Below are 72,089 nucleotides of genomic sequence, written 5' to 3'. Positions count from 1 at the left end.
AAGCAGCCATACATCGATCCACCAGGCACAAAGCACATCCATCCAGGAACAACCGAAAGTCGATGTCCGGCAGGAGCACCCGACGCCCGGTCGCACGGTACGCCGGCCAATCGAAGGACGAGGGACGCCTGTATCTACGGCGGCGTACACGGAGAGTAGAAGGCTGGCGTCCATCCATCCTCACGCGGGAAACTTCGGCGGCACCAGCAACATGAACAGCAAGCTGATGTTCGTGAACGGTAAAATCATGATCTAATCTCTCGCATGGACTTTATATTGCATGCATGCACAGCCCGATGGTGGCGCGGGGGAGCTCGAGGGACGCCGCTCATGTCCACTTCGTCAATACGGTGCCACGGAGCTGGCCGGTACAACGCCCATGGCCTTCCTGGTCAAGCCGGCGCCATGAAAGACAGTGGAGTGCAGGTCGTCATCACCACGTCTACTTCATCATGATGGGGTCGCGGAAGAGAGCGACATCGAGAACGCCACGACGCATGCAACCCATCGCCGAAGCCGTCGAGTCGGCACCATGAAGGACAGTGGAGCGGAGGTCGTCATCACCACTCTGCGTCTACTTCGTCAAGCCGGAGCTGCGGAAGATGCCGACAGGAGCACGCCACGCCGCCGCCCACCGTCGATGTCGTCAAGTCAGGAGCCGCGGAAGACGATGACATGGAGTACGCCACGACGCCACCCACCGTCGATGTCGTGACGACGACATGGAGCACGCCACGATGCCGCCCACCGTCGATGTCGTCAAGCCGGAGCTGCGGAAGACGACGACATGGAGCACGCCACAACGCCGCCCACCGTCGATGTCGTCAAGCCGGAGCCGCGGAAGACGACGACATGGAGCACGCCACGACGCCGCCCACCGTCGATGTCGTCAAGCCGGAGCCGCGGAAGACGATGACACAGAGCACGCCACGACGCTGCCCATCGTCGAGGTCGTCAAGCCGGGGCCGCGGAAGACGACGACATGGAGCACGCCACGACACCATCCACCATCGATGTCGCCGAGCTAGCGCCGAGAAGGACGACACAGAACTCGCCACCACACTTCTGGCTTTTACTCCGTTACACAGATCGTGAAGCCGAACTCCGCTAACTCCCTCACGTGCTCGCTCTTCGCTGCTGGTGGCTCCTCAAGATGGTCGAGATGAAGGCGGAGTCCCTCGCCGCCACATCCACTACATGACGGGAAGGCGCCCTCGTGTACCGTCGCCATTGTGGACGTACGCGTCTCACATGTGCCTATGCATGGGCCATGCACGTACATCCTTCGCTGTCGTGCACTCGGCGTCCGGTCAGGACAAGGCATCGGCCACACCGACCATGCTGATATGAGCAACGCGACGGTCTTACACCAACGCCGATCTTCATCGACAATTACTCCCGCGAGGCCTAGCTCCTTCATGCCCCGACGAGGCTTCCGATCGTGAGGCAGTCCAAGCCGAGCGCTCTCCATGCTACTCCGCGATCGACGCTTCCGCCAAGACCGACGAGGCATGAAGGCGAGGGCGGGCGTGGCCACCATAAAGGCCACACCACTTGCGACGCGTGTACCGACGAGACACGGGCTCTGTCACTGCCCCACCACACACACCATCAACCTCATCATGCATCCATGGAGAACACGAAGCGAATACGACGATGACGACCACACAGCTCAATCGGAGGTATCCCATGGAGCAACCTGCGGGAGTAATTAACCGGGAGCCTTTCGAGGCCCCGGGAACCAGGAGATCACACAATCGCCATAGTCAGCTTGGCCGCGCCAGTAGGCCACGGAGCGCCCCTTTCTATATGGGAACCTGTAATTTTGTTTCTCCGATGAGATTAATGAAATACTCGTTTCCGTACACCTTTCGTGTACTACTGTACACCGGCACGCTCGCACATTTACTTTGTCTTTACCCGGCACAAGAGAGAAATACGCTCCCCTTTTCCTTCTCCCGGAGTCTCGCCATGATATTTTTCTCGTGTTAAACAAATTGGCACGCCCGGTGGGACGTGGTTCTCCTCCCATCTCTGCTCCGCTGTGGTCGTTAGAGTCGTCTTCGCCCGTCTCCCAATCCGCACAACATGTTGCATGACAAGGTATTGATGAGGATATTCGTTGATCGAGATCCCTTTTCACGCAGGCGGACTCTCACACGGAGGCAACTCGGAGCCGGTGTTGCTCCAGTTCGGTTCGTTGCCGCCCATGGTCGTCATCGAGCTCGGCGAGAAGGTCTACATGCATCAAACGCAAGATCCTGCGCAGTTTCAAACTGTGCAGACGAGGAAGGCGCAAAAGCGGGAGGCCGCTAAGGCAAAGAAGGAGCGCCGCGAGCTAATGCTTGAGGCGCGTGCCCTATTGAAGGAGTCGACAAGGGCAGATATGAAGGGAGACATGGTGGAGGATCAACGCCTTCGTGCCAAGGCCGCTAACAGGCGGGTGGAAGCAGCGTCCCATCACGCCCCCGCTCCAACTCCACACTCGGAGCCATCACGACCAACACCATGGCGCACCGAGGTCGAGCTGCTCGAAGGCTTGGAAGCCATCTCCCACAACCTGCGGAGGCTTATGGCGAATGCGCGTTCGTCCGAAAGCCCGCACCCTCTTCGAAACTACAGGCGAAAGTATCGCAAGGTACAACTACTTCATCAACAAGTCACCTCACGCCTCACTCAGAGCACGGTCTCGGAGGAGGATTGGTTCCTTGGAGCCAGGGACCTGGCAGACAAGGTGTTCACTTGCCGGAGCACCCTGACCCCACCGTGCGACTTGTTTCCCGATGATTGGGCATACAAGCCAACCAAGGTCAAGCAGCTGGTAAGGCGGGCCATTATGAGGGAGTTCTGGAAGCAGCGTTCATGCAAGGAGCCCGTTCTACCGTGCCCGACAATCTCCATCAACCATGAAGACATTAGACGTAGCGCATGGGCGCCATGCCTCCACACTTCAGCGGTGGAAGGGAAGTCTCTCCCCAATGACAACAGGTTTGCCGTCCTGCGCCATGAAGCACCCGCCCCGCGTGACGAAGACCTGCGGCGAGAATTTCGCCACCTCCAAGAGCAGATGAATAGAATCCAAAGACGTCTGCATGATCTGATGGCGCTGAGTACATCATCGGCACAAGCTGCAGGGAGGATGAGGCGTGAAGCCCCAAAAGCCCCAAGTCATCGTCCTCAACATGAGCGCCACACGCTGGCACCCCGACGACCACCATCACCAGCACGACATCTCCAACAACGGCGGCATCCTAACATGTCACCACGTTGGAACCAATGGTCAAGGCACCAAGACGAAGAAAGGCCCCCCTGACCCACTCAACAGTGGTGACCTCGGGAGCCTCCACGATCCACGCTTCCGCCACGACACTTGTCCCCTCCCAGACGGGAAGACCGACCACAACTGCAGGTGACGATGGACAGGACTTCATCATCAATGCGGCGTGCTGCACCACCACTTCTCCCCACTCCACCGGTGCCGTTAAGGGCGGGCGGAGTTCCGACAGACAACCAACGCAAGCGGGAGAGACGCCGGAGAAATCGCCAAGTTCTATACAAAGAACTTGAGGACTTAGTCCTTCGACATACACATGTACGTTTACAACCCGACGGCGGGGTTGTTCAGGAAAATAACAGGATCAGATTCCGCATATCCCCTGACTTGGAGCGGCATGACCGGTACAACTACCTTTTAAGTCGCTTGGCACCGAAACCACGAAAGTCGTCCACAAGCGGCATAGAGCGAGGGGGCACAGAGGTTCCTTCCACATCCCTAGCCCCAAGAAGTGGTGAACGGGAAAAGGTGGCCACAACACCACCCCCGTCAGAGGACCAGAAGGCGGCGGCGACGGCGACCACAACGTTGATGGAGGGCATTGAAGTAACCAAGACCACGACCCCCACCAACAAAGAAGCGGCCCCAGAGGCTACAACCAACGTCGCCCTCCAACCAACCGCAACACTTCCTGTCAATCCTCCTCTCATTAGCGCTGAAAGAGTAGGTCAAGATGGCGAAGCTAAGCTTCAGCGGGAGGCTCACAAAGCGAAAGAGTCAGGTGAGAAGAACCTTGCTTTGTGCGTCACTCTAGGAGTGCAGCCTAGTCAAGAGTCAAGTAATGGATGGCGGCCACCGCGTATCACCCAGGAGTTTGGCTATCCTTCAGATGAAGAGATCGTGCCAAACCCTAAGGCGGACTGCCGAAAGACTTTCTTGCCTCGCCTAGGCCATGTGCGTGCATGGTTCAAAGGTGCGGAGGGGGAACCCAAGACACACTCTGCGTCATCTCAAGAAGGAGCAAGATCCAAGGCTCCATGTCTCCCTGTAACTGCAGGGAAAGGCTCGCTAATGAGTGGAGGCTCTTCGCGACATCCAGACCTATCCCCGCGCCGCTACACCAACATCACGGCGCGTCTACCCGAAGACCCTGATGAACTTCATCAAGTTGCAAGTCGTCCTGGAGCTAACACACGACTAAGGCCCATTGCGCGTCAGAGTGTAACGGACGAGCCTATTGGAGATGGGGAGCACCAAGACAATCCCGATGACGAGGAGTGCCTCTCCGACTCATCTTCTTCGCCTTCGTTGAAGAGGCACCTGAACTCCCCTCCTTATCAGGAGCTTGTTCCGTCTGACTTGTCAGACTCAAATGATGGGGTTGAAGATCTCCACACTACGCCAGTGCGCATGGTGAACAGCGGGGGTGGCGCCGAGGAGCCATATGGTGTCATCCAAAATCCAGTCAATAGAGATGCAGTTGCGGTGCGACGAGCTTCCCTAGAAGAACAGGTGCGGGACCAGCGTCAAACGATCGATCGGTTATCGTCGAAGCTCGACCAGTTCATCGAGCTCATGATGAATAACCAAGGTGCTCCACCACGAGATGCACCACAACGAGTGGTGGATCCACAGGAGGAAGAGCTACTAGGCGATACTCATGTAGTAGCGCCGGCGAATGAGCCTCGTCAACACCAAGACCCCAGCGCGCATACTCGGCCTTGGGTTAGCCCTGTTGGTTCTGCCAACGCAGCGCTAAACGCGAGCATGCTGAAGGACTACCACGGCATCGTTGAAGATATGGTGGCCAAAAAGTTCAAGCAAATGCTGATAGATCAAGCTCCTCGCATTTCAGAGAGCGAGCTGGAGAATCCTTATGAGGCATGGCACGACATGGTTGCATACCCCTCAGGGTGGCATCCCCCAAAGTTCCGTCAATTCGATGGAACCGGCGACGCAAGGGAGCACCTGGCGTACTTCGAGGCGGCGTGTGGCGATACGGCAAACAGCTCGTCGCTCCTTCTTCGCCAATTTTCAGGGTCGTTGACGGGACCCGCATTCCATTGGTACAGCCGATTACCGGTTGGATCCATTGGAAGTTGGGCGGGTATGAAGGAAGTCTTCAAGAAGCACTTCGTCGCCATGAAGAAAGACTTCTCTGTCGTCGAGCTGGCGCGAGTTCGACAACGACGAGACGAACCCATTGATGACTACATCATCCGCTTCCGCAATAGCTATGTGCGTCTTGCCAGAGAGATGCACCTCGAGGACGCGATCGAGATGTGCGTCCACGGGATGCAACAACATTGGTCACTTGAGGTCTCTCGGCGCGAGCCTAGGACCTTCAGTGCCCTAAGCACGGCGGTAGCGGCTACTAAGCTCGAGTTCGAGAAGTCACCGCAGATAATGGAGTTATACAAGAATGCCAGCGCATACGACCCTGCCAAGCGCTTCACCGCAACGTCCAAGCTAGCAAACAATGGTGGCAAGCCGAAGGCACCAGCAGAAGCAAACACCACCAAGGTATTCTCATCTGCACCACAAGGCCATGTGCCAGTCTTGGGCACAAGAGGCGAACAGGCGGGAGGAAGGCAACGCCCATCGATCCAGGAGCTCCTCAAGAAGCAGTACATCTTCCGTCGTGAACTTGTCAAGGACATGTTCGACCAACTGATGGAGCATCGAGCATTGAACCTACCAGAACCTCGAAGGCCGGATCAGGTGAGGATGACTGATAATCCGTTATTTTGCCCATATCACAGGTATGTGGGTCACGTCATCGAGGATTGTGTCGCCTTCAAAGAGTGGCTCCAAAGAGCCGTTAATGAGAAGAGGATCAACTTGGACCCAGAAGCCATCAACCCGGACTTCCACGCGGTGAACATGGTGAGCGTGGCCTCATCTTCTTCACCGAGTCAAGAGACGGGGCAAGAGGAAAAGTGGGTGCCGCTTGCACAGGTCGAAAATCAACTGTCCAGCTTCGTCCTCTCCGCGATGCAAGCATTTTCCCTCCACCAGGAGGTAACCCCAGCCATCCAGAAGGTCGAGCCTTGGAGAATGGTTCGCCGAAGGTCGTACCCGAGGAGCCTCCCACCTCGACCTCAACGCCCAACCCCCCTGGAGCAAGTCGCCCCTAGGGTCCTAAGGCGAGTTGATCCAAGTCAACGCCGCCCTCCACCAAGATTTGTCCCTATAGCAGAGGGAGATGAGTCATTCCCGCGGCTAGGGCGTGTTTTGCCCACTTTGGGGCAGTTCATGTCACACGCTCAAGTGCAACCGGCGGCGAAGGGGAAGGACGAAGACCAAGAAGGGGCTAGCTCATCCCACATCGAAGGTTGCAATGTTGTCCTCAGCTATAGTGACACGCCGAGCTCTGATTCGGAAGGTGTGTTCACGCCCGAAGAGCAAGACGTGTTCCACAATGAAGACACGAAGAATGACGTACAAGCAGAAGAGGTGAATATGAACTTGCGTGGAGGCAAGATTCTTCCTGAACAACTGAGGGTCAAGCAAGCGAAGGTGCCCAAGCCGGCTGCCTCCAAAGAAGCACCCTTGCAGGACGAAGTGCGTGAAGAACAAGGTGAAGAGAAGATGAAGCCACATGACGTCGACTACAACATCATCGCCCACCTCAAGCGAATCCCCGCACTATTGAGTGTGCACGATGCCTTGATGATGGTGCCCGACCTCCGCGAAGCCCTCGTCAAGGCGCTTCAAACTCCGGAGCTCTATGAGGTGTCCATGGCGAAACACCGACTCTTCTCCAACCCCCTGTTCATGAATGAAATCACGTTCGATGAGGAGGACAAGCTCATCGAGGATGGTGACCACAACCGACCACTCTACGTGGAAGGTAACGTCGGTGTTGCACATCTTCGCAGGATCCTTATCGATCCGGGGTCCGCCGTGAACATCCTGCCTCTTCGGAGCTTGACGCGGGCTGGTTTCACAGTGGACGACTTAGAGTCCACGGACGTAATGATCTGCGGCTTTGTTAACCAAGGAAAGCCAACACTAGGAGCCATCACGCTGAAGATCCAAATGTCCACGTTCAGCTTCAAGGTGCGGTTCTTCGTCATCGAAGCAAACACCTCCTACTCGGCACTCCTGGGGAGGCCGTGGATTCACAAGTACCGTGTAGTGCCATCCACTCTTCACCAGTGCCTGAAGTTCCTCGACACCCAAGGCACACAACAGCGCATCATTGGCAACATCTCTCCTTACACTATGCAGGAATCTCACCATGCAGATGCAAAGTATTACTTCCCCGTAGAAGATAGCAACCAGAGGTTGGGACGGACGACGCCTTCGGTTGATGTCTTGATCAAACCAGGCGTTAAGCCGGTGGCTGAGATGAAGCGCCTCTTCATGCCATGCTCTCCTGCTGTTGCAAGTGACTCGTCCTCGCGAAGCCACCGGAACCAAGGTCGGAGGCGGTCGTCATCAACAACGCACAGTGGGATATTCCCTTCTGCATCTACACCAGCGGCCCCTTTGTTGCTGAAGGCAAGATTCCCGACATCAGCATCAGACACTTGGAGGTCGTCTATAGCACAACCGCAAGATGCTACCACCTCTCCATTGACCTCGGCACACCAAGACAATGGTTGTTTAACACTTGGAAGCTCTACAGGTGCCCAGGATGGTCCAGTGACGCTCCGGGGCAGCAATGATGCGCCACCAACCATCACGTTGCGGGCACGCTGGACTCCAAAGGAGGAACTCGTGCCTGCGCAAGGAGTCGCTAGGACAAGAATTAAGGAGGTGGAGGAAGTCGCAAGGGGAGCTCAAGGTGTTCAGCCCCCGTCACTCTACGTCTCAATGACTTCTCCATTGGAGGTTTGGCCTATTCCCAATTCATCCGGATGCGGTGTCCATACCATATTCTACAAGGTTCCACAGGTAAAACAATCTGATTCTATATGTGAGTTTCCCAAACCTTGCAGTGAACAAGAGGAGGCGCTATCCACAATAAAGGCAGAGCCGAAGATGGTTCGCTTGCTGGAGAAGGCCGGGATCACTCTTCGGCGAAACAACAGGATGCCTCCCCCGCCTGCTATGTGTGAGGAATGGTGGAGACTGTTGGAAATGTGCCCTAGAGGCAATAATAAAATGGTTATTATCATATTTCCTTGTTCATGATAATCGTCTATCGTTCATGCTATAATTGTATTAACAGGAAACAGTAATACATGTGTGAATGAATAGATCACAATGTGTCCCTAGCAAGCCTCTAGTTGGCTAGCTCGTTAGTCAATAGATGATCATGGTTTCCTGATCATGGGTATTAGATGTCATTGATAACGGGATCACATCATTGGGAGAATGATGTGATGGACAAGACCCAATCCTAAGCCTAGCACTAGATCGTATTGTTCGTATGCTAATGCTTTTCTAATGTCAAGTATCTTTTCCTTCGACCGTGAGATTGTGCAACTCCCGGATACCGTAGGAGTGCTTTGGGTGTATCAAACGTCACAACGTAACTGGGTGACTATAAAGGTGCACTACGGGTACCTCCGAAAGTGTCTGTTGGGTTGGCACGAATCGAGATCAGGATTTGTCACTCCGTGTGACGGAGAGGTATCTCTGGGCCCACTCGGTAGAACATCATCATGAGCTCAATGTGACTAAGGGGTTAGTCACACGATGACGTTCTACGGAACGAGTAAAGAGACTTACCGGTAACGAGATTGAACAAGGTATAGGTATACCGACGATCGAATCTCGGGCAAGTTCTAGACCGACAAACAAAGGGAATCGCATACGGGATTGATTGAATCCTTGACATCGTGGTTCATCCAATGATATCATCGTGGAGCTAGTGGGAGCCACCATGGGTATCCAGATCCCGCTGATGGTTATTGGCCAGAGAGGTGTCTCGGTCATGTCTGCATGTCTCCCGAACCCGTAGGGTCTACACACTTAAGGTTCGATGACGCTAGGGTTATAGGGAATTGTTGTACGAGGTTACGGATAGTTGTTCGGAGTCACAGATGAAATCCCGGACGTCACGAGGAGCTCCGGAATGGTCAGGAGGTAAAGATTGATATATAGGACGGATGGTTTCGGACACCGGAAGTGTTTCGGGCATCACCGGTAACGTACCGGGACCACCGGAGGTGGTCCCGGGGGACCACCGAAGGGGGCTGCGACCCCGAGAGGTAAGATGGGCTACGTGGGGTGGAACCAGCCCCTAGTTGGGCTGGTGCGCCTCCCCAATCAGCCCATGGCGCAGGGGAAAGAAAAAGGGGGGGCAAACCTTAGGCCAGGTGGGCCTAAGGCCCACCAGTGGGTGCGCCACCCCCTCCTCCCCATCTGGCCGCCGCACCACCCATCTGGGAGGGCTGCCGCACCCCCTAGGGTGGGAACCCTAGGGGTGGCACCCCCTCTCCCCTTCCCCTATATATAGTGGGCACTTTTGTCCTTTGGGGGACACGGTTTTCCCTCTCCCTCGGCGCAGCCCTGCACTTCTTCCTCCTCCTCTCTGCCGGCGCTTGGCGAAGCCCTGCCAGGAGACCTCGTCTCTCCACCGATGCCATGCCGTCTTTTTGCTGGACTTCTTCCCAACCTCTCCCTCCTCCTTGCTGGATCAAGGTGCGGGAGACATCACCGGGCTGCACGTGTGTTGAACGCGGAGGTGCCGTTGTTCGGCACTAGATCGGAATCGCCGCGAGTACGACTCCATCAACCGCGTTCTAGCAACGCTTCCGCTTAGCGATCTTCAAAGGTACGAAGATGCTCTTACCCCTCTCTCGTTGCTGGTCTCTCCATAGGAAGATCTGAATATGCGTAGGAAAATTTTGAATTTATGCTACGTTTCCCAACAGTGGCATCCGAGCCAGGTTTTCTATGTGTAGATTCTATGCACGAGTAGAACACAAAAGTTGTGGGCGATGGTTTGTCAATTTGCTTGCCGTTACTAGTCTTATTATATTCCGGCGGTATTGTGGGATGAAGCGGCCCGGACCGACCTTACACGTACGCTTACGTGAGACTGGTTCCACCGACAGACATGCACATCGTGCATAAAGGTGGCTAGCGGGTGTCTATCTCTCCTACTCTAGTCGGATTGGATTTGATGAAAAGGGTCATTATGAAGGGTAAATAGCTTTGGCATATCATCATTGTGGCTGTCACGTAGGTAAGAAGGCGTTCTTGCTAGAAACCCAAATCAGCCACGTAAAACTTGCAACAACAATTAGAGGACGTATAACTTGTTTTTGCAGGGTTTGACATGTGATGTGATATGGCCAAAGTTGTGATGTTGCATGTATGATGTATGAGATGATCATGTTATTGTAATAGGTTTCACGACTTGCATGTCGATGAGTACGACAACCGGCAGGAGCCATAGGAGTTGTCTTAATTTATTGTATGAGATGCAACGCCATGTGCTTACTATTTTACTTCATTGCTAACGGTTAGCCATAGTAGTAGTGATAGTAGTAGTTGGCGTGACGACTTCACGGAGACACGATGATGGAGATCATGATGATGGAGATCATGGTGTCACGCCGGTGACGATGATGATCATGCGATGCCTGAAGATGGAGATCGAAAAGCAAAGATGATAATGACCATATCATGTCACTATATGATTGCATTGTGATGTTTATCATGTTTTACATCTTATTGCTTAAAATGACGGTAGCTTAATAAGATGACCCCTCTTAAAATTTCGAGAACGTATTCCCCTAAGTGTGCACCGTTGCGAAGGTTCGTTGTCTCGAAGCACCACGTGATGATCGAGTGTGATAGATTCTAACGTTCGCATACAACGGGTGTAAGCCAGATTTACACACGCGAAACACCTAGGTCGACTCGACGAGCTTAGCATGTACGTACATGACCTCGAATACAAGAGACCGAAAGGTCGAACATGAGTCGTATGGTTGAATACGATCAGCATGAAGTTGCTCACCATGGTGACTAGCCCGTCTCACGTGATGATCGGACACGGGTTAGTCAACATGGATCATGTATCACTTAGATGACTAGAGGGATGTCGATTTAAGTGGGAGTTCATACTTAATTTGATTAAATGAACTTAATTGTCATGAACTTAGTCTAAAAGTTGTCTTTACAAATATTGTAGATGTCCAACGTCAACCTCAACTTCAACGCATTCCTAGAGAAAAACAAGCTGAAAGATGATGGTAGCAACTATGCGGACTGGGTTCGCAACGTGAAGCTCATCCTTGAAGCAAGTAAAAAGGCTTATGTCCTTAATGCGCCGCTAGGTGACCCTCCCGCTCCCGCAGCAGCCCAGGACATTCTAAACGTCTGGCAAGCGCGGAGTGATGACTACTCTCTGGTCAGGTGTGGCATGTTATACAGTCTAGAAACGGGGCTCCAAAGACGTTTTGAGCAACACGGGGCATATGAGATGTTCCAAGAGCTGAAGCTAGTTTTTCAAGCTCATGCCCGTGTCGAGAGATATGAAGTCTCCGACAAGTTCTTCAGCTGTAAGATGGAGGAGAACAGTTCTGTCAGTGAGCACATACTCAAAATGTCTGGGTTACACGGTCGTCTGACTTCACTTGGAGTCGAACTTCCGGATGATGCTATCATTGACAGAATCCTCCAGTCTCTCCCACCAAGCTACAAAGGCTTTGTGCTTAACTACAACATGCAAGGGATGGAGAAAACCATTCCCGAGTTGTACTCGATGCTCAAGTCTGCAGAAGTAGAAATCAAGAAGGAGCATCAAGTGTTGATGGTCAACAAGACCACTAGTTTCAAGAAAGGCAGGGGTAAGAAGAACTTCAAGAAAGACGGCAAAGCTATTGCCGCGCTCGGTAAGCCAGATGTCGGGAAGAAGAAAAAGAACGGACCCAAGCCTGAGACTGAGTGCTTCTATTGCAAGGGAAAGGGTCACTGGAAGCGGAACTGCCCCAAATACTTAGCGAGCAAGAAGGCCGGCAACGTTAAAGGTATATGTGATATACATGTTATTGATGTGTACCTTACCAGCGCTCGTAGTAGCTCCTGGGTATTTGATACCGGTGCTGTTGCTCACATTTGCAACTCAAAGCAGGAACTGCGGAATAAGCGGAGACTGGCCAAGGACGAGGTGACGATGCGCGTCGGGAATGGTTCAAAGGTCGATGTGATCGCCGTCGGCACGCTACCTCTACATCTACCGTCGGGATTAGTTTTAAACCTTAATAATTGTTATTTAGTACCAGCTTTAAGCATGAACATTGTATCAGGGTCTTGCTTAATGCGAGACGGCTACTCATTTAAGTCAGAGAATAATGGTTGTTCTATTTATATGAGTGATATGTATTATGGTCATGCTCCGCTGGTGAATGGTTTATTCTTGATGAATCTCGATCGTGATGTTACACATATTCATAGCGTGAGTACCAAAAGATGCAAAGTTGATAATGATAGTCCCACATACTTGTGGCACTGCCGCCTTGGTCATATCGGCGTTAAACGCATGAAGAAGCTCCATACTGATGGACTATTAGAGTCTCTTGACTTTGAATCATTTGACACATGCGAACCGTGCCTCATGGGCAAGATGACTAAGACTCCATTCTCAGGAATAATGGAGAGAGCAACCGACTTATTGGAAATAATATATACTGATGTGTGTGGTCCAATGAACGTTGAAGCTCGCGGTGGTTATCGTTATGTTCTCACTCTCACCGATGATTTGAGTAGGTATGGGTATATCTACTTGATGAAGCACAAATCTGAGACGTTTGAAAAGTTCAAGGAATTTCAGAGTGAGGTTGAGAATCAACTTGACAGAAAAAATAAATGTCTACGATCCGATCGTGGAGGAGAATATTTGAGTCACGAGTTTGGCACACACCTAAGGAAGTGTGGAATCATTTCACAACTGACGCCGCCTGGCACACCGCAGCGCAACGGAGTGTCTGAACGTCGTAATCGCACTTTATTAGATATGGTACGATCTATGATGTCTCTCACCGACTTACCGCTATCATTTTGGGGATACGCATTAGAAACTGCAACATTCACTTTAAATAGGGCACCGTCTAAATCCGTTGAGACGACACCGTATGAACTATGGTTTGGCAAGAAACCTAAGTTGTTGTTTCTTAAAGTTTGGGGCTGCGATGCTTATGTGAAGAAACTTCAACCAGAAAAGCTCGAACCCAAAGCGGAGAAATGCGTATTCATAGGATACCCTAAGGAAACTATTGGGTATACCTTCTATCTTAGATCCGAAGGTAAAACCTTTGTTGCCAAGAACGGATCCTTTCTAGAGAAAGAGTTTCTCTCGAAAGAAGTAAGTGGGAGGAAGAAGAACTTGATGAGGTAATTACACCCCCTCTCGAACAGGAAAGTAGCGCAGCGCGGGAAGTTGTTCCTGTGGCGCCTACACTTACTGAAGAGGAAGTTAATGATGATGATCATGAAGCTCCAGATCAAGTTACTACTGAACCGCGGAGGTCCACAAGGGTACGCTCCGCACCAGAGTGGTACGGCAACCCTGTGATGGAAATCATGTTGTTAGACAACGGTGAACCTTCGAACTATGAAGAAGCGATGGCGGGCCCGGATTCCAACAAATGGCTTGAGGCCATGAAATCCGAGATAGGATCCATGTATGAGAACAAAGTATGGACTTTGGTGGACTTGCCCGATGACCGGCGAGCCATACAAAATAAATGGATCTTCAAGAAGAAAACTGATGCAAACGGTAATGTAACCGTTTACAAAGCTCGAGTTGTCGCAAAGGGTTTTCGACAAATTCAAGGAGTTGACTACGAAGAGACCTTCTCTCCCGTAGCGAAGCTGAAATCAGTCCGAATCATGTTAGCAATTGCTGCCTTTTATGATTATGAAATTTGGCAAATGGATGTCAAAATGGCGTTCCTTAACAGGAACCTTAAGGAAGAGTTGTATATGATGCAACCAGAAGCTTTTGTCGACCCTAAGGGTGCTAACAAAGTATGCAAACTCCAGCGCTCCATCTATGGGCTGGTGCAAGCATCTCGGAGTTGGAACATTCGCTTTAATGAAGTGATTAAAGCGTTTGGGTTCATACAGGTTTACGGAGAAGCGTGTCTGTACAAGAAAGTGAGTGGGAGCTCTGTAGCTTTCCTCGTACTGTATGTGGATGACATATTATTGATGGGGAATGATATAGAGATGTTGGAGAGCATAAAGGCCTATTTGAACAAGAGTTTTTCAATGAAGGACCTTGGAGAAGCTGCATACATATTAGGCATCAAGATCTATAGAGATAGATCGAGACGCCTCATAGGTCTTTCGCAAAGTACATACCTTGACAAGATATTGAAGAAATTCAATATGGAAAACTCAAAGAAAGGGTTCTTGCCAGTTTTGCAAGGTATGAGATTGAGTAAGACTCAGTCGCCGACCACGGTAGCAGATAGAGAGAAGATGAGTTCTGTCCCCTACGCTTCAGCCGTGGGCTCTCTAATGTATGCCATGTTGTGTACCAGACCTGATATAAACCTAGCCATAAGCTTGGTAGGGAGGTACCAAAGTAATCCCGGTGCAGAACACTGGACAGCGGTCAAGAATATCCTTAAGTACCTGAAAAGGACTAAGGAAATGTTTCTCGTTTATGGAGGTGACGAAGAGCTTGTCGTAAAGGGTTACGTCGATGCTAGCTTCGACACAGATCCGGATGACTCTAAGTCACAGACCGGATACGTATATGTGTTGAATGGTGGGGCAGTGAGCTAGTGCAGCAGCAAGCAAGAAGTCGTGGCAGCATCTACATGTGAAGCGGAGTACATAGCTGCTTCAGAAGCGGCTCATGAAGGAATTTGGATGAAGGAGCTCATCACCGACCTTGGAGTGGTTCCAAGCGCGTCGGTCCTATGACACTCTTCTGTGATAACACTGGAGCCATTGCCATAGCCAAGGAGCCCAGGTTTCACCGGAAGACGAAGCACATCAAGCGCCACTACAACTACATCCACGACCATGTCCAGAGTGGAGTGATAGATATTTTTAAAGTACACACGGATCTGAATATTGCAGACTCGTTGACTAATCCTCTTCCACGAGCAAAACATGATCAACACCATAATGCTATGGGTGTTCGATACATCACAATGTAACTAGATTATTGACTCTAGTGCAAGTGGGAGACTGTTGGAAATGTGCCCTAGAGGCAATAATAAAATGGTTATTATCATATTTCCTTGTTCATGATAATCGTCTATCGTTCATGCCATAATTGTATTAACAGGAAACAGTAATACATGTGTGAATGAATAGATCACAATGTGTCCCTAGCAAGCCTCTAGTTGGCTAGCTCGTTAGTCAATAGATGATCATGGTTTCCTGATCATGGGCATTAGATGTCATTGATAACGGGATCACATCATTGGGAGAATGATGTGATGGACAAGACCCAATCCTAAGCCTAGCACTAGATCGTATTGTTCGTATGCTAATGCTTTTCTAATGTCAAGTATCTTTTCCTTCGACCGTGAGATTGTGCAACTCCCGGATACCGTAGGAGTGCTTTGGGTGTATCAAACGTCACAACGTAACTGGGTGACTATAAAGGTACACTACGGGTACCTCCGAAAGTGTCTGTTGGGTTGGCACGAATCGAGATCGGGATTTGTCACTCCGTGTGACGGAGAGGTATCTCTGGGCCCACTCGGTAGAACATCATCATGAGCTCAATGTGACTAAGGGGTTAGTCACACGATGACGTGCTACGGAACGAGTAAAGAGACTTACCGGTAACGAGATTGAACAAGGTATAGGTATACCGACGATCGAATATCGGGCAAGTTCTATACCGACAGACAAAGGGAATCGTATAGGGGATTGATTGAATCCTTGACATCGTGGTTCATCCGATGAGATCATCGTGGAGCTAGTGGGAGCCACCATGGGTATCCAGATCTGGCTGATGGTTATTGTCTAGAGAGGTGTCTCGGTCATGTCTGCCTGTCTCCCGAACCCGTAGGGTCTACACACTTAAGGTTCGATGACGCTAGGGTTATAGGGAATTGTTGTACGAGGTTACCGATAGTTGTTCGGAGTCCCGGATGAGATCCCGGACGTCACGAGGAGCTCCGGAATGGTCCGGAGGTAAAGATTGATATATAGAACGGATGATTTCGGACACCGGAAGTGTTTCGGGCATCACCGGTAACGTACCGGGACCACCGGGACCACCGGAGGTGGTCCCGGGGGACCACCGAAGGGGGGCTGCGACCCCGAGAGGTAAGATGGGCTAAGTGGGGGTGGGAAACAGCCCCTAGTTGGGCTGGTGCGCCTCCCCAATCAGCCCATGGCGCAGGGGAAAGAAAAAGGGGGGGGCAAACCCTAGGCCAGGTGGGCCTAAGGCCCACCAGTGGGTGCGCCACCCCCTCCTCCCCATCTGGCCGCCGCACCACCCATCTGGGAAAGCTGCCGCACCCCCTAGGGTGGGAACCCTAGGGGTGGCACCCCCTCTCCCCTTCCCCTATATATAGTGGGCACTTTTGGCCTTTGGGGGACACGGTTTTCCCTCTCCCTCGGTGCAGCCCTGCACTTCTTCCTCCTCCTCTCTGCCGGCGCTTGGCGAAGCCCTGCTGGGAGACCTCGTCTCTCCACCGACACCACACCGTCGTGTTGCTGGACTTCTTCCCAACCTCTCCCTCCTCCTTGCTGGATCAAGGTGCGGGAGACGTCACCGGGCTGCACGTGTGTTGAACGCGGAGGTGCCGTTGTTCGCCACTAGATCGGAATCGCCGCGAGTACGACTCCATCAACCGCATTCTAGCAACGCTTCCGCTTAGCGATCTTCAAAGGTACGAAGATGCTCTTACCCCTCTCTCGTTGCTGGTCTCTCCATAGGAAGATCTGAATATGCGTAGGAAAATTTTGAATTTATGCTACGTTTCCCAACAGAGACAAGCGGAGGACCTCACCAAGCAAAAACGCAAGGCCCAACCAAAGTTTGGGCTTGGCTACATCGACCTCAACGCTCCTAGCGACGAGCGAAAGCTCTGCCTCACGCCCCTACCGCGAGAACCAGAAGACGGAAGGAGGCCCACCCTGGACGGAGACTTCTACGACACCAACATGCTTTTCGGGTTGAAGAATGCAGGTGCAACGTATCAGCATGCCATGACATGCATCCTCGGTGATTCGACTCACCATGCGATGAGTTGCCACACGTATGATGTCCCTGACGATGAAGATGAGGTGCTCAATGGCGGGACACGAGTCAACTGCCATGCAACATCGGTGTCATCGAGGGATGACTCCAACACTTCGCTCAACGTTCTTCGTCAACAACAATCCATCAATAACGAGCCAAGTGATGAAGAGGAGCTCATCTCTGCGTCAGCACCACAAGAGCTAGAAGACGGAGGGCAGCCGACCATCGACGAGCTTGTTCAAATCAACCTCGGGACGGACGACGACCCGCGCCCCACTTTTGTCAGCGCTACGTTGACGGAAGAGGAGCGAGAAGAGTATCGAAGCTTCTTGATGGGGTATCGAGATTGCTTTGCTTGGAACTACAAGGAGATGCCGGGGTTGGACCCCCGTGTCGCCACTCACAAGATGGCGATTGACCCACAATTTTGCCCTGTTAAACAAGCACCACGACGCCTGCGTCCGAAACTGCAAGATGACGTCATCGCCGAAGTAGACAAACTAATCGCCGCAGGTTTCATGAAAGAGGTCAAGTATCCAAGGTGGCTCGCCAATATCGTTCCAGTGGAGAAGAAGAATAGGCAGATACGGATTTGCCAGGACTTCCGCGACCTAAACCGAGCCTGCCCCAAAGACGACTTCCCTTTGCCAATCCCGAAGATAGTAGTCGACTCCACCACAGGGCATGGCGCGCTATCCTTCATGGACGGTTCATCGGGCTACAACCAGATCAAGATGGACCCGGATGACGCCATCGACACCGCTTTTAGGACCCCGAAGGGCAACTTCTACTATATCGTCATGCTGTTCGGATTAAAGAACGCCGGCGCGACATACCAACACGCTATGACGTGCATTCTTGGTGATTTGATCCATCATTCAGTCGAGTGCTACGTCGACGACATGGTGGTCAAGACAAGAGAACGCGAGCGTCACTTAAAGGATCTTCGAGTTGTCTTCGAGCGTCTACGTCAACATCAGCTCAAGATGAACCCGCTGAAGTGTGCCTTTGGTGTTCAGTCGGGCCTTTTCCTCGGCTTCGTCGTTCGTCATCGAGGCATAGAGATCGAGCCTAAGAAGATCAAGGCCATCCTCGACATGCCGCCACCTCAAGATCTCAAGGAGTTGAGGTCATTGCAGGGGAAGCTAGCGTACATCCGACGCTTCATCTCCAACCTCTCCGGACGCATCCAACCTTTCTCAAGCCTCATGAAGAAAGGAGCTCCATTCGTATGGGACGAGGGATGCCAACACGGCTTCGACGAAATCAAAAGGTACCTCCTTAATCCTCCTGTCTTGGCAGCTCCCATAAAGGGGCGCCCACTCATCCTATACATCGCAGCACAGCCCGCTTCGGTAGGTGCCTTGTTCGCTCAGAACAATGATGAAGGGAAGGAGGTGGCCTGCTACTACTTGAGCCGCACCATGGTGGGGGCCGAGCAAAACTACTCTTCGATAGAGAAGTTATGCCTCGCCCTAATCTTCGCTTTGAAGAAATTGAGGCATTACACGTTGAAGCACCAGATCCAGTTTGTTGCACGAGCGGATCCCGTAAGGTACATTCTAAGTCAACCCGCACTCATGGGGCGACTAGGAAAATGGGCGCTTCTCATGATGGAATTCGACATCACCTTTGTGCCTCAGAAGGCGATCAAGGGCCAAGCTTTGGCGGAGTTCCTTGCGGCGCACCCAGTTCCATATGATTCCCCACTCATCACCGACCTCCCTGATGAGGAAGTCTTCGCCCTCGACCTCAATGCACCATGGGAGCTCTACTTCGATGGAGCCTCTCGCGCGGATGCCGATGCTGACGGAACCCCAAGACGAAGGGCAGGCGCAGGTTTGGTGTTCAAGACACCGCAAGGAGGGGTGAAGTATCACTCGTTTTCTCTCCTCAAAGAAGAATGCTCAAACAACAAGGCGGAGTATGAGGCGCTCATATTCGGCCTTCTCCTCGCGCTCTCGATGGAAGTCCGTTCTCTATGGGCCTTCGGTGACTCTCAACTCATCGTTCGACAAGTCAACGACATCTACGAAGTTCGCAAGCTTGAACTTGTACCGTATTACACCGCGGCCCGGAACCTCATGGACAAATTTCAACATATTGAAGTTCTCCATGTTCCACGAAGTCGGAATGCGCCTGCTGATGCCTTGGCCAAACTAGCGGCAGCATTAGTGCTCCCAGATGATAGAACCATGCAGATAAATGTTGAAGAAAGGTGGCTACTCCCGGCCGTCCTGGAGCTTATCCCGGCCGATTATGAAGTCAACACCATCATGACGAACGTTGTGGAGGAAGGAGAATGGCTGCAACCCTTCCTCGACTACTTCAAGCATGGTAGTCTCCCCAGCGACCCTGTCGCGAGACGCCAACTACAACGTCGACTCCCTTTCTACCTTTATGATGCAGGTGTCTATACAGGCGGTCTCATGGGCAGGAGGTCCTACTTCGATGCGTTAGTCGAAGCGAAGCCGAGAAGATCCTTTTGGAGATGCACCATGGAGTCTGCGGCGGGCACCAAGGAGGAGCTAAGATGTACCATAGCATACGTCCGGCAGGATACTACTGGCCCGGCATCATGGTTGACTGCCTTCGGGTCGCCAAGTCATGCCACAACTACCAGGTACATGGCGACTTCAAGCACCAGCCGCCGGTCCCTCTTCACCCTACTGTTCCCTCTTGGCCATTCGACGCTTGGGGAATCGACGTCATCGGCATCATCGACCCCCCATCTTCCCAGGGGCATCGTTTCATCCTCGCTGCGACAGACTACTTCTCCAAGTGGGTGGAAGCTGTTCCGCTACGGGAGGTGAAGAGCGACAACATCATCAACTTCCTAGAGCGAAATATCATATATCGCTTTGGGATACCACACCGCATCACCTCCGACAATGGCAAGGCCTTCAAGTCCAAGAAGATGTACAGGTTTATGGACAAGTACAAGATCAAGTGGAATTACTCCACTAGCTACTACCCTCAAGCCAACGGCGCAATCGAAGCCTTCAACAAGACGCTTGGCAAGATACTCAAGAAGACGGTGACAAGGCATAAGAGAGACTGGCATGACCGTCTCTTCGAATCCTTGTGGGCGTACCGCGTTATAGTCCATACCCCGACACAAGCTACCCCATTCTCTCTTGTTTACGAAAGCGAAGCAGTCGTGCCATTGGAGGTCCAGCTACCCTCTTTACGGGTGGCAATCCAGGAAAACCTCAGCCAAGATGAACAGGTACAGCTTCGTTTCCAGGAGCTTGACGCCCTTGAAGAGGGGCGACTGCATGCCCTGCAAAACTTGGAGCTCTACCGTCAAAACATGGTGAGAGCCTACGACAAGCTCGTCAAGCAGCGCGTGTTCCGCAAGGGCGAGTTGGTCCTCGTGCTGCGTCGACCCATCGTCATCACGCACAAGACGAAGGGGAAGTTCGAGCCTAAGCGGGAAGGACCATACGTCATCGAGCAAGTCTACGACGGGGGTGCATATCAGCTGGTCGATTCCCAGGGAGCCCGTCCTATGCCCCCAATCAACGGAAGGTTTCTTAAAAAATATTTTTCTTAAAACTTTGCCTCTTTCGTTGCTTTTTTTCCACCTTTGGGGAGACCCTTTTCAGTGGGCTATCGGATCCACGATGCACTCGTCGTTGCATATTGTGGATATTTTTCTTGGTCTCCTTTTTTTTTAACGGACTCAGTCCAACAACAAAAAAAATGGCTTTCCCCTATCGCACTACGCTGTTGATAGAAGTTTTGGCTACCCTAGGACTTCTCGAAGGGTGGAGCAGATCCTACACCCACAATGCACGACACGTACCAGGTGTATGCTTCCAGAGGCAGCAGAAACGATTATTGGTGCACTTCTGAGTATTAAGACTACGCGCTCTTCATGTTTCCCGGCATGCCTCGTGTTCACCGGGGCTCGCACCCCAGGGAAGACTATAGGAAAAGATCATGGAGGACTGCCCGACCCAACACAAGTTGGTTTGGTGCGTAGTCACATGGCAACCCAGGGGTGCGCCTCCAGAAGCTCCAAATAAAGTGCTAGAGGGTTTATTCCTAGTACACAGAGGTGAACAGTTGCCTTCCAAATTCTCAAGGTGGGTCCCCAGGAGATCCTGGAAGAAGAGTCCTCAAGAAGTTCAAGCTGATTGTCAAAGCAAATCCAGGAAGTCCGTGGCCAATCAATCATCCCACGTGAGTAAGGAGAAATAAATCCCAATTATCCAAGAAGCAAATCCAAGAAGCAAATAAAAATTCCAACGATCCAAGAAACAGTCAGGTGGTCCCAATCAACAAGGATCCCACCGGAAGGAAGGCGGAAGGTAGCTATTCACCACCCCTCAATATGCATGAAGAAAAATTGCCAAGCTGTTGTCCCAAAACCATTTACCCTGAATTTAACATGCCCAAGTCTCGGGGTTCATGGGGTATGTGCAGGGGCATGTCGAGCTGTGGTGGCCCTCAGTATGATGATGGGTTAGAGTATGAACTTCTGTTGCCTCTCGGAAGCATCCCAAAACACGGCGTCTTCATACACGTACACCAAGGCTTATTCAGCTGTTAAGTTGTAATCGTCATGTTCTTTCGACGATTCCCAATGACAAGTCCTTCGGTAGCCTTCTCTCATATCGCACCTATAGCTGGTGTACAATGGGAAAGCCAACATTTCAAAAAAACCCAACCAATTTTGTTCCCTTTGTGTTTTTTGGTGTTTCTAGTCGTCGTGTTTTTCCAACATCTTTCCAGTCAATGAGGAGGCACTTCTCGGCGTCGCTAGCAGCACCCGGACATCAAGTCTCCACACCAACCAACATCACAGGCGACGGGCGCAGTCACCCCATACGCCATGAACGTCGACGACATCCCGACGTTAGACCTTTACACCGACCGGTACCATGTTCGCTTGGGGGCAGAAACACCCATGCGTCCATGGGGGCGTCGACGACATCCCGACAACCGGTCACCTACATCATCATATGAAGATCATGGGAGCAGTGCAGCACGCCAGTGTGGCTAGCGTGAATCTGTGAAACCCTCCGATCTAGTCGGCTGGCACTGCAGCAGCAAGGCGGTTGCGACGGATTCGGTAAATGCTATGTATTTTTTTTTCAGGACAAGGCGTGTGGTATCGCCATGAAATCAAGATGAAGTAGAGTTGTCTCGTCGGCCGACATCGTTTGTCCGGACGGTCCCATACAACTCCCTGAAGCATGCAAATGCAGATGAACATACCTGCACTACGGCATGAAGGTCCGAACAAAGATTTTCAGCGCGGACGCCGTTCGCGTCATGTTGTCTTGGCAAAAAAAAAGGGTCGGCAACCTCGATAATGACCGCACCATGATGTGCCCTTAGAGGAGTGCGTGTCAAAGACTCCAACAAGCCACGATCATTGCCACGTATGATACGTGTGCTCATATGCTGATCGCAGGCCACGGAGCTGTATCGGCTGCAGTCAAGCCAGCAGGGTACTTGAGGAGCAGGAAGGACGGAACGCCTAACAAGCCGGAAGGACGACAAGGTTGGACATTCGAGGCATATGCAACCCCGCTGCATTGATCAGGGCGAAATACGGTGACGCGGAATATACAGTAGTATAAAATAAAAATAAGTCACAAAAGCCATCATCTTTTTATTGCCTAAGTGATCGGTGATACAATCTAAAGCAAATTCACTGAGCTAAGCAAATGGTTCCTTGGAACGACCTAAAACGAACTTCATTTTTCTAAGTTGAAACTTTTTTAACACTAACATGTAGCCCTGTGACAAGGGAGCAGAACTACACAAGCTGATGGCAAGAGACCCACACTTCACTCAAGAGGACGGTATGACAGGACGATCGAAATCTCTGGCAGGGTGCCGCCAGCCGCCAAAAACGCATCCGCTTCTTCACGACATTTTGCGTACAAGTCAATCTCCTCAGATGAGATCCGGACCGCGTGTTCATGTGCTTCAAGGTTCCGGGTGCAAGAAGTCGTCATCTCCGCCAAGACGTGTGCGCGCTTCTCCGCTTGTGCAGCCAACTTCGCGTGCTTCTCGGTGAGTGCCTTGTTTTCTTCAGCAAGCTTACGATGCCCCTCAGCCATCATTAAGTGATCTGCAGCCTGTTTCTCCTGACGGTGGCAGACGGAAGCCAGGTCGGCGACGCGTTCCTCCAAACGCGGCCCGTCCTTCTCAAGGCGACGTCGTCCAGAAGCGATCTCCACCAGAGCTGCATCAAGTTTTCCTATGAGGGAGAGCACCCGCTCAGGTGCAGGAGTGTCTTGAAGAGGGCCACCGCCATTCCCTTGAAGCTGAGCCACCATAGCTTGGAGGCGGCCAATCAGGATCTCCAGATCAGGCGGGGTCCCGGTCGCATAGCGGCTCTTCCAGGGGCCAACCGCCGATGAGATCATCTCTATTACCTTCTCCTTGTTAAGGGGCTGCTCCCGCAGGGCCTCTTGGATATCTGCAAGTTCATAGTTAATGTATTTGCTGCTTGCAGGCGGAAGCACGAGACTGGGCGCAGGATTCGTTTCAGCCGTAGGAGCCTTAAAACTCCCAAGCACGACATCCTCCTCGTCAAAGACCCTCCGGTGCTTTGACATCAAAGCTCGGAGTTCTTTGGCTTTGGGAGAGCCGAAGTCGTCCACGATAGTCGCGTCAATCGTGACACCTGAAAGATGCACAAGAAATAAGTGCGCGAAAAAAATATCCAAAGGATATGCACATGTCAAGAGCAACACGTACCTGAAGGAGGTGATCGCGACTTCTTGGAGATCACCCCAACATCAGTTTCATCATACGGACATTTTTTGTCCGCTTCATGAACACCGACGAACGATGTCGGAGACAAGGGCTTCGCCAGTGGACCACTGTTCGGTGGAAGCGCTGACTTCTCCAGCAGAGCCTGCGTTGTCGGCGGAGCCAGCGGCGTCGCAGGATTATCTCTCGCTGTAGATATGGACTTCGCCACTAAAGGAGACCAATCCACCTGATCAACCGCCTCACTCAGCAACCGTTGTGCGCCATCACTCACGGGCACATGCGGGAGCACATCCTCAAGCTTGTCCTATGTGCATGTATGAAGATGAGGATGGGCACACAAAAAGGTACATAAGTTTTTTTCTTTTACGTACCTCAGGAACATCTAGGGGAGCATCGGAGTCAATTGCAACGATGTTGCCCAAAGAAGTATCCGAACTGTGATTTCGTCGGGAGCGTGAACTCCGCGTCGCCGTGCTGCCCGGTGCCGGTAAGGGCGGCGACAAACGGGTGTACTCCACCCCGTGGGGCTTGCCTCCTGACTTGGAAGGCAATGGTGGAGCTGACCGGTCCTTATGGCGTCGGCTGTTGGATGAACCTCCGGCGTCGCTGCTTCCATAGATCTTCGATGGCTTGGCGTCACCTTTGCCATGGTCGGATTTGCCCTACTTGCTGTCGCGACCCATCCTATAGCAGCGTATAACAAATCAAGAGGGGTCATTGGGGATTACATGGATGCATATACGACTAATATGCAACTCCGTAAAGAAATATGCTAGCTAGCTAGTAGCACCGGAGGCGGCGTACCTGGCTGGACGAAGGAGCTTCGGCTGGATGGAATTACGTACAAGTCAGGAGGCTAGTATACGGGAGCCTTAGCTATATTTATAGCCTTGGTTGCCTCTCGAAAATCACAACAACCTGGCCGTTTAAAGAAAATATATTTAGGTTGTTACAAAGCGGCCAGGCTGCACGCGTATATTGCGCCAGAAAACAAAAAAAAATATATCATCAAATTAAGTTCGACCTGCTTCACGCTCGAACTCACTTTGATGAGGGGGCATTTGTTTGATGTGATTTTGTGCTTAACGCTTGCTGAAAACTAAAGTTAGATGAGTCGTTACTTTATCTAAGCGCAAGTTGTGCACTACATACAAGTGCATAAGAACCCTTGTCTAGCTTACGTGCATGCATGCAGGCCAAGGTAGCTCACGTACACTTTAGTTCTTTTGTAGCTAGCTTTTGTGTGATTTGGCAAGGTTCTTTGCATGCATGTTAGGATTATGTGGATACGTATACTTTTCGGAAGACCATGTCTACGTCTATGATATGTGTACGGTCGGTGTAATTCTATGAATACCCGTGTACCGGCTATCTGACGGACGCGTATTTATACATCTCCAAATACCCGTATAATCAGTAGAAGAAATGTGGAACGACCAAGGCATTAAAGAGTCTCTTAGGCGATGGCCTTGACCCACCTGTAGTCACTCGAGAGCTAACCAGTTACGTATAAGTTTGTTTGCTTTGGCAGAAGTGCGCGTCAAGATGTTCGGCTAGAGGCTGGAGGGATAAGCAAGTGAAGAAGATCAACGTATTTGCCGTCCCTATCGCTTCCAAGAAAATCGGCAACGGATGAACAGCGGTTGCTGTTGGGGAACGTCGCATGGGAAACAAAAAAAATTCCTACGCGCACGAAGACCTATCATGGTGATGTCCATCTACGAGAGGGGATGAGTGATCTACGTACCCTTGTAGACCGTACAGCAGAAGCGTTAGAGAACACGGTTGATGTAGTGGAACGTCCTCACGTCCCTCGATCCGCCCCGCGAACAATCCCGCGATCAGTCCCACGATCTAGTACCGAACGGACGGCACCTCCGCGTTCAGCACACGTACAGCTCGATGATGATCTCGGCCTTCTTGATCCAGCAAGAGAGACGGAGACGTAGAAGAGTTCTCCGGCAGCGTGACGGCGCTCCGGAGGTTGGTGATGATCTTGTCTCAGCAGGGCTCCGCCCGAGCTCCGCAGAAACGCGATCTAGAGGAAAAACTATGGAGGTATGTGGTCGGGCAGCCGTGAGAAAGTCGTCTCAAATCAGCCCTAATTGCTCCATATATATAGGAGGTGGGAGGGGGACCTTGCCTTGGGGTCCAAGGGACCCTCAAGGGGTCGGCCGAGCCAAGGGGGGAGGACTCCCCCCCCAAACCGAGTTGGACTTGGTTTGGTGGGAGGAGTCCCCCTCCCTTCCCACTTCCTCCCTCCTTTTTTTTTCTTTTCCTTTGATTCTTTGTTCTTGGCGCATAGGCCCCCTTGGGGCTGTCCCACCAGCCCACTAAGGGCTGGTGTGTCTCCCCAAAGCCTATGGGCTTCCCCGGGGTGGGTTGCCCCCCCGGTGAACTCCCGGAACCCATTCGTCATTCCCGGTACATTCCCGGTAACTCCGAAAACCTTCCGGTAATCAAATGAGGTCATCCTATATATCAATCTTCATTTCTAGACCATTCCGGAAACCCTCGTGACGTCCGTGATCTCATTCGGGACTCCGAACAACATTCGGTAACCAACCATATAACTCAAATACGCATAAAACAACGTCAAACCTTAAATGTGCAGACCCTGCGGGTTCGAGAACTATGTAGACATGACCCGAGAGACTCCTCGGTCAATATCCAATAGCGGGACCTGGATGCCCATATTGGATCCTACATATTCTACGAAGATCTTATCGTTTGAACCTCAGTGCCAAGGATTCGTATAATCCCGTATGTCATTCCCTTTGTCCTTCGGTATGTTACTTGCCCGAGATTCGATCGTCAGTATCCGCATACCTATTTCAATCTCGTTTACCGGCAAGTCTCTTTACTCGTTCCGTAATACAAGATCCCGCAACTTACACTAAGTTACTTTGCTTGCAAGCTTGTGTGTGATGTTGTATTACCGAGTGGGCCCCGAGATACCTCTCCGTCACACGGAGTGACAAATCCCAGTCTTGATCCATACTAACTCAACTAACACCTTCGGAGATACCTGTAGAGCATCTTTATAGTCACCCAGTTACGTTGCGACGTTTGATACACATAAAGCATTCCTCCGGTGTCAGTGAGTTATATGATCTCATGGTCATAGGAATAAATACTTGACACGCAGAAAACAGTAGCAACAAAATGACACGATCAACATGCTACGTCTATTAGTTTGGGTCTAGTCCATCACGTGATTCTCCCAATGACGTGATCCAGTTATCAAGCAACAACACCTTGTTCATAATCAAAAGACACTGACTATCATCGATCAACTGGCTAGCCAACTAGAGGCATGCTAGGGACGGTGTTTTGTCTATGTATCCACACATGTAAATGAGTCTTCATTCAATACAATTATAGCATGGATAATAAACTATTATCTTGATACATGAATTATAATAATAACTATATATTTATTATTGCCTCTAGGGCATAATTCCAAGAGTCTCCCACTTGCACTAGAGTCAATAATCTAGCCCTCACATCACCATGTGAATTACATTGTAATAAATCTAACACCCATACAGTTCTGGTGTCGATCATGTTTTGGCCGTGGAAGAGGTTTAGTCAGCGGGTCTGCTACATTCAGATCCGTGTGCACTTTGCATATATTTACGTCCTCCTCCTCGACGTAGTCACGGATGAGGTTGAAGCGTCGTTTGATGTGTCTGGTCTTCTTGTGAAACCTTGGTTCCTTTGCCAGGGCAATGGCACCAGTGTTGTCACAGAACAAGGTTATTGGATCCAGTGCACTTGGCACCACTCCAAGATCCGTCATGAACTGCTTCATCGAGACACCCTCCTTAGCCGCCTCCGAGGCAGCCATGTACTCTGCTTCACATGTAGAATCTGCTACGACGCTTTGCTTGGAACTGCACCAGCTTACTGCACCCCCATTAAGAATAAATACGTATCCGGTTTGAGACTTAGAGTCGTCCGGATCCGTGTCAAAGCTTGCATCGACGTAACCTTTTACGGCGAGCTCTTCGTCACCTCCATACACGAGAAACATCTCCTTAGTCCTTTTCAGGTACTTCAGGATATTCTTGACCCCTGTCCAGTGATCCACTCCTGGATTACTCTGGAACCTACCTGCCATACTTATGGCCAGGCTAACATCCGGTCTAGTGCACAGCATCGCATACATGATAGAACCTATGGCTGAAGCATAGGGGACGGAGCGCATATGCTCTCTATCTTCATCAGTTGTTGGGCACTGAGTCTTACTCAATCTCGTACCTTGTAACACTGGCAAGAACCCTTTCTTGGACTGTTCCATTTTGAACCTCTTCAAAACTTTATCAAGGTATGTGCTTTGTGAAAGTCCTATCAGGCGTTTTGATCTATCCCTATAGATCTTAATGCCTAGAATGTAAGCAGCTTCTCCTAGGTCCTTCATAGAGAAACTTTTATTCAAGTAACCTTTTATGCTCTCCAAAAGCTCTACGTTGTTTCCAATCAGTAATATGTCATCCACATATAATATTAGAAACGCCACAGAGCTCCCACTCACTTTCTTGTAAATACAAGATTCTCCAATCACTTGTATAAACCCAAATGCTTTGATCACTTCATCAAAGCGTTTGTTCCAACTCCGAGATGCTTGCACCAGTCCATAAATGGATCGCTGGAGTTTGCACACCTTGTCAGCATTTTTAGGATCGACAAAACCTTCGGGTTGCATCATATACAACTCTTCCTTAAGGAAACCGTTAAGGAACGCCGTTTTGACATCCATCTGCCAGATTTCATAATCGAAAAATGCAGCTATTGCTAACATGATTCTGACGGACTTAAGCATTGCCACGGGAGAGAAAGTCTCATCGTAGTCAATTCCTGGAACTTGTGAAAACCCCTTTGCCACAAGTCGAGCTTTATAAACGGTCACATTACCATCAGCGTCCGTATTCTTCTTAAAGATCCATTTGTTCTGAATAGCCTTGCGGCCCTCAGGTAGTATCTCCAAAGTCCACACTTTGTTCTCATACATGGATCCTATCTCGGATTTCATGGCTTCTAGCCATTTGTTGGAATCTGGGCCCACCATTGCTTCTTCATAATTTGCAGGTTCATTGTTGTCTAACAACATGATTGATAAGACGGGATTACCGTACCACTCTCGAGCAGCGCGTGATCTCGTCGACCTGCGTGGTTCAACACAAACTTGAACTAGAGTTTCATGATCATCATCATTAACTTCCTCCTCAGCCGGCGTCGCAATGACAGAGGTTTCCCCTTGCCCTGCGCCACCATACAGAGGGATGAGAGGTTCGACAACCTCGTCAAGTTCTATCTTCCTCCCACTCAATTCTCTCGAGAGAAACTCCTTCTCGAGAAAAGCTCTGTTTTTACCAACAAACACTTTGCCCTCGGATTTGAGATAAAAGGTGTACCCAACTGTCTCTTTTGGGTAACCTATGAAGACGCACTTTTCCGCTTTGGGTTCCAGCTTTTCAGGCTGAAGCTTTTTGACATAAGCATCACATCCCCAAACTTTAAGAAACGACAATTTTGGCCTCTTGCCATACCACAGTTCGTATGGTGTCGTCTCAACGGATTTTGATGGTGCCCTATTTAAAGTGAATGCAGCTGTTTCTAATGCATAACCCCAAAATGATAACGGCAAATTAGTAAGAGACATCATAGACCGCACCATCTCTAACAAAGTACGATTACGACATTCGGACACACCATTACGCTGTGGTGTTCCAGGCGGTGTTAACTGTGAAACAATTCCACATTGTCTTAAGTGAGTACCAAACTCGAAACTCAGATATTCACCCCCACGATCAGACCGTAGGAACTTGATCTTCTTGTTACGATGATTTTCCACTTCACTCTGAAATTGCTTGAACTTTTCAAATGTTTCAGACTTGTGCTTCATCAAGTAGACATAACCATATCTACTTAAGTCGTCAGTGAAGGTGAGGAAATAACGATATCCGCCGCGTGCCTCCACGCTCATTGGACCACACACATCGGTATGTATGATTTCCAACAAGTCACTTGCACGCTCCATTGTTCCGGAGAACGGAGTCTTAGTCATCTTGCCCATGAGGCATGGTTCGCACGTGTCAAGTGAATCAAAGTCAAGTGACTCTAAAAGCCCATCAGCATGGAGTTTCTTCATGCGCTTTACACCAATATGACCCAAGCGGCAGTGCCACAAAAATATGGCGCTATCATTGTTTACTCTAACTCTTTTGGTCTCAATGTTATGTATATGTGGATCGCTATCAAGATTCAATATGAACAATCCTCTCACATTCGGTGCATGACCATAAAAGATGTTACTCATAGAAATAGAACAACCATTATTCTCAGACTTAAAAGAGTAACCGTCTCGCAATAAACAAGATCCAGATATAATGTTCATGCTCAACGCAGGCACTAAATAACAATGATTTAAGTTCATCACTAATCTCGATGGTAGCTGAAGTGACACTGTGCCGACGGCGATTGCATCAACCTTGGAACCATTTCCTACGCGCATCGTCACTTCGTCTTTCGCCAGCCTTCGTCTATTCCGCAGTTCCTGTTTTGAGTTGCAAATGTGAGCAACAGAACCGGTATCGAATACCCAGGCACTACTACGAGAGCCGGTTAAGTACACATCAATAACATGTATATCAAATATACCTGATTTTTCTTTGCCCGCCTTCTTATCTGCCAGATACTTGGGGCAATTGCGCTTCCAGTGACCCATACCCTTGCAATAGAAGCACTCTGTTTCAGGCTTAGGTCCAGCCTTGGGTTTCTTCGGCGGATTGGCAACAGGCTTGCCGCTCTTCTTCGAATTGCCCTTCTTGCCTTTGCCGTTTCTCTTGAAACTAGTGGTCTTGCTCACCATCAACACTTGATGCTCTTTATGGAGTTCAGACTCTGCGACTTTCAGCATCGCAAACAACTCGCCGGGAGACTTGTTCATCCCTTGCATGTTGTAGTTCAACACAAAGCCTTTATAGCTTGGCGGCAGTGATTGAAGGATTCTGTCAGTGATAGCTTCTTGCGGGAGTTCAATCCCCAGTTCAGCTAGACGGTTTGAGTACCCAGACATTTTGAGCACATGTTCACTGACAGACGAGTTTTCCTCCATCTTGCAAGCATAGAATTTATCGGAGGTCTCATACCTCTCGATCCGGGCGTTCTTCTGAAAGATAAACTTCAACTCCTGGAACATCTCAAATGCTCCATGACGCTCAAAGCGACGTTGAAGTCCCGGTTCTAAGCCATACAAGACTGCACATTGAACTATTGAGTAGTCCTCCTTACGCGCTAACCAAGCGTTCTTAACATCCTGATCAGCCGTAGCGGGTGGTTCATCTCCTAGCGCAGCATTAAGGACATAATCCTTCTTCCCAGCTTGTAAGATTAGCTTAAGATTACGAGCCCAGTCTACAAAGTTGCTTCCATCATCTTTCAACTTAGCTTTCTCTAGGAACGTATTAAAATTCAGGATGACACTTGCGTGAGCCATGATCTACAACACAAATATATTCAAAGTGGACTTAGACTGTGTTCAAGATAATTAGAGTTCAACTTAATCAAATTATATGCTAAACTCCCACTCAAAAAGTACATCTCTCTAGTCATTTGAGTGGTTCATGATCCACTTACACTATCCCAAGTCCGATCATCACGTGAGTTGAGTATAGTTTCAGTGGTAAGCATCCCTATGCTAATCATATCAACTATATGATTCATGATCGACCTTTCGGTCTCATGTGTTCCGAGGCCATGTCTGCACATGCTAGGCTCGTCAAGCTTAACCCGAGTGTTCCGCGTGCGCAACTGTTTTGCACCCGTTGTATGTGAACGTTGAGTCTATCACACCCGATCATCACGTGGTGTCTCGAAACGACGAACTATAGCAACGGTGCACAGTCGGGGAGAACACAATTTCGTCTTGAAATTTTAGTGAGAGATCACCTCATAATGCTACCGTCGTTCTAAGCAAAATAAGGTGCATAAAAGGATTAACATCACATGCAATTCATAAGTGACATGATATGGCCATCATCACGTGCTTCTTGATCTCCATCACCAAAGCACCGGCACGATCTTCTTGTCACCAGCGCCACACCATGATCATACATCAACGTGTTGCCATCGGGGTTGTCGTGCTACTTATGCTATTACTACTAAAGCTACATCCTAGCAAAATAGTAAACGCATCTGCAAGCACAAACGTTAGTATAAAGACAACCCTATGGCTCCTGCCGGTTGCCGTACCATCGACGTGCAAGTCGATATTTCTATTACAACATGATCATCTCATACATCCAATATATCACATCACATCATTGGCCATATCACATCACAATCATACCCTGCAAAAACAAGTTAGACGTCCTCTAATTTTGTTGTTGCATGTTTTACGTGGTGACCAAGGGTATCTAGTAGGATCGCATCTTACTTACGCAAACACCACAACGGAGATATATGAGTTGCTATTTAACCTCATCCAAGGACCTCCTCGGTCAAATCCTATTCAACTAAAGTTGGAGAAACCGTCACTTGCCAGTCATCTTTGAGCAAAGGGGGTTACTCGTAACGATGAAACCAGTCTCTCGTAAGCGTACGAGTAATGTCGGTCCAAGCCGCTTCAATCCAACAATACCGCGGAATCAAGAAAAGACTAAGGAGGGCAGCAAAACGCACATCACCGCCCAGAAAAACTTTTTTGTTCTACTCGAGAAGACATCTACGCATGAACCTAGCTCATGATGCCACTGTTGGGGAACGTCGCATGGGAAACAAAAAAATTTCCTACGCGCACGAAGACCTATCATGGTGATGTCCATCTACGAGAGGGGATGAGTGATCTACGTACCCTTGTAGACCGTACAGCAGAAGCGTTAGAGAACGCGGTTGATGTAGTGGAATGTCCTCACGTCCCTCGATCCGCCCCGCGAACAATCCCGCGATCAGTCCCACGATCTAGTACCGAACGGACGGCACCTCCGCGTTCAGCACACGTACAACTCGACGATGATCTCGGCCTTCTTGATCCAGCAAGAGAGACGGAGAGGTAGAAGAGTTCTCCGACAGCGTGACGGCGCTCCGGAGGTTGGTGATGATCTTGTCTCAGCAGGGCTCCGCCCGAGCTCCGCAGAAACGCGATCTAGAGGAAAAACTATGGAGGTATGTGGTCGGGCAGCCGTGAGAAAGTCGTCTCAAATCAGCCCTAATTGCTCCATATATATAGGAGGAGGGAGGGGGACCTTGCCTTGGGGTCCAAGGGACCCTCAAGGGGTCGGCCGAGCCAAGGGGGGGAGGACTCCCCCCAAACTGAGTTGGACTTGGTTTGGTGGGAGGAGTCCCCCTCCCTTCCCACTTCCTCCCTCCTTTTTTTTCTTTTCCTTTGATTCTTTGTTCTTGGCGCATAGGCCCCCTTGGGGCTGTCCCACCAGCCCACTAAGGGCTGGTGTGTCTCCCCAAAGCCTATGGGCTTCCCCGGGGTGGGTTGCCCCCCCCGGTGAACTCCCGGAACCCATTCGTCATTCCCGGTACATTCCCGGTAACTCCGAAAACCTTCCGGTAATCAAATGAGGTCATCCTATATACCAATCTTCGTTTTCGGACCATTCCGGAAACCCTCGTGACGTCCGTGATCTCATCCGGGACTCCGAACAACATTCGGTAACCAACCATATAACTCAAATACGCATAAAACAACGTCGAACCTTAAGTGTGCAGACCCTGCGGGTTCGAGAACTATGTAGACATGACCCGAGAGACTCCTCGGTCAATATCCAATAGCGGGACCTGGATGCCCATATTGGATCCTACATATTCTACGAAGATCTTATCGTTTGAACCTCAGTGCCAAGGATTCGTATAATCCCGTATGTCATTCCCTTTGTCCTTCGGTATGTTACTTGCCCGAGATTCGATCGTCAGTATCCGCATACCTATTTCAATCTCGTTTACCGGCAAGTCTCTTTACTCGTTCCGTAATACAAGATCCCGCAACTTACACTAAGTTACTTTGCTTGCAAGGCTTGTGTGTGATGTTGTATTACCGAGTGGGCCCCGAGATACCTCTCCGTCACACGGAGTGACAAATCCCAGTCTTGATCCATACTAACTCAACTAACACCTTCGGAGATACCTGTAGAGCATCTTTATAGTCACCCAGTTACGTTGTGACGTTTGATACACACAAAGCATTCCTCCGGTGTCAGTGAGTTATATGATCTCATGGTCATAGGAATAAATACTTGACACACAGAAAACAGTAGCAACAAAATGACACAATCAACATGCTACGTCTATTAGTTTGGGTCTAGTCCATCACGTGATTCTCCCAATGACGTGATCCAGTTATCAAGCAACAACACCTTGTTCATAATCAGAAGACACTGACTATCATCGATCAACTGGCTAGCCAACTAGAGGCATGCTAGGGACGGTGTTTTGTCTATGTATCCACACATGTAAATGAGTCTTCATTCAATACAATTATAGCATGGATAATAAACTATTATCTTGATACAGGAATTATAATAATAACTATATATTTATTATTGCCTCTAGGGCATAATTCCAACAGTTGCGCGTCGCGCAACGCCATCTCCTCCTGCCTATAAATACAACCAGGCGTACATGCAGAAAGAGGAGGAGGATCGATCCATCAACCATCCATGCACACAGCCATACATCCATCACGTAGAATTACATCCATCTACTCCATAGATTCATTCAACTATCCACGCACACATCCATTCAACCATCCATCACGTAAAATACATCCATCTACTCCAGACATCCATCCATCACATAATCCATCCATCGCTTACAACATCCATCCACGCACCAGACATCCCATTCATCACGAAGCCATTCATCGTTTACAACATCCATCCACCAAGCAGCCATACATCGATCCACCATGCACAAAGCACATACATCCAGGAACAACCGAAAGTCGACGTCCGGCAGGAGCACCCGACGCCCGGTCGCACGGAACGCCGACCAATCGAAGGACGAGGGACGCCTGTATCTACGCCGGCGTACACGGAGAGTAGGAGGCTGGCGTCCATCCATCCTCACGCGGGAAACTTCGGCGGCACCAGCGACATGAACAGCAAGCTGATGTTCCTGAACGGTAAAATCATGATCTAATCTCTCGCATGGACTTTATATTGCATGCATGCACAGCCCGATGGTGGCGCGGGGGAGCTCGAGGGACGCCGCTGATGTCCACTTCGTCAATACGGTGCCGCGGAGCTGGCCGGTACAACGCCCATGGCTTTCCTGGTCAAGCCGGCGCCATGAAAGACAGTGGAGTGCGGGTCGTCATCACCACGTCTACTTCATCATGATGGGGTCGCGGAAGAGAGCGACATCAAGAACGCCACGACGCATGCAGCCCATCGCCGAAGCCGTCGAGCCGGCGCCATGAAGGACAGTGGAGCGGAGGTCATCATCACCACTCTGCGTCTACTTCGTCAAGCCGGAGCTGCGGAAGACGCCGACAGGAGCACGCCACGACGCCGCCCACCGTCGATGTCGTCAAGTCAGGAGCCGCGGAAGACGATGACATGGAGTACGCCACGACGCCACCCACCGTCGATGTCGTGACGGCGACATGGAGCATGCCACGACGCCGCCCACCGTCGATGTCGTCAAGCCGGAGCCGCGGAAGACGACGACATGGAGCACGCCACGACGCCGCCCACCGTCGATGTCGTCAAGCCGGAGCCGCGGAAGACGACGACAGGGAGCACGCCACGACGCCGCCCACCGTCGATGTCGTCAAGCCGGAGCCGCGGAAGACGACGACACAGAGCACGCCACGACGCCGCCCACCGTCGATGTCGTCAAGCCGGAGCCGCGGAAGACGACGACACAGAGCACGCCACGACGCCGCCCACCGTCGATGTCGTCAAGCCGGAGCCGCGGAAGACGACGACACAGAGCACGCCACGACGCTGCCCATCGTCGAGGTCGTCAAGCCGGGGCCGCGGAAGACGACGACATGGAGCACGCCACGACACCATCCACCATCGATGTCGCCGAGAAGGACGACACAGAACTCGCCACCACACTTCTGGCTTTTACTCCATTACACAGATCGCGAAGCCGAACTCCGCTAACTCCCTCACATGCTCGCTCTTTGTTGCCGGTGGCTCCTCAAGATGGTCGAGATGAAGGCGGAGTCCCTCGCCGCCACATCCATTACATGACGGGAAGGTGCCCTCGTGTACCGTCGCCATTGTGGACGTACGCGTCTCACATGTGCCTATGCATGGGCCATGCACGTACATCCTTCGCTGCCGTGCACTCGGTGTCCGGTCAGGACAAGGCGTCGGCCACACCGACCATGCTGATATGAGCAACGCGACGGTCTTACACCAACGCCGATCTTCATCGACAATTACTCCCGCGAGGCCTAGCTCCTTGCATGCCCCAACGAGGCTTCCAATCGTCAGGCAGTCCAAGCCGAGCGCTCTCCATGCTACTCCGCGATCGACGCTTCCGCCAAGACCGACGAGGCACGAAGGCGAGGGCGGGCGTGGCCACCATAAAGGCCACACCACTTGCGGCGCGTGTACCGACGAGACACGGGCTCTGTCACTGCCCCGCCACACACACCATCAACCTCATCATGCATCCATGGAGAACACGAAGCGAATACGACGATGACGACCACATAGCTCAATCGGAGGTATCCCGTGGAGCAACCCGCGGGAGTAATTAACCGGGAGCCTTTCGAGGCCTCGGGAACCAGGAGATCACACAATCGCCATAGTCAGCTTGGCCGCGCCAGCAGGCCACGGAGCGCCCCTTTCTATATGGGAACCTGTAATTTTGTTTCTCCGATGAGATTAATGAAATACTCGTTTCCGTACACCTTTCGTGTACTACTGTACACTGGCACGCCCGCACATTTACTTTGTCTTTACCCGGCACAAGAGAGAAATACGCTCCCCTTTTCCTTCTCCCGGAGTCTCGCCACGATATTTTTCTCGTGTTAAACAGTATTGCACTAACACTAGCACCCACGTCACATAAACCATGATAACAATGATCTCCTATCTTAACAGAAACAACAGGCGTGCCAACAACAGGCCTATGTTTGTCTCTAGCGTGTGGTTTAGCAATTCTAGCAGCATCTTCACAGAAGTGAATATTATGGCCATCAACATTGTCGGACGGGAGATCTTTGATAATAGCAATGCTAGGTTCAACTCTAATTTGCTCAGGGGGTGTAGGTGTTCTAATGTAGCTTCTACGTATCACATTTGAAGCTTTAGAATGATCCTTTATCCTAACAGGGAAAGGTGGTTTCTCAATGTAAGCACTAGGAACAATAGGATCATTATAGGCAATGACTTTCTCTTCAACTCGATTGGGTTTAACTACATTGACTTCTAAGGGAGGATGATATTTAAACCACTTCTCTTTGGGGAGATCAATATGAGTAGCAAATGATTCACACAATGAAGCTACTATCTTAGAGTCAAGTCCATACTTAGCGCTAAAATCACAAAAAGTATTCGTTTCAACAAAGGATTTAACGCAATCAAACTTGAAATTCATACCTGACTCCTTACCTTCATCAAGCTCCCAATCTTCAGAGTTGCGTTTAATTCTTTACAATAAATTCCATCTGAAGTCAATATCTCTCTTCATAAAAGAACCGGTACAAGAAGTGTCAAGCATGGTGCGATCATCATGAGAAAGCCGAGCATAGAAGTTCTGAATGATAATTTCTCTCGAGAGCTCATGGTTGGGGCATGAATATAACATTGATTTAAGCCTCCCCCAAGCTTGAGAAATGCTTTCTCTGTCACGAGGCCAAAAATTATAAATATAATTCCGATCACGATGTACTAAATGCATAGGATAAAACTTTTGATGAAATTCCAATTTCAACCGATTGTAGTTCCATGATCCAGTATCATCATATAGCCTATACCATGTCAATGCCTTATCCCTCAAAGATAAGGGAAATACCTTCTTCTTGACCTCATCCTTGGGCAAACCTGCGAGCTTAAATAAACCACAAACTTCATCTACATAGATTAGATGCAAGTCTGGATGTGATGTTCCATCTCCTGTAAAAGGATTAGCCAGCAGTTTCTCAAGCATACCCGAAGGAAATTCATAGCAAATAATTTTAGTAGGTGCAGCAGGTTGAGGAGCAACTCTTTGTGCTTCCGTTCGAGGTAAAGATACCCCGAACATGCCCCTCAAAGGATTAGTTTCCATAGTGACAAGTGACAATAAATTTCAGCACACTATATAAATGTTTCCTTACCAAATTACACTTACCAAAGGCGCTTCATTCCCCGGCAACGGCGCCAGAAAAGAGTCTTGATGACCCACAAGTATAGGGGATATATCGTAGTCCTTTCGATAAGTAAGAGTGTCGAACCCAACGAGGAGCAGAAGGATCTGACAAGTGGTTTTCAACAAGGTAATATCTGCAAGCACTAAAATTATCGGTAACTAGTAGTTGTGTGGTGAGATGATTCGTAACAAGTAGCAAGTAACAAAAGTAACAACGGTGCAGCAAAGTGGCCCAATCCCTTTTGTAGCAAGGGACAAGCCTGGACAAAGTCTTATAGGAGGTAAAACACTCCCGAGGACACATGGGAAATTCTGTCAAGCTAGTTTTCATCATGTTCATATGATTCACGTTCGTTACTTTGATAGTTTGATATGTGGGTGGACCGATGCTTGGGTACTGCCCTTACTTGGACAAGTATCCCACTTATGATTAACCCCTCTCGCAAGCATCCACAACTACGAAAGAAGAATTAAGGCAAAGTCTAACCACAACATTAAACTAATGGATCCAAATCAGCCCTTTACGAAGCAACGCATAAACTAGGGTTTAAGCTTCTGTCACTCTAGCAACCCATCATCTACTTACTACTTTCCAATGCCTTCCTCTAGGCCCAAATAATGGTGAAGTGTTATGTAGTCGACGTTCACATAACACCACTAGAGGAAAAACAACATACAACACATCAAAATATCGAACGAATACCAAATTCACATGACTACTTATAGCATGACTTATCCCATGTCCTCAGGAACAAAAGTAACTACTCACAAAGCATAATCATATTCATGACCAGAGAGGTGATGAGTAGCATCAAAGATCTGAACATAAACTCTTCCACCAAGTAATCCAACTAGCGTCAACTACAAAGAGTAATTAACACTACTAGCAACCTTACAAGTACCAATCGGAGTCGCGAGATGGAGATTGGTTACAAGAGATGAACTAGGGTTTGGAGATGAGATGGTGCTGATGAAGATGTTGATGGTGATGAGTCCCCTCCGATGAGAGGAGTGTTGGTGATGACGATGGCGACGATTTCCTCCTCCGGGAGGGAAGTTTCCCCGGCATGATCGTCCTGCCGGAGCTCTAGATTGGTTCTGCTCAAGTTCCGCCTCGCGGCGGCGACGAATCCTCCGAAAAGCCTCCTCGTGATTTTTCCAGACCGAAACCCTTCTTGTAGCAAAAGGGGGAGCCAGAGGGCCAAGTGGGAGCCCACAAGCCCCCTAGGCGCGGCCAGGGGGGAGGCCGCACCTAGCAGGCTTGTGGCCTCCTGCTGGCGCCTCTCTGGCACTTCTTCGGCCTAGTATTTTTTATAAATCCCAAAAAAATCCACGTTGATTTCACGGCTTTTGGAGTTGTGCAGAATAGGTATCTCAAACTTGCTCCTTTTTCAGGTCAGAATTCAGCTGCCGACATTCTCCCTCTTCATGTAAACCTTGCAAAATAAGAGAGAAAAGACATAAGTGTTGTACCTTGAAGTGTAATAACAGCCCAAAAAGTGATAAATATCAACATGAAAGCATGATGCAAAATGGACGTATCATATGCCCAATTGCTGCTTCAGGTTGGTTTGAGTACTGTACAAACTGCATTTCACATACATGTGATACACCAAGGATAGATCAAGACAACACTTCTTGACATTAACATAGTTCTCATACATAGGTGGCATTACATTTCATATCTAGTAAAAGAGGCACATACTGTTGCCAGTAAGCTTAGTTCACGGAATAGCCGACCACCAAGTTCACTAATCTAACATATATAATACTAACAAATACATAGCCTGATATTCACAAGTTCAGAACTAGCCACTCCTCGACTTTGCCCAGGACATGGCTGTTTATGTGCACCCACATCAGGTCGATGCCCAACTCTCGACGGTAGGCAGCAGTAGGCTGGACCAAAAGCTCGTAGTTCGCGAGCTTAACGAGCGCTCGATAGTTGGGTTCGTTAAGCTCGTGGCTCGCTTCTTAATGCACAAAGCCAATCATCGATTTCAGCTTGTTAAGCTTAACGAGCTTAATGAAGAGCTAACGAATTTCATCTTACAAGACAAAATTTACGTAGCACCTCATCGCATCTATTCAATATAATCTATATAGGAAGAACAAACTAGTGAATTTCCTTTGTAGGCACCATCTTTTTTTCTTGAAAACCACATCTTGACACTTACCATATAGACGGTCACACATCAAAATCTGTTAACGAGCACTCGCGAGTGCTCACGAGCTTAACGAGTTTCAAACGAGCAGAGCCGAGCAGGTTTTTATGGTCGTTAATCTTAACAAGCTTAACGAGTCGAGCCTTAATGAGCACGAGCTTAACGAGCCGATTATCTCGTTAATCCACCCCTAGGCAGCAGGATGACCACCACGGACGGCAGAGCACCCACCACTGGTCGATGGCGGCTAAAAGTATGGTCGGCGTCACCGCATCGCTGTCATATCTTCGACTGCCGTCGCCATCAGCACGCACCGACGTTATCATGCCTCGAGCGCATCCGCGGCGGACGTGCGCGCGAGGCACATAGCTGCAAGCTCCGGCTCGAGACACCGGCGGCGACCACACGAGCGGAGCCAATGACACCCTCGCTATTGATGGAGAACTCGCTGTCGTTGCCCATGCTGAGGAAAAGCGGGGATTAGAGTTAGGGATTTGGGGAGGGAATATGTGTCACGAACCAGTTAATTGGCTGGACCTGGGCCCTATACTGATGTGGCAGGTGTGGCGTACACCACATGTACGCGTTGTCGTAGCACAGGACCGGTTTGCCAAGATTAAGGATTGTACTCAACCCGTATTTATAAGTTTCAGGATTGTATTCAATCAGTTTGTGAGTTTGAAAACCATTGTAAACATGGGGAACAATTTAAAGGACTAAAGATGCATTTTACTCGTTGAGTATCCGCTTGATCTGGTTTTACTTTGCGGCACTGCTTGTAGAAGCCTCGATGCTTGCTTTGCGATTCGGTATGGATCATCCTGTTGATCCACGTCAGCGATCCGAGGCACTGAGTCGTCCACCAATCAGCGCCCACCTCTCCCCCCTATAAAATCCAGCCCCACCCCGCTCCATTCCACACAGACCATCTCAGTCCCCACTTTCCCTTCCAGCAAACTCACACAACCCACCACCGAATCTCCCAACCCCACTCGAAGCAGCCGCAGCCATGGCCCCCAAGGCAGACAAGAAGCCGGCCGCCGAGAACAAGGTCGAGAAGGCGGCGGAGAAGACCCCCGCGGGCAAGAAGCCCAAGGCCGAGAAGCGGCTGCCGGCGGGGAAGACGGCGTCCAAGGAGGCCGGCGGCGAGGCGAAGACCAGGGGCCGGAAGAAGGGCAGCAAGGCCAAGAAGAGCGTGGAGACTTACAAGATCTACATCTTCAAGGTGCTCAAGCAGGTTCATCCCGACATCGGCATCTCCTCCAAGGCCATGTCCATCATGAACTCCTTCATCAACGACATCTTCGAGAAGCTCGCCGGGGAGTCGGCCAAGCTCGCCCGCTACAACAAGAAGCCCACCATCACCTCCAGGGAGATCCAGACCTCCGTCCGCCTCGTCCTCCCCGGCGAGCTCGCCAAGCACGCCGTCTCCGAGGGCACCAAGGCAGTCACCAAGTTCACCTCCTCCTAGACTGCCGATGCGTCCGTCGCCTGAAGTAGCAGATGCGGTTGTCTGCCGTTGTCTCCTCTTAGTGGTTGCTGACCTGGTTATCTATCTGCCACTGCCAGTAGAAGTAGTAGTAGTTGTTGTCTGAATGCTGTATGGTTGCCAACACTTTGTTGGCTCGTTCGTTGTATGAGCTGAAGCTGCCGATCTATCTTAATGTTTATGTTGCAAGCAGTACTATTACTGAATTTCATGGGAATTGCTGAATGCTTGCTGAAGACTCGTAAAACCGAGATTGAGAAATGAGGATACCTTTGTGTATCAGTGATTTGAGTTTTTTTCTGAGGGTAGTGATTTGAGTTTTACTAGGTGCTTGAGCTAATCTCTACCATGTTTGTGTTTTCATATCGTAGCAACACAAGTTTCCTGATCCTCCACCAGTATGTTCCGTTTCTGCATTAGGTGCAGAACCCATTGTCGCTCAGTCGGTTGGTCTGAATTTCTTGCTGCCACTGAGGGAGTGTGAGGGTGCTGATCTTTATTAAGGTGGCAAGATAAGAACAACCGAACTGTTTGCGTTGCCATGGTCCTGTTCTTGTATTTGGTAGTACTCAAGTACTCTGAAATAAGTATACCAGCAGCAGAAGCAGCAGCTCGTCTCGAGCAGCATCTTGGTGTTACTCTGAAAACGTCGAATGAGAAAAATGAAATGTGAGTTGCTGTCCATTTCGTACTATACCAAACAAGATGAGGCTCTAAAGCGATACTGTCAACTAAAGAAACCTTACATGCCTTCTATGCACATTTGTTGTAGCTTCGGACTGCCTCTGTAGTTGGATGCCGGCGGGTGTTCTGACCATGCTATCCCATCGTAAGAATTGTGCTGGAATTACAGTATTACAATCAGAGTGTTCTTGGATTCAGATTCCTTTGACACGAAATTCTTGGGCAGCTGCAACTATAGAGTTCGTGGATTCAAATCTTGTCTCAACCTGATACAAATCACAATGCACATGAAAAGTTCATACACAATATTTTACATTACGAAATATATCTGCTTTCTTTGTTATCCATGGAATATAATTATTTTTCAGCTGGCAGTTTTGTAAATACCAGTTAACAGAGAATTACCAAAACCTGAGTTTCTTCAGATTCGATAAAAAATCCTACTCTAGTCACTAAAAAACTGAAGCGATGCAGATGACAGAACTCAAATCCTCGCATCAAAGAGTACTCACATTGTCACTAACGCAGAAGCATGTAATCAACTCTGTAGTAGCGAGCTGAGGCTGTCACATTGCATAGGAAGAACTCGTTGTCACTAACACAGAAGCAAACAATCCACCAAGGGTAGTGGCAGGCCGAGGCAGACATCACATCGAACAGGATGAATTCATTCAGATTAACATTATCTGATAACATGATTCGATAAATCAACCACAACTGAAAGGTGTTGCAGAGAGTTTCAGGGGTAGAAGCAACGCATGCAACTGTTACCAATAAAACCCTCAAATAATATCCAGATCATATACAACCCAAAGATCAATCAAATAGTTTGTCAGGTTTGAACGGTTGTTGAATCAAGCATACACAGCTGCCACCCATTCGCTCCAGCATAGTCTACATCAAGTTTACCAACTAGTCATCGTCGTCAAGGACGTTGCGACGCCTCTGAATCTGTTAAACATACCAGAGTTAGCATGAAAGGCAAAAGGGGATAAAGGAGATTGCATCTTTGTAGAATCGTTTTTAGATGTCTTGCCATCTGCTGCACTGCAAGGACCACAAATGCAGAGAACTTTGCACCCCAGATAAGATCAGATTTAAATGAAGCTAGCCTAAGCAAGTGTGTTGTGTTAAGAACCGATACAAGCTACCACACATGTACAGATGTACATACCGTCACTTTGGTTTGTTTGCTTGTGTGTGTGTTGATTTGCTCCAGAAGTGAGATAAGCCTTTCTTCAGAAACCTACAGATCAGAAAATGCAACATTGTTACAAGCAAGTTCTACCAAATTTATTGCCGTACAAAGAAAAAGAGGAATGTACCACGGATCTATCATGGTATTACCTTTTCAGATATTCCACCAGTTTGTGCAGCTCTCAGCAGAACATCCTCCACTCCTCTTGCTTTATCAGGCTTGACCAAAGCTATGCGGGAGACTGCCAATTTTACAGAGTGCAGATGTATCAAATTACATTTTCTGCTGCAATTATGCCACTTTAAAGAGCAGACTCATAGTTATTTCACAGCCTAAAGTCATCGTTAATTAGAACATTTACTACCAAAAAGGAAACTACTTGCAGAACTGCAGCAACTTTTCTGAAACACCTAAAGGTTTTCATATTCTGTAGTGTTACAATGTAAAGTGATCTAACTTGTCATTTGTTAAGAAAAGTAAGTGCTCTGGCTCAAATTATTTGTCTGCAAGCAAAAAAACAACCATTGCATGCAACCGAAATGGCATTAACAGAGAGAACTTACGCCTCTCTCTAGCTTCAGAAGACAGTATCTGAGCAAGCATCATCTGCCGGCGTTCCTCAGCTTCCCTGTTGAGTGTGAAATACAAAGTGAGCTCAGTGTCTCCTAAAGCTTCACATGACATAGCTTAAGATAGATGATAATATAATCATGGGAATATTGAGGACAAAAAAACCATACTGCTTTGCTTCCTCCTGGGCCTTTTGTTGCCCTGCATTTTGTTGGCTTGGCTATAATTACAAAATTAACCATTACGTTCCAGTCAATAAATCAAGAAAATTACGAATTTCCAGTACAGATTCAACTTTCATCATGCAGTTCGGTAGCTTACCGCACCACGCTGTCCCATTATCTCTTGCATTCGCCTCTGCCTGATGGCCTCCAACTCTGGGTCATGGTCAGCCTACCAAAAAGAACCTCGGTTTCATCAGATGGTATGTAGTAGACCAATATAACAATACTAGCATGGATAGAGTTAAGGGCTTTTTTTAGAGCGCGAACTCGGAACTTCACAAGATTAACGTTTTCTGCCGTCTTGCCTAAAACATTTTCCTTCCTATTGTACTGACAATAATATTGTGAAGAAAACATTTGATATGCTTTATATACAATAAATTGTCAATCTGAAGTGAAAGCTCACATGATATCTAAACCTTTCAACAGTACTCCCTCCATAAACTAATATAAGAGCATTTAGAACACTATTTTAGTAATCTAAACACTCTTATATTAGTTTACAGAGAGAGTACATACACTTCTTCTGAAAGCAGTAAAACTGAAGAGCTGATTCCCATGAAGGAATGAATGAGCGTGCATCATCAGATGAAGCGCCACAAATGCAAGCCATAAAAGTCATGTTAACACAAAATAACACTGCTGGCCTCAGAATGACGCAATACATTTTATAGGCTAGCCAATTGGATTCCAGGAACAAAAAGCAATTCGAAGTTGTGCCGTAACCATCAATTGGCCGCTTTCCCTTCTTCACTTGCTTTGTATAACTACATGCCAACAGGCAAATCAGCGGGTCCATCTAAGATAAGTCAGAGCTAGTCGGCGACGAAAAACTCGTCAAGAGATCAAGTCACTCTGCTCCAGTGCCTAAATTAGCACGTCGAGAAACTCTTCCGTGCTCCTTACTTCGCTTCCTAATCGAAGTAGCAAGCAAAATCACAGGAGCTCGGAAATATCCACCGCTCTGTCTATACTACGACATCGGCCACCGGCCACGAGACCGAAGCAATCGCACCAGGTCAACACGGGAAGACGCATCACACGAGGCCAACCAGTCAACAACCCATAGATCGCCAAAAACACCGAAGAACCAACCCTAAGATTTAAGCGCGCGCGCTACAGGCCGAGATCGCCACACAGCCAACGAATTACAGGAAACGAACCGCGGATCTTACCATCGTGCCCCTGCGCAGGGCGGGGATCGCCTCGTGGCCGTCCTCGCCGCAGCGCAATGGATCCGGCGGCGACGGGGTTGGGTGGGGAGGGGAGTGGCCGAGTGGGGAGATGGAATCCAGCCGAGCCGTCCTCCTCTGCTTTTCCCCCGTGGACGCGACGCAACCCTGGCTAGGCTTTCCAATGCGTCGCCCCACATCAGCCGTCCGATCGGGGACGGCATTTCCCGACCGTCGGATCGGAACATTGGGGATCGGGCATGAGCCCATGATATATTCGCGGAGGCCCAGGCAGGCAGAGGCGGCTCCCCCTTTCGAAATCTCCTTTGCCATCCCCCATCCAGCGCAGCGGCACACGCGGCGCGACCTAGAGAGAGAGAGAGAGAAAGAGAGAGAGAGAGGAAAAGGGTTTCGAGATGGAGAACGGCGACGAGACCTTCGCGTCCCCGACGGCGGCCGCCGCGGAGTTCGACCTCGGCTTCGGCCCCGCGCTCACCAACGGCGGGGGCCACGCCAAGGCCTACGACCCGGAGGAGATGGACGCGCTCCGCGCGGCCAAGCACGGCCTGGAGGAGAAGCTGGCCGAGGTGCGCCACGAGAACGGCTTCCTCTCCGCCGAGGCCGCCCGCCTCGAGGCGCTCGTGGCCGGGGCCCGCGAGGACATCGCCGCCGCCGACCGCGCCGCCGCCAAGGCCGAGGGCGAGGCCGCGGGGCTCCGCGCCGAGGTCAAGCGCCTCCAGGGCCTCCTCGCCGCCTTCGACAGCTCCGACCGCGCCGCCGACGGCCCCCGGGGCGCCGGCGGGGACCTGGCCACCGCTCACCAGGAGAAGCTCGCCCTCGAGGAGGAGATCAAGGCCCTCAAGGCCGCCGCCGCCGCCGCAGCATCAGACAAGGAGGGGAAGGAGGAGGAGGCTGCCCCCTCGGCCAAGGAAGGGCTGGTGGCTCCGCACGGGACGGTGGCAGCCGCCGCCGCCGCTGGAGCCGCCGCCACCGCAGCCATCGCGGTGGTTCTCCTCAACCTCAAGAGGTAATCTGGTGCGCTCCGAGACGAGGCGCTGCAAGTTTTGCTCTGCTACCATGTATGGGGCTCGTACGAGGCTGGATAAATCCCTTTCTGTCTGTGGCGCTGTTATTACTGGACTGGTAGTGGTATGGATTTACGTTCTGCTGGTTAGTAGCTTGATGAATCTGGAGAGTTTGGGGCTTAATCGCGAGCCCTTATCGTTTATGCACTTTGCCTTGCCATGGTAATAATATGTGAAGACTACGTGAGCCATTTGTAGCCTGCTATTATGCTGCCGCATCTTATTTCTGTTCTTATCACTTCATTGGTTATTTTTCTGCATTCGGCATTCTGGGATCGTTGTGCTGTGGCAGCGGTTATGTGAAACTGCTGTGATTGAAGATACATGAGAACACATGCTGAATGTGAAAACCCGGCTATTGGTTGATCCCTCGTGTTATTCACAACTCCTATGTTGAAATGCCCCAAGCACATGTAGGAATAAACATAGACTAGTTACTGAATTTACCAGTACTGGGATTATCAATGGCAACACTGGCATTGGGTTGGGGGAGGCAAAGTCGAGGCGCGGCAGAATGATCCATTCTGTTCCTTGTGTTCTGTGATTGTTGTGCCGTCAGCAGCTTTTTATGCGACGTGACGAAATTGTTATGATTGGAAATAGTGGATGCTTGCTGAATGTGTGAACCATCTGTTTATTGCTGGGGGCAAATCCATAGCATGGTTTCTCCTATCTAATTCCTGTTAGTATGACTTCACTAGCTATTGTTCTAGTAACTTGTATTCTGTGGTCGATGTGATGTCAGCAGCTTTTATATGATGATGAAATTGTCATGATTGAAAATATTATCCGTAGCCTGTGTTTTCTCCTATCTCTGACCTGACAGTTTCGAGCATATAGCTGCTTGTGCTATAGGTGAGCAAGTAATTTCAGCTGTTCATGGTGTGGTTTGTGACAGTTGTCGCTGATCTTTTCGACTGCCATGTTTTAACGGTAAACCTGAGTAAGATATTGACTGTTTGCATGTTTTGGGTTTTCAAAATTTCTGGGCTGAAATGCTTGCTGTGTGCTGGTGATGCATTGTTGCTTGTCTAGATAGCTGCTGGATTATATTGCTAATTTGATCAGTGTTCCGCGATGAACTTATACCTGGAGTAGTCTGCAGAATTATGGCTTCATGACTGTATGATTTAGAGGAAGTAGAGTATTGACCTATAAATATGTTTGCATCTCCCCTTTATTGCCCCTTTCTTCGTGTTCTGCTCATTGGGCTATGCTTTTTATGCGATGAAATTGTTGTGGTTGGAAATTTATAGGAGGGCTTTCGCTGAGAGTGAGAGAGACCGGCCAGAACCACTTGTAGTGGGAGGCGTCATATATTACACTTGAACACAGTTTACAGATAGGATTTAGAAATCCTTTACATGGAAGTTTCCTACCCCCTCCTATAAGACGTTTTTGTACGTTTTATATTTTGGTACAGAGGGAGTAGCTTTGAAAGCATAGGACATTGAGAAGCACTATGAGCTGAATTACAGCAGTTGAAGGTAGGATTGCTGTTCAAATTCAGCTTCATACCTGGGCGCAGTCGTGAGTCACCCCATTCAAATCTCTGTAATCATGAGGATTTGAAAAGAAAACAGCTATAGATGAGGCCTGATCCTCCATTTGGCCAGGCTTGGATCTGATGTCCATGTTGGCTGCTGGCAATTTTTGCTGCGAAGAGGAGGGCCCAGGGTTTGATTAAATTCAGCTTCATACTATGCTGTGGCCTGGCCAGAGAGATGAGCAGATGAGTTCTGGAGCCACCATCATCAAGCTGGAGAAGAACTCCAAGCCCTTGTTCTGTTGGGGCCTACAGAGTTGGTTCTGTAGTGGTTTTTCCATGCGACAACCTGGAGTGTTGAAATCAGTTTTAGTTGAGGGGCCCCAAAATTGCTGCCTGTCTTAGTTTGACCCTGTATATTCAGTTGGTCCCGATCGTTAAATTTCAATAGTTTTGATGTTGGAAACGAAAATCTATAAAGAATAGAGTTTGGGCAGTTAAATCCTTGTGTTTCAGAAATATCCATTGTTTGTACGTACCTGAATTACGTTATAACTTCTGAAGTTTTTTTTGTGGGGATACTTTCTTGACTTCTTTTCTTAAGATAACTTCTTGAGTTGTTGCTTAAGTTTGTCCTTGGTTGAAAACTTGTGAAGATTTTTTTTTTGAGGTGAAGTTGTGAAGAAAGTTAAAACCAAGAAATGGCATTATTATCTTCATTCGTGAACTACGCAACTAAGAGCAAGTACAATACTCCCTCCGTCCATGAATAAGTATATATTTGGTTTTAAAATTTGTTCATAAAAAAGTGTACATCTATCTTTTCAATGCACTATAAAGTAGAGAAAAATGTTTCTCTCTCATCACACGGTAATCAAGACCAATAATATTCAACACGTGGTCTCCTTACTTTCTATATGCACTTAGCTCATTGGGTGTGAAGTAATTAAAGATGGAAGAGATGATAACTTGCATCTTTTCAATGCATTTTTTACTTCACTCTATAATTTCTCCTAAAATTTCTATATGTACACTTATTCGCGGACGGAGGGAGTAAGGTACAGTCAGCGGGCCGTAAGGATTAAAATACTATATTTTTGTTGAGTTGGACGAGAGAAAAGAAGAAAGAGAAGGAAAGCGGACTCTTCGTAAAGAGCTAGCTCTAGCACGTGTTTCTAGGTGCTTTGTGAAAATGAAAGGTGGACCATATATGACAAATATAGTACTTTTTTATAGCTAACTATTGTACAAGTTATCTATAAGATGGGTTATAAGATGACTTATAGCCAGCAGTTGCCTATACTATTAGAGCAAGGATAATAGTAGAGCCGGCAGGCTGCCGGCTGTAAGCTCGTGTCATGTCACCTATAGCCCATTTTATAGCTAACACATACAATAGTTGGTTAGAAGAGTGTATTACTTATTTATTATATGGCTCACTTTTCATTCTCACAAAGTGACTAGGAGCACGTGCTAGAGTTGACTCTTAACTAAGAGTCTGCTTACCTTCTCTCTCATCTTCTCTCTCCTTCAACTAAACAAAAATATACTATCTTATTTCTTATAGTCAGCTGATTCAGCTCTATTGTACTTGCTCTTAACCAAAGAAATATACCTCGCTTTATTAGTAGGTATAAATTATGTTTTTTTTTTCTTTATGTGCTATTGACAAATGGAACCCACACGTATGTATGGAGCATGGGTCAAGAATTAACTGGGAGTTAACAGGGATGACGGAAATGTGCTCAAACCATACTAGAAACACAAGTTATAGGACCAATTATGTCATTTCTGAAGTTTGTGTATGAATCTGTACATCAAAGACAAGTTTATATATCAAAAGTGTAATTAACTTCTTTTTTCATTATGGTCGAAGTGCTTGCATTTCCTAATGGACAGTGGGCATGCTAATTAAGCACAGAAAACAACATGAAACGAATGAAAAGATTCAGGGCGACGAGTTTAACTGATAATTTACATATGTTATACGCACAGAAGTTCTAACCTACTCAACCTATATAGTAATAATGAAACAAGTAGTACTAGTACGTACTAGTTGCAATGGACCAACAAATAGTTTTCGAACACTACAGGATCGTGGATCGTATATATTACCTCCGTCTCAACATATTTGTCTTAGATTTGGTTAGATACATACGTATGTATGTAGCAAGAATGTTTGGAGGGAGGGAGTATCAGATTGCCAGGAGAAGAACAATAAGGACCAGTTCTTTTCACCTCATAATTCTTGAGAATCATAATTCTGTGTAACTGCTCGTAGAATCGTGTGGTCACAGAATTGTGTGTCCAGTTCTTTTCTGTAATTTTAGCATGTAATTGTCGTATGATTTGTATGTTGAAATGTCTGAAACACCCCTTAATTGAAATGGAGAAGGGGCGGCGGCGGCGCAGGATGGCGGTCCGGCGGCGCAAGAGTGTGATGGTCGGGCGGGGAGGCGTCGAGATGTGGCGGCCCGGCGGGAAGGAGAGGAGGAGAAGGGGTGGCGGCGGCGTAAGGTGGCGGCCTGTCAACGCAGGAGCAGGGTGGCCGGGTGGGGAGGCGTCGAGATGTGGCGGCCCGGCGGGATGGAGAGGAGGAGAAGGGGCAGTGACGGCGCAGGAGCGGGGTGGCCGGGGGGAGGGGGGAGGCGTCGAGATGTAGCGGCCCGGCGGCACATGTTGGTCGCTCGACGACGCAGGAGCAGGGTGGCCAGGCGGGGAGGCGTCGAGATGTGGCGGCCCGGCGGGATGGAGAGGAGGAGAAGGGGCGGCGGGGGCGCAGGGTGGCGGCCTAACTGCGTAGGACTAGGGTGGCCTGTCTGGGGAGGCGGCAGCACAGGGTGGCGGGGATCTGACGGCTGGCGGCGGCACTGGGGTGGGGGGAACAAAATGGGAGGCTATGTTTTGGCCCTGTTGTGGTCTAGCCTGAGTGGCAATTTGAACGTAATATCATTATTCAATAAGGGTAGAGTTTAAAACGAAAGGTTTTGTTTTAAAGGGCTGGCTAAAATTGCCAGAATTGTCAGGTTTTTACAATTCTAAAATGCATTAGTAATTCTGATAAGAATCAGACTGTAATTTTTCGGGCAGTAATTCTTCAGAATTGAGTCAAAAGAACTGGGTCTAAAGCGCGTCCGTCAGTCGAAGAGCAGTGCGGTGTGGGGACGCATCTTCCTGCACACGAGGTAAATGGTGGCATACGGGATGCCGGTGGCCGTCGCCACTTCCCTGATGTGCCTCCTGGCGCCGGCGCGCTCGAGGGCCATGCAGACGACGGCGGCGGCGAGGGCCTCCGCGTTGTGCCGCACCTCGAGGGCGCCCCCCTCCAGCCTCCGCGCGGCCTCCCACGCCGCCGCGGCCTCCCGGTCCCCCAGCCCGAGCAGCGGCCCGAAGCGGCGCAAGTAGCCGGAGACGGGGACCGCGCCGACACCCGTCGCCTGCCCGGCCTCCTCCTCGCCCAGGCGCTTCCTGATGTGCGCGGTCAGCTTGGCGATCTCCTTCCTCGCCGCCGCGCTGCCGTCCGCCGTCGCCATGGCCAGCTCCCTCAGCGACCGCGGCGAGCCCTCGTTGCGGCACGCGATGGAGAGGCAGGCCGCGTAGAGCCTACCACTGTCCCGGCGGGACCGGCCCTTGGCCCATCCCGGGCCGCGCGGCCACGCCCTGGCCTCCTCCATCTTCCTGAACACCTCCTCGGCCCGATCCCCGACGGCGGCCGCGAGACCGAGCCGCTCCGCCATGCCGGAGATGGACGCGCCGAACCCCTCGGCGCGGGCCCCGTCTCCGCCTGTGCTCGGCCCGATCCCGAGCCTGAGCCCGACGCTGACGCGTGCCATGGGGACGGGCGGCGAGCCTGAGCCTGAGGCCAAGCCCGGCGTCGACGCGCGCCGTGGGGACGGGGACCGTGCGTCGATCGGGAGGAAAGGAATGCCGAGGATGCGATCGCACTCGGTGCACGCGAGGTGGTCGAGGCAGATGCAGCCGACCACCGCCGCCGCCGTGACGCGCCCGCCGTCCGGGTGGGCGGCGCGCGCCGCTGCTACCAAACTGGGTTCCATTGGGTGGGAGTGAGGAGCGTAAAGCGGTGGTTGCCGGCCGCCAGATCCCCTCGTCCTGGGCAGTTCCATTTTGTTACCGTACGACGACCCCTGAATCCCTGATCGTGGCCGCGACAGTGGGCCACATCATCGTTCTGGACTGGTAGGTGAGCATATGAAACTTGATTCAATAAAAGGAAAAATATATGCAAAAACGGCATTATGGAACTTATAAATTTCCCATTATATTTTGAAATGTTTTCCTTCAACCGACCGATCTCATTCATGTTCTGCAACTGGTTCATTGTTTGTGTAGCTAGTCTTTTGTTGTAAATCGATCAAAGCCAAGGACACAATCTATGTTGTAGAAAAGATCTATCAGCACGATCCATGTTGGAAAATAAATCCAACAACACAACACATGTTGCATAAAAATCCCGTAACACGATTCATGTTGCAAAAACAAATCAAGAACACGACCCATTTTGTAAAAAATAAAATCAATACAATCTCGGTTGCAAATGCCTTCATAACACGACATCTGTTATGAAGTATAATTGTCAAATCAGACGACTCAATAGATGGGTGATCTTTCTAAAAGACTCGTGAGGCCGATGCATAGCACTCTCTTTTTTATAAATAAATTGTTTATAGCTCAACTACATGTGAAATAATTACGTCATATCCTTAGTGGAGGTCCTTTTGCCATAGAATTAGAGCACCGAGCACACACGAGTGCCCGACTTGCCGGCCATGGGCGCCGCCGCGACACTACGAAGAAGAGGTTAGAGCATATATAGTCGGATCCCTCATACAAGTTTTAAAGGTTTGAATAGACCATTCGATCAGTGACCGGTCACAAAAGCGCGACCCAACCGGACCTCTTAGACCCGCCTTAAAAGCCCAATTGACTGGCATCCCTCATATCTAGCCCAAATATAGGACGGATATGGAGCGGCTCGGTCACGTCCGGATGCGTGTGCCTGACAAAACCGACCCACCACTGACCCCACCGTTGTCCCATAAAATCCCCACTCCGGGTCCTCGTTTCGAACCCTAGCTAACTCTTTCCCGCTCCGTCCCCTTCTCTCCCTCTTCGAGTCCGATCTCATCGAGTCCAATGTTGAGCTCCGACAACCGCTTTGGGTTCGACGGCTCGGATGTTGACTCCGAGGAGCTGGCCCTCCGCATCGCCTTGGAGCGGTCCAAGGTGGAGACCGACGACATCTCTGGATATGGAGCTCAGCCGTAGCTCCCATGTCAACAGAGCTATGACGCCGGAGCTGGACCCTCCTAGCCCACACGCAACTCCACTAGGACTGCGTAATCCGCCCCGGCCCCGCTGATGACCCACAAGTATAGGGACCAATCGTAGTCCTTTCAATAAGTAAGAGTGTCGAACCCAACGAGGAGCAGAAGGAAATGATAACCAGTTTTCAGCAAGGTATTCTGTGCAAGTGATGTAAGTAACATCGGTAGATAGTTTTGTAGCAAGATAATTTATAACAAGTGAAAAATAACAATTGTAACAAAGGTGCAGCAAGGTAGGCCAGTCCATTTTATAGCAAAGGACAGGCCTGAAAGTACACTTATATAAAGCAAGCGCTCCCGATGACACATGAGAATTTCTATCTAGTCATGTTCATCATATTGAGTTGATTCACGTTTGTTACTTTGATTACTTGATATGTGTGGGTGGACCGACGCTTGCTACTCCTCGCTGATGCCTTGATTTCCTTCCAAGCTTAAAGGATGATGTAGCACAACGTCGACAAGTATTTCCCTCAGTTAAGAAACCAATGTATTAATCCAGTAGGAAGATCCACAAGACTATGTAAGCAACACCTACACACAAATAGAAAATCCTCACAGCCCAACATGTGGAGGGGTTGTCAATCCCTCGTGGGTAAAGTAAGGATAGATTGATAGATGCAAATAAGAGTGATAGCAAATGGAACACAACAATGTTTTTTTTGTAATATAGATCTGAAAAAAAGAGCAAATAAAATAGAAACACAAATAGCAAAGTAGGGATTGCAAATAGATGATGTGAAGTAGACTCGGGGCCGTAGGTTTCACTAGTAGCTTCTTTCGAGAAAATAGCAAACGGTGGGTAGACAAATTACCGTTGGGCAATTGATAGAAGAGAAAATAATTATGACGATATTCAAGACAATGATCATGTATATAGGCATCACGTCCAAGACAAGTAGACCGACTTCTGCGTGCATCTACTTCTATTACTCCACACATTGACCACTATCCACCATGCATCTAGTGTATTGAGTTCATGGAGAAATGAAGTAATGTCTTAAGAATGATGACATGATGTAGACAAGATCTATTCATGTAGAAATAGACCTCATCATTTTATCCTTGATAGCAACGATACATGAGTATCATGTCTCTATCTGTCAGTGAGATTGAGAACCGCAAGATCAAACACATCACAAAGCACCTCTTCCCATTGCAAGATAAAAGATCAAGTTGGCCATACAAAAACAAAATATCGGAGAAGAAATACGAGGCTATAATAATCAAGCATGAATATGTTTTCATAGATCTAATCATAAACTCATAATAAGTCGGATCCCAACAAACACACTGCAAAAGAAAGAGTTACATCGTATGAATCTCCAAGAGACCATTATATTGAGAAACAAAACAAGAGAGAAATCCATCTAGCTACTGCCTACGAACCCGTAGGTCTGATATGAACTACTCATGCATCATCGGAGGAGCACCAATGAGGATGGTGAACCCCTCCGTGATCGTTTTCCTCTCTGGAACGGGCTCTAGATTGTATTTCGCGGCTCTGGAACTTGTGGTGGCTGAAACGATTTTTCGTCGACTCCTGTAGGGTTTTCTGAATATTGGGGTATTTATAGAGCTCAGAGGCAGAGGAGGTGCCCGAGGGCCCCACAAGACACTAGGCCGCGCTAGGGGCCTCTGGCGCGCCCTGATGTCTAGTGGCCCACTGGGCCTCGTCTCATGCTCATTCTTGGCTCCCAAGTTTCCTTCTGGTCCAAAAAAAATCTCCGTAAAGTGTCGTGGCATTTGGACCTCATCTGATATGGATTTTTTGCAAAGGAAAAAAATAGCAAAAAATGGCAACTCACACTAGGCACTATGTCAATAGGTTAGTCCCAAAAAATGATATAAAGTTGCTGTTGGAAATATGCCCTAGAGGCAATAATAAAATGGTTATTATCATATTTCCTTGTTCATGATAATCGTATATTGTTCATGCTATAATTGTATTAACAGGAAACAGTAATACATGTGTGAATAAATAGATCACAATGTGTCCCTAGCAAGCCTCTAGTTGGCTAGCTCGTTAGTCAATAGATGATCATGGTTTCCTGGTCATGGGCATTGGATATCGTTGATAACGGGGTCACATCATTGGGAGAATGATGTGATGGACAAGATCCAATCCTAAGCGTAGCACTAGATCGTATTGTTCGTATGCTAAAGCTTTTCTAATGTCAAGTGTCTTTTCCTTCGACTGTGAGATTGTGCAACTCCCAGATACCGTAGGAGTGCTTTGGGTGTATCAAACGTCACAACATAACCGGGTGACAATAAAGATGCACTACGGGTACCTCTGAAAGTGTCTGATGGGTTGGTACGAATCGAGATCGGGATTTGTCACTCCGTGTGACGGAGAGGTATCTCTGGGCCCACTCGGTAGAACATCATCATGAGCTCAATGTGACTAAAGGGGTTAGTCACACGATGACATGCTACGGAACGAGTAAAGAGACTTACCGGTAACGAGATTGAACAAGGTATAGGTATACCGACGATCGAATCTCGGGCAAATTCTATACCGACAGACAAAGGGAATTGTATACGGGATTGATTGAATCCTTGACATCGTGGTTCATCCGATGAGATCATCGTGGAGCAAGTGGGAGCCACCATGGGTATCCAGACCCCGCTGATGGTTATTGGCCGGAGAGGTGTCTCGGTCATGTCTGCCTGTCCCCCGAACCCGTAGGGTCTACACACTTAAGGTCCGATGACGCTAGGGTTATAGGGAATTGTTATACGAGGTTATCGAAAGTTGTTCGGAGTCCCAGATGAAACCCTGGACGTCACGAGGAGCTCCGGAATGGTCCGAAGGTAAAGATTGATATATAGGACGGATGGTTTCGGACACCGGAAGTGTTTCGTGCATCACGGTAGCGTACCGGGACCACCGGAAAGGGTTCCGGAGGTCCACCGGGAGGGGCCACCAGCCCCAAAAGGTGATATGGGCCAAAAGTTGGAAGGGAACCAGCCCAGAGTGGGCTGGTGCGCTTCCCACCAGGGGTCCGAGGCGCAGGGGAGAGGGAAGGCGGGGCAAACCTTAAGCCAGGTGGGCCTAAGGCCCACCAGGGGTGCGCCACACCCCTCCTCCCCTCCTGGCCGCCACCTCCTGGCGCAGATGGGGGCTGCCGCACCCCTTGGGGGTGGGAACCCTAAGGGCTGCGCCCCCTCCCTCTCCCCCTATATATAGTTGAGGTTTGGGGCTGTTTTGAGACACAATTTTTTCTCTCTCTCGGCGCAGCCCTGCTCTTCTTTCTCCTCCTCTGTGCCGGTGCTTGGCGAAGCCCTGCCGGGAGACCTCGTCTCTCCATCGACACCACGCCATCGTGCTGCTAGAGATATTCCCCAACCTCTCCCTCCTCCTTGCTGGATCAAGGTGCGGGAGACGTCACCGGGCTGCACGTGTGTTGAACGTGGAGGTGCCGTAGTTCGGCACTAGATCGGAATCACACCGCGATCAGAATCGCCGCGAGTACGACTCCATCAACCGCGTTCTAGTAACGCTTCCGCTTAGTGATCTTCAAAGGTATGAAGATGCACTTACCCCTCTCTCGTTGCTGGTCTCTCCATAGGAAGATCTGAATATGAGTAGGATTTTTTTTGAATTTATGCTACGTTACCCAACAGTGGCATCCGAGCCAGGTTTTCTATGCGTAGATTCTATGCACGAGTAGAACACAAAAGGTTGTGGGCGATGATTTGTCAATTGCTTGCCGCTATTAGTATTATTCTTTTCCGGCGGTATTGTGGGATGAAGCGGTTCGGACCGACATTACACGTACGTTTACGTGAGACTGGTTCCACCGACAGACATCCACACCGTGCATAAAGGTGGCTAGCGGGTGTCTGTCTCTCCTACTCTAGTCGGATTGGATTTGATGAAAAGGGTCCTTATGAAGGGTAAATAGCTTTGGCATATCATCGTTGTGGCTGTCACGTAGGTAAGAAAGCGTTCTTGTTAGAAACCCAAATCAGCCACGTAAAACTTGCAACAACAATTAGAGGACGTCTAACTTGTTTTTGCAGGGTTTGACATGTGATGTGATATGGCCAAAGTTGTGATGTTGCATGTATGATGTATGAGATGATCATGTTATTGTAATAGGTTTCACGACTTGCATGTCGATTAGTATGACAACCGGCAGGAGCCATAGGAGTTGTCTTAATTTATTGTATGAGATGCAATGCCATGTGCTTACTACTTTTACTTCATTGCTAACGGTTAGCTATAGTAGTAGTGATAGTAGTAGTTGGCGTGACGACTTCACGGAGACACGTTGATGGAGATCATGATGATGGAGATCATGGTGTCACGCCGGTGACGATGATGATCATGCGATGCCTGAAGATGGAGATCAAAAGAGCAAAGATGATAATGGCCATATCATGTCACTATATGATTGCATTGTGATGTTTATCATGTTTTTCATCTTATTGCTTAGAACGACGGTAGCATAATAAGATGATCCCTCTTAAAATTTCGAGAACGTATTCCCCTAAGTGTGCACCGTTGCGAAGGATCGTTGTCTCGAAGCACCACGTGATGATCGGGTGTGATAGATTCTAACATTCGCATACAACGGGTGTAAGCCAGATTTACACACGCGAAACACCTAGGTCGACTCGACGAGCTTAGCATGTACATACATGACCTCGAATACAAGAGACCGAAAGGTCGAACATGAGTCGTATGGTTGAATACGATCAGCATGAAGTTGCTCACCATGGTGACTAGCCCGTCTCACGTGATGATCGGACACGGGTTAGTCAACATGGATCATGTATCACTTAGATGACTAGAGGGATGTCGATTTAAGTGGGAGTTCATACTTAATTTGATTAAATGAACTTAATTGTCATGAACTTAGTCTAAAAGTTGTCTTTATAAATATTGTAGATGGCCAACGTCAACCTCAATTTCAACGCATTCCTAGAGAAAAACAAGCTGAAAGATGATGGTAGCAACTATGCGGACTGGGTTCGCAACTTGAAGCTCATCCTTGAAGGAGCTAAAAAGTCTTATGTCCTTGATGCGCCGCTAGGTGACCCTCCCGCTCCCGCAGCAGCCCAGGACATTCTGAACGTCTGGCAAACGCGGAGTGATGACTACTCTCTGGTTAGGTGTGGCCTGTTATACAGTTTAGAAACGGGGCTCCAAAGGCGTTTTGAGCAACACTGTGCATATGAGATGTTCCAAGAGCTGAAGCTAGTTTTTCAAGCTCATGCCCGTGTCGAGAGATATGAAGTCTCCGACAAGTTCTTTAGCTGTAAGATGGAGGAGAACAGTTCTGTCGGTGAGCACATACTCAAAATGTCTGGGTTACACGGTCGTCTGACTTCACTTGGAGTCGAACTTCCGGATGATGCTATAATTGACAGAATCCTCCAGTCTCTCCCACCAAGCTACAAAGGCTTTGTGCTTAACTACAACATGCAAGGGATGGAGAAGACCATTCCCGAGTTGTAGTCGATGCTCAAGTCTGCAGAAGTAGAAATCAAGAAAGAGCATCAAGTGTTGATGGTCAACAAGACCACTAGTTTCAAGAAGGGCAAGGGTAAGAAGAACTTCAAGAAAGACGGCAAAGCCGTTGCCGCACCCGGTAAGCCAGATGCCGGGAAGAAGAAAAATAATGGACCCAAGCCTGAGACTGAGTGCTTCTATTGCAAGGGAAAGGGTCACTGGAAGCGGAACTGCCCCAAATACTTAGCGGACAAGAAGGCCGACAACGTTAAAGGTATATGTGATATACATGTTATTGATGTGTACCTTACCAGCGCTCGTAGTAGCTCCTGGGTATTTGATACCGGTGCTGTTGCTCACATTTGCAACTCAAAGCAGGAACTCGGAATAAGCGGAGACTGGCCAAGGACGAGGTGACGATGCGCGTCGGGAATGGCTCAAAGGTCGATGTGATCGCCGTCGGCACGCTACCTCTACATCTACCGTCGGGATTAGTTTTAAATCTTAATAATTGTTATTTAGTACCAGCTTTGAGCATGAATATTGTATGAGGGTCTTGCTTAATGCGAGACGCCTACTCATTTAAGCCAGACAATAATGGTTGTTCTATTTATATGAGTGATATGTTTTATGGTCATGCTCCACTCGTGAATGGTTTATTCTTGATGAATCTCGATCGTGATGTTACGCATATTCATAGTGTGAGTACCAAAAGATGTAAAGTTGATAATGATAGTCCCACATACTTGTGGCACTGCCGCCTTGGTCATATCGACGTTAAGCGCATGAAGAAGCTCCATACTGATGGACTATTAGAGTCTCTTGACTTTGAATCATTTGACACATGTGAACCGTGCCTCATGGGCAAGATGACTAAGACTCCATTCTCAGGAATAATGGAGAGAGCAACCAACTTATTGGAAATAATACATACTGATGTGTGTGGTCCAATGAACGTTGAAGCTCGCGGTGGCTATCGTTATGTTCTCACTCTCACCGATGATTTGAGTAGGTATGGGTATATCTACTTGATGAAGCACAAATCTGAGACATTTGAAAGGTTCAAGGAATTTCAGAGTGAGGTCGAGAATCAACGTGACAGAAAAATTAAGTGTCTACGATCTGATCGTGGAGGAGAATATTTGAGTCACGAGTTTGGCACACACCTAAGGAAGTGTGGAATCGTTTCACAACTGACGCCGCGTGGCACACCGCAACGCAAGGGAGTGTCTGAACGTCGTAATCGCACTTTATTAGATATGGTACGATCTATGATGTCTCTTACCGACTTACCACTATCATTTTGGGGATACACATTAGAAACTGCAGCATTCACTTTAAATAGGACACCGTCTAAATCCGTTGAGACGACACCGTATGAACTATGGTTTGGAAAGAAACCTAAGTTGTCGTTTCTTAAAGTTTGGGGCTGCGATGCTTATGTGAAGAAACTTCAACCAGAAAAACTCGAACCCAAAGCGGAGAAATGCGTATTCATAGGATACCCTAAGGAAACTATTGGGTATATCTTCTATCTTAGATCCGAAGGTAAAATCTTTGTTGCCAAGAACGGATCCTTTCTAGAGAAAGAGTTTCTCTCAAAAGAAGTAAGTGGGAGGAAGGTAGAACTTGATGACGTAATTCCACCCCTCTCGAACAGGATAGTGGCGCAGTGCGGGAAGTTGTTCCTGTGGTGCCTACACCAACTGAAGAGGAAGTTAATAATAATGATCATGAAGCTTCGGATCAAGTTACTACTGAGCCACGAAGGTCCACAAGGGTACGCTCCGCACCAGAGTGGTACGGCAACCCTGTAATGGAAATCATGTTGTTAGACAACGGTGAACCTTCGAACTATGAAGAAGCGATGGCGGGCCCGGATTCCAAAAAATGGCTTGAAGCTATGAAATCCGAGATAGGATCCATGTATGAGAACAAATTATGGACTTTGGTGGACTTGCCCGATGACCGGCGAGCCATAGAAAATAAATGGATCTTCAAGAAGAAGACTGATGCAAACGGTAATGTAACCGTTTATAAAGCTCGACTTGTCGCAAAGGGTTTTCGACAAATTCAAGGAATTGACTACGAAGAGACTTTCTCTCCCGTAGCGAAGCTGAAATCAGTCCGAATCATGTTAGCAATTGCCGCCTTTTATGATTATGAAATTTGGCAAATGGACGTCAAAACAGCGTTCCTTAACGGGAACCTTAAGGAAGAGTTGTATATGATGCAACCAGAAGGTTTTGTCGACCCTAAAGGTGCTAACAAAGTGTGCAAGCTCCAGCGCTCCATCTATGGGCTGGTGCAAGCATCTCGGAGTTGGAACATTCACTTTAATGAGGTGATTAAAGTGTTTGGGTTCATACAGGTTTACAGAGAAGCCTGTCTGTACAAGAAAGTGAGTGGGAGCTCTGTAGCTTTCCTCATACTGTATGTGGATGACATATTATTGATGGGGAATAATATAGAGATGTTGGAGAGCATAAAGGCCTATTTGAACAAGAGTTTTTCAATGAAGGACCTTGGAGAAGCTGCATACATATTAGGCATCAAGATCTATAGAGATAGATCGAGACGCCTCATAGGTCTTTCGCAAAGTACATACCTTGACAAAATATTGAAGAAGTTTAATATGGAAAACTCAAAGAAAGGGTTCTTACCAGTTTTGCAAGGTATGAGATTGAGTAAGACTCAGTCACCGACCATGGCAGCAGACAGAGAGAAGATGATTACTGTCCCCTACGCTTCAGCCGTAGGCTCTCTAATGTATGCCATGCTATGTACCAGACCTGATATAAACCTTGCCATAAGTTTGGTAGGGAGGTACCAAAGTGATCCCGGCATGGAACACTGGACAACGGTCAAGAATATCCTTAAGTACGTGAAAAGGACTAAGGAAATGTTTCTCGTTTATGGAGGTGACGAAGAGCTCGTCGTAAAGGGTTACGTCGACGCTAGCTTCGACACAGATCCGGATGACTCTAAGTCACAGACCGGATACGTATATGTTTTGAATGGTGGGGCAGTGAGCTGGTGTAGCAGCAAGCAAGAAGTCGTGGCAGCATCTACTTGTGAAGCGGAATACATAGCTGCTTCATAAGCGGCTCATAAAGGAAATTGGATGAAGGAGCTCATCACCGACCTTGGAGTGGTTCCAAGCGCGTCGGGTCCAATGACACCCTTCTGTGATAATACTGAGGCCATTGCCATAGCCAAGGAGCCCAGGTTTCACCGGAAGACGAAGCACATCAAACGCCGCTACAACTCCATCCAGGACCATGTCCAGAGTGGAGTAATAGAGATTTGTAAAGTACACACGGATCTGAATGTCGCAGACCCGTTGACTAAACCTCTTCCACGAGCAAAACATGATCAACACCATAATGCTATGGGTGTTTGATACATCACAATGTAACTAGATTATTGACTCTAGTGCAAGTGGGAGACTGTTGGAAATATGCCCTAGAGGCAATAATAAAATGGTTATTATCATATTTCCTTGTTCATGATAATCGTCTATTGTTCATGCTATAATTGTATTAACAGGAAACAGTAATACATGTGTGAATAAATAGATCACAATGTGTCCCTAGCAAGCCTCTAGTTGGCTAGCTCGTTAGTCAATAGATGATCATGGTTTCCTGGTCATGGGCATTGGATATCGTTGATAACGGGATCACATCATTGGGAGAATGAATGATGTGATGGACAAGACCCAATCCTAAGCGTAGCACTAGATCGTATTGTTCGTATGCTAAAGCTTTTCTAATGTCAAGTGTCTTTTCCTTCGACCGTGAGATTGTGCAACTCCCGGATACCGTAGGAGTGCTTTGGGTGTATCAAACGTCACAACGTAACTGGGTGACTATAAAGATGCACTACGGGTACCTCTGAAAGTGTCTGTTGGGTTGGTACGAATCAAGATCGGGATTTGTCACTCCGTGTGACGGAGAGGTATCTCTGGGCCCACTCGGTAGAACATCATCATGAGCTCAATGTGACCAAAGGGGTTAGTCACACGATGACGTGCTACGGAACGGTTAAAGAGACTTACCGGTAACGAGATTGAACAAGGTATAGGTATACCGACGATCGAATCTCGGGCAAGTTCTATACCGACAGACAAAGGGAATTGTATACGGGATTGATTGAATCCTTGACATCGTGGTTCATCCAATGAGATCACCGTGGAGCAAGTGGGAGCCACCATGGGTATCCAGACCCCGTTGATGGTTATTGGCCGGAGAGGTGTCTCGGTCATGTCTGCCTGTCTCCCGAACCCGTAGGGTCTACACACTTAAGGTTCGATGACGCTATTATGTATGCCATGTTGTGTAGCAAACCTGATGTGAACCTTGCCATAAGTTTGGTAGGGAGGTACCAAAGTGATCCAGGAGTGGGTCACTGGACAGCGGTCAAGAATATCCTAAAGTACGTGAAAAGGACTAAAGATATGTTTCTCGTTTATGGAGGTGCTGAAGAGCTCGTCGTAAATGGTTACATCGATGCTAGCTTCGACACAGATCCAGATGACTCCAAGTCACAAACCGGATACGTGTATATTTTGAATGGTGGGGTGATGACCCACAAGTGTAGGGGATCTATCGTAGTCCTTTCGATAAGTAAGAGTGTCGAACCCAACGAGGAGCAGAAGGAACTGACAAGTGGTTTTCAGCAAGGTATTCTCTGCAAGCACTAAAATTATCGGTAACAGATAGTTGTGTGATAAGATGATTCATAGCAAGTAGCAAGTAACAATAGTAGCAAAGCTGCAGCAAGATGGCCCAATCCCTTTTGTAGCAAGGGACAAGCCTGGACAAACTCTTATAGGAGGTAAAGTGCTCCCGAGGACACATGGGGATTTGTGTCAAGCTAGTTTTCATCAAGTTCACATGATTCACGTTCGCTACTTTGATAGTTTGATATGTGGGTGGACCAGTGCTTGGGTGCTGCCCTTACTTGGACAAACATCCCACTTATGATTAACCCATCTCGCAAGCGTCCGCAACTACGAAAGAAGAATTAAGACAAAGTCTAACCATAGCATTAAACTAGTGGATCCAAATCAGCCCCTTACGAAGCAACGCATAAACTAGGGTTTAAGCTTGTGTCACTCTAGCAAACCGTCATCTACTTATTACTTCCCAATGCCTTCCTCTAGGCCCAAATAATGGTGAAGTGTTATGTAGTCGACGTTCACATAACACCACTAGAGTAAAAACAACATACAACACATCAAAATATCGAACGAATACCAAATTCACATGACTACTTATAGCAAGACTTATCCCATGTCCTCAGGAACAAAAGTGACTACTCACAAAGCATAATTATGTTCATGACCAGAGAGGTATTGAATAGCATCAAAGAACTGAACATATAATCTTCCACCAAGTAGTCCAACTAGCATCAACTACAAAGAGTAATTAACACTACTAGCAACCTTACAAGTACCAATCAGAGTCGCGAGATGGAGATTGGTTACAAGAGATGAACTAGGGTTTGGAGATGAGATAGTGATGATGAAGATGTTGATGGAGATGAGTCCCCTCCGACGAGAGGAGTGTTGGTGATGATGATGGCGACGATTTCCACCTCCGGGAGGGAAATTTCCCCGGCACGACGGCCCTGCCGGAGCTCTAGATTGGTTCTTCTCAAGTTCCGCCTCGTGGAGGCGGTGACTCCTCCTGAAAGTTTCCTTATGATTTTTTCTGGGACGAAACCCTCTATATAGCAAAAGATGAGTGCCGGAGTGGCAACAGGGGGCCCACAAGCCACCCAGGCCCGACCAGGGGGTTAGGCCGGGCCTGGCAGGCTTGTGGCCTCCTGGTGGCTCCCCTCCGGTACTTCTTCCGCCCAGTATTTTTCATAAAATCCAAAATAATTCCTCGTTGATTTTCACGGCTTTTGGAGTTGCGCAGAATAGGTATCTCAAACTTGCTCCCTTTTTAGACCAGAATTCCAGCTGCCGGCATTCTCCCTCTTCATGTAAACCTTATAAAATAAGAGAGAAAAGGCATAAGTATTGTACCGTGAAGTGTAATAACAGCCCATAAAGCGATAAATATCAACATAAAAGCATGATGCAAAATGGACGTATCAACTCCCCCAAGCTTAGACCTCGCTTGTCCTCAAGCGGAAGCCGGGATTAACAAATATGCCCAAATGTTTGGAGATAGAGGTGTCGACAAAACTAAGTATGGACATGCAGGCATCATGCTCATAATTAGAACATCAATATCGTCATATAATCTCTTATGCTAAAGTGACAATTCCTTCACAATGTGAAGTATGGATCAAGAACCTTATTGAGAATTAACAACCAATAGTCTTTAGTCATTGAAGCAATTGCAATTTATCATAACATCGGAAAGAGTCAAATAAGAGCTTGTAAAGCAAATCCACATACTCAATCATCCTTTCGTCTTCTACAATTGCTAAAACTCACCTGGTACTCATGAGATCAAAGTTTCAGTTGGACACACAGAAAGATAGGGGCTTATAGTTTCGCCTCCCAACTACTTACCTCAAGGGTAATGTCAACAATAATAATTCATGAATACTCACTTCCAAGTTGACATATGAATATAGATCTTTCCCTAGCACATGACGTTAGCCAAGATAAAGGTGAAATAAGGAATTGGTGTCGATCACTGATGACCCACAAGTATAGGGGATCTATCGTAGTCCTTTCGATAAGTAAGAGTGTCGAACCCAACGAGGAGAAGAAGGATCTGACAAGTGGTTTTCAGCAAGGTAATCTCTGCAAGCACTGAAATTATCGGTAACAAGTAGTTGTGTGATGAGATGATTCGTAGCAAGTAGCAAGTAACAAAAGTAACAACGGTGCAGCAAAGTGGCCCAATCCCTTTTGTAGCAAGGGACAAGCCTGGAAAAACTCTTATAGGAGGTAAAACGCTCCCGAGGACACATGGGAATTTCTGTCAAGCTACTTTTCATCATGTTCATATGATTCGCGTTCGCTACTTTGATAGTTCGATATGTGGGTGGACCGACGCTTGGGTACTGCCCTTACTTGGACAAGCATCCCACTTAAGATTAACCCCTCTCACAAGCATCCGCAACTACGAAAGAAGAATTAAGACAAAGTCTAACCATAGCATTAAACTAGTGGATCCAAATCATCCCCTTACGAAGCAACGCATAAACCAGGGTTTAAGCTTCTGCCACTCTAGCAACCCATCATCTACTTACTACTTCCCAATGCCTTCCTCTAGGCCCAAATAATGGTGAAGTGTTATGTAGTCCACGTTCACATAACACCACTAGAGGAAAACAACATACAACACATCAAATTATCGAACGAATACCAAATTCACATGACTACTTATAGCAAGACTTATCCCATGTCCTCAGGAACAAAAGTAACTACTCAGAAAGCATAATCATATTCATGACTAGAGAGGTAATGAGTAGCATCAAAGATCTGAGCATATAATTTTCCACCAAGTAATTCAACTAGCATCAACTACAAAGAGTAATTAACACTACTAGCAACCTTACAAGTACCAATCGGAATCGCGAGACGGAGATTGGTTACAAGAGATGAACTAGGGTTTGTAGATGAGATGGTGCTGATGAAGATGGTGATGGTGATGAGTCCCCTCCGATGAGAGGAGTGTTGGTGATGACGATGGCGACAATTTCCCCCTCCGGGAGGGAAGTTTCCCCGGCAGGATCGTCGTGCCGGAGCTCTAGATTGGTTCTGCTCAAGTTCCGACTTGTGGCAGCGGCGAATCCTTCGAAAAGCCTCCTCCTGATTTTTTCTGGAACGAAACCCTTCTTGTAGCAAAAGAGGGGAGCCAGAGGGCCAAGTGGGAGCCCGCAAGCCGCCTAGGCGCGGACAGGGGGGGGGGCGCCTAGGAGGCTTGTGGCCTCCTCCTGGCGCCCCTCTGGTACTTCTTCGGGCTAGTATTTTTTATAAATCCCAAAAAAAATCCTCGTTGATTTTCACGGCTTTTGGAGTTGCGCAGAATAGGTATCTCAAACTTGCTCCTTTTTCACGCCAGAATTCCAGCTGCCGGCATTCTCCCTCTTCATGTAAACCTTGCAAAATAAGAGAGAAAAGGCATAAGTATTGCACCGTGAAGTGTAATAACAGCCCAGAAAGCGATAAATATCAACATGAAAGCATGATGCAAAATGGACGTATCAACTCCCCCAAGCTTAGACCTCGCTTGTCCTCAAGCGAAAGCCGAGATCAGTAAATATGCCCACATGTTTAGGGAGAGAGATGTCGACAAAACAAAATACGAACATGCAAGCATCATGATCATAGTCAGAACAACAATACCAACATATAATCTCTCATGCTAAAGTGATAATTCCTTCACAAAGTAAAGTATGGATCTAGAACCTTACCGAGAATTAACAACCGATAGCCTTTAGTCATTGAAGCAATTGCAATTTATCACAACATCGGAAAGAGTCAAATAAGAGCTTGTAAAGCAAATCCACATACTCAATTATCTTTTCATTCTCTACAATTGCTACAACTCACGTGGTACTCATGAGATCAAAGTTTCAGTTGGACACAGAGAAAGATAGGGGCTTATAGTTTCGCCTCCCAACCACTTACCTCATGGGTAATGTCAACAACAATAATTCATGAATACTTACTTCTAAGTTGACATATGAATATAGATCTTTCCCTAGCATATGACGTTAGCCAAGATAAAGGCGGAATAAGGAATTGGTGAGGATCACCATGACTCTTTCAAGGGCAAAAAGTAAAGGTACAAGATAGGCCCTTCGCAGAGGGAAGCAGAGGTTGTCATGCGCTTTTGAGGTTTGGATGTGCGTCCTCTTAGTGTGAATGAACGTCGCTTTATATTGCCTCCTGTGATAAAGAACTTTATTATGTAGTATGTCGCTTTTATGTCTTCCTCATCACAGGTTCGTACAAAGCTTATTTTCCACGCACTAATAGATCATACATATTAGGGAGCAATTTTTATTGCTTGCACCGATGACAACTTACTTGAGGGATCTTATTCAATCCATAGGTAGGTATGGTGGACTCTCATGGCAAAACTGGGTTGAAGGTTTATGGATGCACAAGTAGTATCTCTACTTGGTGCGGGAGGTTTGGCTAATATGAGGTGGAAGCAATCGTCACATTCTAAGGGAACTCTAGGCATATAACATTGTTCGGAACCAAGCAAACACAATTCATTATGTTGTCTTCCTTGTCCAACATCTACTTCTAAGCATGTAATAGTTTAGTGAGTGTTCAGAATCATAGATGGTGCCAAAGATGATATATTTATATGTGAACCTCTCCTTCTTTATCACTTCCTATTAATTGCAACAATGAACAAGGTATACGTTTGTCTACCCTCAATAAGTTTCAATCATCATTCCTTTTATATGGAAGCCATCACTTCCCATAAGATCATTACATGATCTTTCATGCTTTTGTTCCTTCATCATTTTCTTGATCATGGCATGAGGCAAGGCCCTTAACTAAGGCACTCTTTATTATATGGCGAGCTCGAATACATCGGGGGTGACACAAAGCAAAACTCAAGCCTGAAACACTAAGAACTTTAATCTACTAGAGGAGGAGAAAACTAAAAAGGACAAACTAAAACAATGGTAAAGGCAAAAGATGTGATGGTGATACGATACCGGGGCAACTCCCCCAAGCTTGGCACAAGCCAAGGGGATTGCCCATACCCATGCTTAGTTGTCTTCCTTTGGAGGTGATGGTGGTGGAGTTGTTGCAACCTGGGTTTGATCCTCCGTCTTCCAAGTTATAGGTGCTCCATCATGGAAAGATGAACGAGTCTCCGGAATCCTCAAATCTGCAGCCAACCGTATTGATTTAAATCTATACTCATACTCATAGTTTTGGTTCTGCACGTCATAGATCTTGGCTTGGAGGTGATCAATTCTGTCATAGAGCCTGGAGAGGTGCTTCCCGATGTCATTGGCATCGATCTTGTGCTTGTTGGTGAACTCCGTGATCATCATGTGGTTGGCGTTGAGTCCACGCTCCACCATCCCTTGGCACTTGAAGACTTGTTGCTCCATTGCTTCGAGCCTTGCCTCCATGCTTCCGGTCTTCTTGGGCCCCTCAACATCACAGATATGCAACATCCCCTCACGCATCTCAATAGATTGAGGGTGTTGCAGCACTCCCGAGAGGTAGGGATTGATGACCTTCTCAAAGATCTTGTCCTTCAGAGTTTTTGGTGACGCCATAGCGATCTAGATCTGTAGCAGAAACAAGCTCGAAAAGAAAACAGAGGAAATTTGAGTGATACGAGGGTCAGACCTTTCGGGAGAATATATAATGATTTTTTTCTGACCAGAAGGAGTACTCCGCAAGAAAACAGAGTCCGGGAGGCACACGAGGTGGCCACAAGCCCCCTAGGCGCGGCCAGGGGGGTGGCCCGAGCCTAGCAGGCTTGTCGCCTCATGGTGCGCTTTCCGGACTACTTCAAAATTTTCTATTTTTTCAAAAATTCCAAAACGGAGAAAAATTCCTACTCGAAAAGTTTTGGAGTCTGTTTACTTATCGAATCACACACCTCTTCGTTTTCGGAGTCTGGAACAGGCTGATAAATATCCCTTAGGTACTCTTCCGGAGTTATGGTATTGGTAATATTGCTTTCAACATTTATGGGAGTACCTAAGATATAATGCTTGATTCTCTGCCCATTTACCACTCTCAGAAAATTACCTTCCGTGTTGTTGATCTTGATGGCACCGGAACGATATACTTCCTCAACAATGTAACGACCTTCCCATTTAGAGAGAAGCTTGCCTGCAAAAAATCTTAAACGCGAATTATATAGCAAGACAAAATCACCTACATTGAACTCACGTTTCTGTATCCTTTTATCATGCCACCTCTTAACCTTTTCTTTGAACATTTGGCATTTTCATATGCCCGAGTTCTCCATTCATCAAGCGAGCTAATATCAAATCACTTCTTCTCACCAGCAAGTTTGAAATCAAAGTTGAGCTCTTTGATTGCCCGATAAGCTTTATGCTCCAACTCAATAGGTAGATGACATGCTTTACCATACACCATTTTGTACGGAGACATGCCCATGGGATTCTTATAGGCAGTTCTATAAGCCCACAGTGCATCATCGAGCTTCTTAGACCAATTCTTTCTAGATCTATTGACAGTCTTTTGCAGAATTAGTTTAATCTCTCTATTGCTTAGCTCTACTTGACCACTGGACTGAGGGTGATAGGGAGACACAATTCTATGGTCGACATCGTACTTAGCAAGCGTCTTACGGAAAGCATCATGAATGAAATGTGAACCACCGTCGGTCATTAGATATCTAGGGACTCCAAATCTAGGGAAAATAACTTCTTTAAGCATCCTGATAGAGGTGTTGTGATCAGCACTGCTAGTTGGTATAGCTTCTACCCACTTAGTGACGTAATCAACAACAACTAGGATATGAGTATACCCGTTGGATTTTGGAAAAGGTCCCATATAATCAAAGCCCCAAACATCAAATGGTTCAATGACAAGTGAATAATTCATAGGCATTTCCTGACATTTACTGATATTACCTATTCTTTGACATTCGTCACAAGACAAGACAAACTTACGGGCATCCTGTAAGAGAGTGGGCCAATAGAAACCTGATTGCAATACCTTGTGTGCACTTCTATCTCCCGCATGGTGTCCTCCGTAGGCCTCGGAGTGACAGTTCTGTAGGATTTGTCCCTGTTCATGTTCAGGTACACAACGTCTAATAACACCATCTACTCCTTCCTTATAAAGGTGAGGATCATCCCAGAAGTAATGTCTCAGGTCAAAGAAAAATTTCTTCTTTTGTTGGTATGTGAAACTAGGTGGTATATATTTGGCAATGATATAGTTTGCATAATCAGCATACCACGGTGCACTACGTGAAGTATTGATGACATTCAATTGCTCATCAGGAAAGCTATCATCAATAGGTTGTGGGTCATCAAGAACATTCTCCAACCTAGACAAGTTATTAGCTACTCGGTTATCAGCACCCTTCTTGTCGACAACATGCAAATCAAATTCCTGTAGCAAGAGAACCCATCTGATAAGTCTAGGTTTAGCGTCTTTCTTCTCCATTAGGTACTTAATAGCAGCGTGATAAGTGTGAATAGTGACTTTGGAATCAACTATGTAAGATCTCAACTTTTCACATGCAAACACGATTGCTAAAAATTCCTTTTCTGTAGTAGCATAGTTTCTTTGGGCACTGTCTAGAGTTTTACTAGCATAGTGAATAACATTCAACTTCTTATCAACTCTTTGCCCTAGGACAGCACCAATAGCATAATTGCTAGCATCACACATGATTTCAAAAGGTAAGTTCCAATCAAATGGTTGAACAATAGGCGTAGTTATCAAGGCCTTCTTAAGTATTTCGAAGGCTTCCTCACAATCATCGTCAAAGACAAATGGAATATCCTTTTGCAAGAGATTGGTATGAGGCCTAGAAATCTTAGAGAAGTCTTTAATGAACCTTCTATAGAAACCAGCATGACCAAGGAAACTTCTTATACCTTTGATATCTGTGGGGTATGGCATTTTCTCGATTGCATGAACCTTAGCCTTATCGACTTCAATACCTCTTTCAGAAATTTTATGTCCTAAGACGATTCCTTCATTAACCATAAAGTGGCACTTCTCCCAATTCAAGACAAGATTGGTGTCTTTAAATCTTTGTAATACTCGATCAAGGTTGCTGAGGCAATCATC

At 48.2% G+C, this 72,089-nt stretch overlaps 3 protein-coding genes across 3 annotated transcripts; 2 read left to right on the top strand and 1 right to left on the bottom strand.

The window, feature by feature from the left end:
* The first annotated feature begins 41,546 nt into the window (after positions 1–41,546).
* Positions 41,547–42,347, top strand: LOC123447856 (histone H2B.2). The gene has a single exon (XM_045124560.1). The coding sequence runs from the start codon at positions 41,643–41,645 to the stop codon at positions 42,102–42,104; it is 462 nt and encodes a 153-aa protein (XP_044980495.1). The 5' UTR covers positions 41,547–41,642; the 3' UTR covers positions 42,105–42,347.
* Positions 42,348–43,453: 1,106 nt separating this feature from the next.
* LOC123447841 lies at positions 43,454–46,824 on the bottom strand. The gene is made up of 7 exons (XM_045124536.1): positions 45,974–46,824; positions 44,896–44,967; positions 44,745–44,794; positions 44,568–44,632; positions 44,154–44,245; positions 43,981–44,052; positions 43,454–43,757 (listed from the first exon to the last, which is right to left on the bottom strand). The coding sequence occupies exons 1-7, from the start codon at positions 46,301–46,303 to the stop codon at positions 43,719–43,721; spliced, it is 720 nt and encodes a 239-aa protein (XP_044980471.1). The 5' UTR covers positions 46,304–46,824; the 3' UTR covers positions 43,454–43,718.
* On the top strand, positions 46,387–47,260 carry LOC123447847 (antifreeze protein Maxi-like). The gene has a single exon (XM_045124549.1). The coding sequence runs from the start codon at positions 46,387–46,389 to the stop codon at positions 46,999–47,001; it is 615 nt and encodes a 204-aa protein (XP_044980484.1). The 3' UTR covers positions 47,002–47,260.
* The last annotated feature ends 24,829 nt before the right edge of the window (positions 47,261–72,089 follow it).

The sequence above is a fragment of the Hordeum vulgare genome, chromosome 1H, assembly GCF_904849725.1.
Source record: "Hordeum vulgare subsp. vulgare chromosome 1H, MorexV3_pseudomolecules_assembly, whole genome shotgun sequence".
In the NCBI taxonomy this organism is placed as follows: Eukaryota; Viridiplantae; Streptophyta; class Magnoliopsida; order Poales; family Poaceae; genus Hordeum; species Hordeum vulgare.
The sequence above is the reverse complement of the archived record's forward strand: the minus strand, read 5'-3'. Positions and strand labels throughout refer to the sequence as shown.

Coding starts and splice junctions, on each gene's coding strand:
- LOC123447856 (XM_045124560.1), top strand. CDS start 41,643: ATGGCCCCCAAGGCAGACAAGAAGCCGGCCGCCGAGAACAAGGTCGAG.
- LOC123447841 (XM_045124536.1), bottom strand. CDS start 46,303: ATGGCAAAGGAGATTTCGAAAGGGGGAGCCGCCTCTGCCTGCCTGGGC. Junction 44,968..45,973: donor CCCTGCGCAGGGGCACGATG/GTAAGATCCGCG, acceptor TCTTTTTGGTAG/GCTGACCATGACCCAGAGTT. Junction 44,246..44,567: donor TTCTGAAGCTAGAGAGAGGC/GTAAGTTCTCTC, acceptor TAAAATTGGCAG/TCTCCCGCATAGCTTTGGTC.
- LOC123447847 (XM_045124549.1), top strand. CDS start 46,387: ATGGAGAACGGCGACGAGACCTTCGCGTCCCCGACGGCGGCCGCCGCG.